The sequence below is a fragment of the Euleptes europaea genome, chromosome 11 (genome assembly GCF_029931775.1).
Source record: "Euleptes europaea isolate rEulEur1 chromosome 11, rEulEur1.hap1, whole genome shotgun sequence".
In the NCBI taxonomy this organism is placed as follows: Eukaryota; Metazoa; Chordata; class Lepidosauria; order Squamata; family Sphaerodactylidae; genus Euleptes; species Euleptes europaea.
Genome location: NC_079322.1, coordinates 31,213,930 through 31,274,877, shown reverse-complemented (window position 1 = coordinate 31,274,877; position 60,948 = coordinate 31,213,930). Strand labels below are relative to the sequence as shown.

Here is a 60,948-nt window from a genome sequence, read left to right as displayed (position 1 = left end):
ATCAACTTGGTTAAGTCTTTTAATTCATGTTTATGGGCAGTTATAATTTTACAGGAACTGGTTTATTGAAATAGATCTCTCAACAGCTATAGACCTTGGTCCGTTTTAAGTTGCTTGCACTGAACCTAACTACCACCATTATATGTGCTGATAACGAATGAATTTTCCCTTTGATTGTAAAAAGCTCCAGATGACTATAATTTTCCTTAGTTATATAGTTTTCAAAAGATTGTCTGCATGTAACAATATTTCTATGGAGAAAAGCTGCCTTTAAGAGTGTTGTTTTAAATCTTGCCTGTACCAAAACAAGATCTTCAGTTCCGCAACCACCTACCACATATTACAGCTTAAGACAAAGTCGTGGGATTAAAATCATAGTTCAAAGACACTTTTTCAGTGCAGTTTTGCTTTGTACAAGCCTTGGAAATCTGAAAGCTCCCAAGAGTTTTCAGCATTAAAACATTATTGCTTTGGTTCTGTTGCAAACACAGAATTATGCCACATCTCACATAGTTTAGGTTTAACAGATCAGAACAAGATTGGACATTTCACTTAAAAACAAAAGCTCTCCCACTCTAGTTTAAGTGCAGAATATGAAACTACTAAGTGCTTCATTTACACTGGATCAGGATACAAGCCTTACTGTAATCCAGAATTTCATATTAAAATTATAAATGTAAAAAAATACACAATAGCCTGGTCTGTTGGGAACAAAAAAGTGTTGACTAGCAGCATGCAAAACATCATGCATTGTCATATCAAGCAAACTAAAATTTAAACATAATAAATTACTGCTCAAAGCTCACTTTAAAATATTAAGACAATGGCAATGAAGGGTTTCAGTGAAATAAAGTATTCACAGCTCTGAAAAGGAAGATTGGTGATGTCAAGTAGAATGGGTCAAGTCTGGTTATTGTCAAACAACGTGACAGCAAGTAGTTTGACCGGAGGTACACAACAGTCCCTCCTTCGGGTTTCGCTGAATATTCACAGATATTGTTTTTTCACACAGAGGTAGTTGTAACACATTATTTTTCAAGTTCTTGCTCTTTATTCGTTCCAATTCATTTGTTGTGTCTGACATTTGGTCAGAGAAGAATTTTATGCTGCCCAAAGATGCAACTGGATTTACACCCCCAGTAGAACTTATGCACATTTTCCATGTTGATTTCTCCTGCACCTTAACACTGGAAAATGATATGGTGTTTTGTGGATCAATAATGTATTTAGTACTGTTGTGAATTTGTGAACCCAAGCAGAGACTCATCAATTTGAGGCTTTCTACAAGGTCACCTGCACTTCTTGAGGACAACTGCATTGAATTACCAGATCCAGCACACCGACGTGTAGAACCGGAATTGTTATTCGTGCTTCCTCCAGAGCTACCAGAAGGACTTCCACCCCCTTTATTGTTATCACCAGGGCTTGCTTTGTCTAGACCTCCATTTCCATTGTTTGGTTTGCTTTGTCCACTGCCATCTCCCTGATTGCCAGGGGGACCTTCGCTACTGTCCCGTCTATGCCAGGAGTAAGTAAATCCACTGTCTTTATCTAAACGCCGCCTACTTTCTGAATCATCATCACTTGTTTCTGAGCTACTGCAGCTAGATCCTCGACCCTGACTTTTCCTTCTGTGGTAACGTTTGTGTACAGTGCTGGGTGATGCAATATTCATTTTTAGCCTGCTAAGTTTTGGAGGCAAATTCTCATCCATATCGAACTCATCATCAGATTCTCCTTCTTCAAAGATTTGATTGAGAACAGGAGCACTCTTCCGGGAAGTAAGACGATTTGTAACTGAAGACTTCCGACGCAGGACAACTTGTGTTGAAAGGGAAACAGGTTTTTTATCTTCTTCATCCTCCTCCTCATCTTCTTCCACCCTAAATAAGCACTTCCGACCACTAGTAGAAGGTTTTAAGCTCACTGAAGGAACAACGGAAAGTGCCGGGCCTGCTAATTCAGGAATATCTTCTTTCTTTGCTGAATCATTAAGTGCCTTATTCCTGTGACCATTGAGAATGTTTTCAGCACTGCGAGCTGGAGACTGAGGAACGGTTCCATGGGACAGAGGAGATGCTGTAAGGTCATCTTCTAGGTCTTGCGGAACATCAATTTTTGTTGGCCATGATTGCCTACAGCAAGTATAAAGTAAAAAATTTAAAAGATGCAATTTTACTAGAAGTCTAAAGCTCAAAGAATTAAGTTTAAAGTACAGTTTACATAAAACAGGTGAAGGTAGACAAAACTTAATAGTTAACAATTGAACCTTAGTTTTAAAAGAGGCAAACACCCACCCCCCCACTGCTGAATGGCAAATCTGTTCTGAAGCTGAAGACAGTTTCACAAATGCTACAGAAAGAAACAGTAGGAAACGCAAGTGGGCAAGACCAGGCTTCAAAATTTTAACCTTCCCTTTCATGGTATTCATTACCTCTTTCTCTTACATAAAGTGTTAAAATGGATATGATTTTATAGATGAGGCCAAACATCAAATTTATTAAAATCACAGTAATTTCATTTTTAATCAGAGTCCCTAAAATGTAAGCTAATAAGTGGAAATGCTTCCTGATTTTTAGATGAAGGATGAGACTGACTCACTGCTGCTTTGGAAGTAACCTTTTTGAAATCTGAAGATGCAAAGTTAGGAGAACAACAGCATCACCCTAAGCACAGTTACACACTTCTAAGCTCATTGTCTTTAACAGACTTTTAAGGGTATAACATACAAGTTGTATAGTATCTCGAACCCGAATTTTCAAAATATCACGGGAAAATTCTGAAACTTTTACTGTAAACTCCTGCCACTTTCTAAGATCTTGCTCGAATCTTCCATAGATGTAACCAAAAACAGGATTCAGCTGTAGAATTTTACTTCTTAAGCAGGAGGCAGGCAGCGGAAAGAAACAGCTAGGAAATGTGAGGGTCTCAAGAACATGCCTTGGGATCCCACAAAGCAGGTAGTATAGAAGTTATCAACACTGGGTGGGGGGCGGGGAAGACTGGTGGTCTTCAGCACGACTACTTAACATGCTAAGTAGCATGCATTCCACAGTGCCCTCCATGGTTTCATTAACCAAACCAACTTGAGTATGCTGAGTGAGGGTCCAGATATCGAGTAAGCCTTATATGGAACCGTAGTAAAGGTAAAGGTTGTTCCCTGTGCAAGCACTGGGTCATTAGTGATCAATTGGGTGACGGTCACATCCCAACGTTTACTAGGCAGACTATGTTTATGGGGTGGTTTGCCAGTGCCTTCCCCAGTCATCTACACTTTACCCCCAGCAAGCTGGGTATTCATTTTACCAACCTCGGAAGGATGGAAGGCTGAGTCAACCTTGAGCCAGCTACCTGAAACTGACTCCCGTCGGGGATCGAACTCAGGTCATGAGCAGAGCTTTTGACTGCAGTACTGCAGCTAACTACTCTGTACCATGGGGCTCTTGCAAGGAACTGTAGTAGTGCATTGCAAATCCAAGCTTCACTATTTGTGACAACTAAATTTTTTTATTTTATTTTACAAAGAATTCCTTTAACTTTGCTGAAATCTCTAGTTCATCCTTCTTTATACCTTTTCCATCTAATGGTCTTTCTGCCTGTCTAGCTGGCTTCAGCTTTATTTATGAAATAGATATGAGATAAATGTGCATGTTGTACTTCCTTGCCATATTAACCACTTCTGCAATTACCTATTACGTGTACTTGTGAACCCTAGTTCTATGTATATTTTGGAGCAAGCCACACTCAGTCAAATGTGACTTACTTCCAAGTGTACATACGACTGCAATCTTAGGACCAAGGTAGCTATGATATTGGGTTGTGCAAAGGGAGCTCACTTGTATTTATATTTAAGCACCCTTTGCCAGTACTTTTGTTAAGAACTATACTTCTTTCCTGTCCCCAGCTTTAGTCAAACAGATAGACGTGGAAAATAAATACACACAGATTTCCACCTCCCCAAGTGACATGTAGTTTGGCCCTTAGGTCTTTTTTTTAAGTAAGCTTTCTTGCCTTTTATATCCTTTACCACAGGGTATTTAAACACACACAAACACACAGGCATCTTTCTGGACTTGTTTGTGCTTGTTTTAAACTGAAGTACACATTTTAGGCTCTATTATACTGGCTATAAACAACAACCTTCCTGACTCTTCTCCTAATTGTGTATTTCAGCTTATTTTTAGCTAATCTATTTTTTAAATTAAACATAGCTGTGTTGGACTTCCTAGGTAATTTTCCACTCACATGTTATTTCATTGCTTCCATTTTCTACTGCCTTGCCCTCAAGGCAGCTTACAACAATTCAGCTTAATCTTGACTACCTATTTTGCTTTAATGGCTTCACTTTTTCTGCATCCCAAATTCTGTCACAGCTTTGGTACTTTGACAATGCGCATTGCAGGCCCTTGTTCTACTCAGTTTCCAATATGCCTTCTATAAGGGGAAGTTCCTAGATCACTGGCAGAAAACGAACTTTCATACATAAGGTTCCAATTCCTTACATCTCTGGTTAGAATTTCACATTATAGGGCACACAAAGTTCTGAGCTTGACAAGCAACCAACCCTACACTTGAGATCATGGAGAACTGCTGCCTGTCAGGCGAGGCAATGTTAAGTCAGATAGGCTGCTGATCTGACGCCATACAAGGCATGTGCATGTGAGTGCATATTTAAACATCCACACTACAAGACACCCTAGTTCACCCATCATATAGCTAAATGTCTGTGTATAATTCCTCTCAACTTGGATTTTTCTTTTGGTAGTTAAGAACACTGAAAGCAAGCAATCTAAAAATTCACACACCCCTGATCTTCAGTCTCTTGGAAGAAGAATAAGTTGACCTGAGATACAAATGTCCATTTTGACAGTTTTTTTGTTTTTCTAGAATCAAACAGTTTCTCAACATTTTCTATTCTATAGATTAACCAAGAGAGAACTATACAAGTTCAAAGGATGATAACTCAGTCTAGAAACAAAGAGAAGATGAGGGAGCAAGGCTCTTCTTTGCAGCAGGCAATGAGTAAAGTTCCTCCCCCACAAGGAAAACAACCAAAATGCCTTTGAACAAAGGTGCTGTATGCAAGGTGCACCATAAGGAAACAAATGTTTTTTTAAAAAAACCTCCTTATCCAGTAAGCACTTTCTCAGCTCTCTCATACCTATTTTTACTATTGGGGAAATGACTCTCCTTTAGCCCTGGGGCAGACAGAATAATTCTGGGTACCTCATACAATGGTTAGTTAGGCATTACCCTTTTTACTGTAGATTGATGATTACAATGTCAAGTATAGCATCATGAGCATCACAATAGAGTTGGACACCCCCCCCCCAAGGAACAATTCCCCATAAAGATGCAGCTCTTTGCTGTATATAAGTAGGGCTATTGCTTCAAGCCTGTGGCCGAAAACCACAATCCTCCACAATCACAAAGCTTTCAAGCTGTTAATTTTTCATTGTTCAGAAAATAATGTACATTATATTGATTTTAAACTTTAATTCCAAGCAAATAATCTAGAAAATAAATAATCTAGAAAAAAGGGTAACATGCCCCTTTAAAGAGTTTAGATTTTTAAAACTTTATTAAATCCATTAAGATCTGTGCAACCAATTCTCACCTGAACTGAGCTTTGATATTGCTTGGACTTGCCGATCTGGTTTGTATTTCTTTCTCTTGTTTCTCTCTTAGAATCCGTTCTGCTAGTAAGAAGTAGGTAGCAGTGATGTGATTGTATTTGTTAGTTTCCAGGGCCCTGAGGGAAATAAAAATTAAAATGGAACACATTAGACATGTTGTTTCTGAAACTGGACATGAAGCCAACACAGCTTACAATGCTCCTCAAAACAAATAAAAAAGAGTGCCTAGAAGCAGAAATTAGTGCTTTTGACATCTTGACAAATGGCTTTTGGCTTATTAAGAACTAGGTAATCTAATGTGGCAAGTTCAATTATCATATCAGAATATACCAAGAAATACATCTGAAAGCTGAGTCAATTTTTTTAAATCATAGTGTGTGTGTATGTGTAGTAACTTATTTAACATGAGTTTATGCCTCAACAATATTTCCAACTGACACACATATGTCTGAGCAAAAGGCAAACACAGTTATAGCTATCTATGAAAGATAGTTATTTTATTGTGATTTGGTCATGCAGAACATCTGGTGATGCATGCACAGTATGATCAAACATCTGTTTGCAACTAGACTACAGGAGCAGAGCTGCCTCCTTGGATTGGTCTCCCACTGCAGAAGAGGCAACTCCAGGGAGAAAGTCCCCATCACAGCTGCCTGAACCTTTGCCAAGAATTTGCCTTGAAAGCAGTTTGTCCCTTCTCCCCCCACTTTCAGTTTTCCAAGCTGGAATACTGCCCCAAATTGCCACTTTCTTCAGTTCATCCATTCTACATTTATATATCTCAACCCAAACAATTAAAAGAGGAACGTGATAAAACTTGTAAAATCCGTTAAAACCACAAACAAAACATGTATAAAAACAAGCCATTAAACACAGGGCAGAAGGAAGAGGGCAATCAGGGAATGCCCACTGGCAGAAGACAGCTGGTTATCACATAAACACAATGTTAGATAATAATAATACCTTGCTAGTTCATCTTATCATCGTTATTACCATAATTTTCTTGTAACAAAGTTAGACTAGTTGCAATACTGAAATCTAAAGACGGTATACAATGATAGCTTACTCTACTATGGTATCTCGATCTGCAATGTCTCCCAGAACCATTCGCTGTATTATGCTATTGTGCTCTTCCTCAGAAAGATTTTTATACGAAACCAGAGGAATGTTGTACTTTGTTGCTGGTGATGGGTCAACTCCTTGTAGCCAAGGATGGTTTTCGATCTCTTCCAAGGATGCCCTTCGTTTTGGGTCTCTTTGCAACATACGTGTAATTAGACTAGGAAAAAGAGAACTCTGTAAGCATATTAGCATCATTGCCACTTAGGGGTACACCCCCCCCCCCGGAAGCTGCTTTTCCAAGAACATACCCCAGGGAAACTCTAATTTAAACTCCTTTTCTGATTTTGTCTGGCCAAAGTCATTACATTACTTCTTTTAAGTAGTACTAAAGGTCCAGCCATAAGAGATGCATGAGATCAGCACTGTGGGGGAGTTAATAAACCATTCCCTTATGCCATTTCCCCTGATGTAGGTAGCCTCACAGAAATGCTGTTTGCCACACTGGGGGAGGGAGGGAGAGAGAAAATAGCTGAGTGGATATCTACAAGATCTCTTCTGCACAGCAAATTGCAACTTCTGACAAAAAGGGATATGCACCTGTAGTATGGCCCTAAATTCCCCCACAATGTCTGGGCAGACAGTGAAGGCACCAATCTGCAAAAGAATTTGCTTGCAAGTATGCATGAAAGATTTGTTGTTAAATGACAAACTGGTAAGCCTATCTACATGAAAATTGTTTTTATTAGTTCCCCTCATCCGTTGGTGCTCTTTGCAATAATGCACTACAAAGAGCAATGTAAGAACAAGTGAAGAACAAGATATACAGTGAGGGAGAAAACCAAAATAAAATGACAATGTGTGCAACAGAATGTGTAAGTACACTCATGCAAATAAGCGTCCTTTTGTTACCATCCATTTCTTACAAATCACTCTACAGAAACCGTTATGAAAACAGTATGACTGACCCTGAAAGTGTCAGTCATACAAGCAATTAGAATCACAGTGAATACAGAACTGCACTTAAGCAGCAAATTAAATTTTTCATTTCAAACAGATTCCACAGGTTCTATTTAGCAGATTTTGGTTTTCAGTTTTATGCCGTCATTTATGCTAACAAATATCATTCCAAAACGAGGTATATAGAAAATTGTTCAATAAAATAAAATCACTATGAGTATCCAACTCCCAGCTCTCAAGGAATCCTTATGTTGACAAGAGAAACCTAGTTCTGATGACAGGAAAAAGGCTGGATAAATCTCTCAGCAATTGCATTCTGACTCGAGCAATGGGAATGGGGAAGGGAGAGAGGCACTCTAATGGCTCTGAAAATGTCAACATCTGTACATGGGCCTCATTCCTTCATGAAAGCAGACATGCAATTTCATTGCATATTTCCCATTTGGCCATCCACTCTGAACAAGCTGTCTCCTCTTGTACAGGCAGCTACTTAATGACTGGGCTATGGAATGTTTAAAGTAAACAAGCAAACACTTTCAAGAATGAGAATGAATCACTGATAAACACTGATTTTAAGTTTCAAGGCATTCTATACAATTTTACTTACTCTTTACATTCTTTCGACACACGAGATGGCACTGTGTATTTACAGTCCATAATCATTGTTAACGTTTCGCTGTCATTTGCTTCTTGGAATGGAGGTTGTCCACAAACCAACATGTACAGTATAACTCCCAAGCTCCATATATCTAAAAAAATAATCCACTCTTTTAAAGCTGGCACAGAAAATAATTATTTTTACTCTAACAGTAAATTCAAACCAATATCTCTAATAAAACTGGAAAGTTAATGCCACAAATAGTACAGGCAGCGAAGAGAGAACTGAGGGAGGAAGGCCTTTAAATATTCTCTCCTGTCGAAGAACAGAATTCCACAGTATCATTTTCTGAACAAAAGCATTAAAGGAAAAATATATATCTATAGTGACTAAAGAATCACAAGGTTACATGTAAACAGCAAACATTTCTCACATTTGCTGTAAGAAACAAAACACGTTGAGAAGAAGGTATATCAAACATCTAAACCCATTCAATTTCACTGCAACAAAATTAAACTGGGTTTGCATATAAGATCTGAAAGAAAATATATTAAATTCTTTCTTTATTTGCATAAGCAGGTTTGCTTTTGGAATGTCTGTACTTCAGAGATATCAGTTACAAGGGAAAATGGCATCACAATATCATAGGACAAGGCAAATTTTGCGACAGTGCAAAGATTAATAAAGTGTTAACTGCCCCCAAATATTAGTCAATGTAGCCTTTGCTACTATGTAATTGTGGATTCCTTAGAAACAATGGGGTAAATCCACCAATCCTCCCAGTAGCATTCCTCTGGCCTAAGTAGCCTTCTTCCAACTTAAGTGGCTCTTCTTCCAACAGAAAATCCATTTTAGTTGGAAGAAGACTCCGTAGATTGGAGGAAAGGTTCAAACTTAAGCCAAAAAGAGAGGTGGGGCACAAACATTTCAATAAACAAAAACCAAAGAAACTTTGGTCAGTGGAGTAGGACGGGTTGATTTATCCCATTAATTTAGCTCAGTCAAAATCCTAATTACACTCAAGAGGCTTTTCCCTAGTAGGTTTACGCTGCCTAAATATATGGGAAAAAATTATTAACTGTGGTTTGTGAGACTGCCTGAATGTAGGACATCCAGTTACTATGGCTAAGGTCCATTCACCAGGATCTGAAGCTGGCTTATTAGCCATCATTACTCAACTGTAGCTTTGAGTGATAAGAGAATGGACATTTTAAAACCCTTGCTTGTTCCCTGGAAACACCCTTTCAAGCTACAGAGAAAGGGAATAAAACCAGTATTTGTCAAAGCAAACCAAGACTTAAGTGAAGGTCTGTGCACGGATTCCTGGTTTTGAAAACCAAGGTTATACCAAGGTTATTGTGCTTTACCACAGTAACAATCTGTTGCCACTATCTGCTAGTCCCTCTGATTTCATAGTTCTCATTAAAAAAAATCTCTAGGCATTTTCATTGCAGAATTTAAAAACCAGACTTGAAGAATGAAAACTAGGAATTCAAAGGAATTAGCAGATATTGGCAGTTACTGATTTTTTAAAAAGCTTTTTGGTGATGTGGCCCCTGTAGACTGAGGGAAAGGAAATAGTACAGATGTGGGGGGGGGGAACCTCCTAATATGTGCATCTTCTTGTCCAGATGGATTGCTAAATGCACTTGGACTGCATTCTTTCCAGAATGATTGGGGGAAATCTATGTTCCAGTATACACATTCACAATCAACAGAAATCAGTATTTTTTTGTGTTGCAGGTTATAACATGTTTTGTGCACAACATGTTCAGAAATATGAGGGCTATGTTTCATCTGTGCTGGAAAAAATTCTGCTCCAAGATAACACTATTTATTTCAGTTCTGTCACCACATAAAACTAAGATTATGCTTAATCCATACTGAGGTTTTTTCCCTTCCTTGGATTCTAAACTGCAGTTAGAGCAACCATACAACAGCATCCTCTGATGTTCACTTTCCAGGTTCTGTTTACTAACCACACTTAGTCTTAAACTATGGGTTCGTATGTTATAAAAAAGCAGACATTCTGGCTTAATCCTGGCTTGTTCACTGGCAACACCCTCCCACACTCTCTGGAGAAGGAAATGAAAGTAGAACTAATTAAGTATTATTTTAAATACAACTATTATTTTAAATACAACTTTCTATAGTTAACAACTTGGAAAAGGTTAGTTTCAGACTTTCAAGAAGCAAAAATGTACAGAACAATAGGAGGAAATGTAAACAATGTTGTGTGTGTCTCTGCTGCCAACCATAACATAAAAATTAGGCACTTGCCCCAAAACTACCTGCATCATTCCCCCAGGGAATTCTAATTCTAATTTTATTAATTCCTGACACTAGATTTTTATTGTTCTATATTCATTAACACTAACAGTTAAAAGGTCTGGCAGTCCATCTTCATGAAAAAGTGAACTAGCATCACAAGAAAAGTTACTGCTTGCAAAGATCAAAGAATTTGTTTCCTTAAAAATTGGGAGTTGGAGTGCCAAATATTTTAAAGAGAAAGTTCTGAATCAGAGCTGAAAGGGAACTGGAAAACAGTAATTTTAAACAAACAAACCTGGCATTTTAAAGCAGGATTTCATTCTTAAAGTCTAGCAAGATATTAGTATAACATGTAATTGTGACTTAACAAAACAATACAAGGCTCTTATTATTTCAAGTGTTCTTGGTTAATACCTGTGAACCATCAATGCTGCTGGAAACACTGATTGAGAAAGGGTTGTTTAAGCAGGATTCTCAGAACCATGACAACCAGCAGTGTACATGCAACTTCCTTACATAACATTGAGTCACTGCCATGGAAACCAAGCTACGTCACTAACTGCCCATGCCACGCTTGTCTCAAATCCAGTGAGCAGAGAGCACCAGGGCCTATATTATACCTAAATGTGCAAACATGTTATTCAATGTCTTCTCAAAAAAAGAGTTCCAAAATAAAATGTGGACATTTTTAGCCCACAGTGAAAAATTAAGCCATTCGTAAAATGCTATTTGCTGTATCAAATCATAGAGGTTATTAATTAGCTAGAACTTCCACTGTATTCAGAGATGACAGCATCATAGCAGAAACATGCCTTCTCAGTTTCCAGGTCCTTAAAACCAAAGATAGAAGGCAGCTAAATAATCAATCACATTACCCCATCAGAGGCAGCAATGAACAGAAGCTGGTATATAATATTTCAATACAATACTACTCAATCTTTTTGGGTGGGGGGCTAGATATTTTTACAACAACTCTAGAAAAATAATTTTCCACAGAGGAATACACCTGCAAAAACAATCTAATGGAATGAAAAATTCACAGGGATTTTTGCAGGAAAGATCTGAAAATAAGATGACACATTTAGGACTGCCCTAATTCATAGACCTTTCCTGTAAATCCACATAATTTATCCTGAGACTGAAACTGCAGAAAACAGTATAAAAGCATACACATACCAGGTGTAGTTCCTAGCCCACGATACATCCTGGAACATCTAGCATAGTCTACATATCAACCCAGTAGTCCATCATTAGGCTCTACTTCTAGATTTGGCACCCCAAACACCAGGAAAACAAATACTTCATTTACTTCTTTTCATACAATATTCTTCACATGTGTAGTAGTACCAGGCACATTTCTACTTACCCACAAATGATAAATGGATGAACAAATTGGACAGTGGTGAAGTGGGATGGGAGGGGGAGAGCATTCCTTTCAAAACCCATAAGAGAACTGTATGGGCTGAGAAGCATCATGCTGAAAGTAGAGAGAGATTGCCAGGCATAGAAAGGCCTGCATCTTATATGGGTCAGCCTATCAACTGCCACAAGAAAATGGGGCAGACACATTGTGAAGGAAGCAAGTGATAGTTGCAGTTGGTGGCAGGCTGATAACACAGCAGGGCCCAGGAAAGTGCACCCCCTCCCATTAACAGGCAATTTAAACCTCCAATTGTCAAAGTATAATATTCTTTGCTTTTAATTAGCCTTCATCAGGCTAATAAAGTTGTGTAACTATTTCTTCCATACAGTTTGAGGTTCTGTACATGATCCCTTTAACACGTTAGTTACACTCTCACTTCAGAAGATATCCTTAATCATAAGAACAGCCATGTTGGATCAGGCCAAAGGCCCATCTAGTCCAGCATTCTGTTCACACAGTAGCCAACCACCTCCTGTTAGGAAGCCCAAAAGTAGTACGACTGCAACAGCATCCTCTTGCACTTGCTCCCCAGAAACTGATATAAACTGCCTGGTATTGGAGGGATATCCATCATGACTAGTAGCGACTGATAACCCTATCCTCCATGAATGTGTCCACTTCCCTTTTAAAGTCTTCCAAGTGACAACAAGTTCCACAGTTTAACTATGTGTCATGTGAAGAAGTACTGCCCTCTGTCTGTCCTGAATCTTCCACCCTTCAGCTTCAGTGGATGACCCTAAGTTCTAGTATTATGAGAGGGAGAAAAGCTTCTCACTGTCCACCCTCCACACTGCGCATAATGTTATAGACTGTTATCATGTCTCTCCTTATTTGACTTTTTAAAAGCTAAACAGCCCTAATCTTCATTTTTTATGTCTGACAGCCTTTGCAACCCAATGAATCCCAAGCATGTTTTCACACAGCTTCAACAATAAACAAGGACAAAGACAAGACTGAAACTATATTTAGATATAATAAACAAATGAGAATGAGCCTGCTTTGTACTGGGCTTGGCTAATGCATTCTCCTCCACAATTTAAATCCTGGTTCTGAATCTGCTTCTGGGCAAAAAGCCTTAATTTGCTAAATCCCTTCCAAATCTGGATACCACAAACATTATGGTCACTTAGCCCAAAGATTTCCTTCAACCAAGGGCTTCAATCTTAGTTCCATGTACAATGGAAGGCAGAAAGGAGCACATGAACCCAATAAAATAGGTGTGTTCTTAATATAAATGAACTGGAATGAGTTTGTGACATCAAGTCTGTCTCAACAATTGTCATCTCTTTCCACACACTACCTCAAATGTTCTTTATTTTCTCACTGTGTTCTCATTCTTTCCTGACCCTTCTCCTTCCGGTTTGGACAATGACTGCTGAAGCAAAGGATTTCCTGTCTAAACTATTGCTGCAGGATGCCTGGACTACAAATTAATGTTATATCATTGTACCTGTACTGTCATCAAACTAGGAAATTAGGAACACAAAAATAGCAACAGGAAAAAAACCAAAAACATTAAGTGTGCCGCTAACAGGAAATACAACTTATATGGACAGTAACAGCAACTTTTGGCTCTGCATAGAAGCAAATTCTATCTAAGTTTATAAGGGCTCATTTCTTTCTCTGCTCCCAAAACAGAATTAGAATAGTAGTTGTCCCAACAAGAAGTTATACAATATGATTTAGGCAATCTCTATATAGACCAAACATTTCACAGAGTTCTGGTGCTCACCCAGAATTTGAGACCAACTGAATTGTTTAACTTCATGTTCAAAAGTTGTACCTAGATGCCAAGGTACTTCCTCAGTGGTTGCATGGATTGTCCACATTCACTCTGGAACCCCTCAACAAAGTTCTGCTAAAACCAAACTATGTGCCACACACTAGCAAACATTTTTATAGAGCAAAACAAGGCATTTATCTAGCTCCCTAAGCTATTCCATGGTCCTTATGTAAGTGGACAAATTGTACTAGGACAGTGATGGCGAACCTTTTAGAGACCGAGTGCCCAAACTGCAACCCAAAACCCACTTATTTATCGCCAAGTGCCAATACGGCAATTTAACCTGAATACTGAGGTTTTCGTTTAGAAAAAACAACTCATACATTCACATATTTTGAGTTAAAAGAAAAACACAATAACAGAGCTTTCAATGATACAAACAACTTTTTATTGAAAGGTAAAAGTTTGCATTTGGCATGCGGCGGCAGCTCAGCTGAGAGAGAGGGAGGGCACCAGCGCAGGCTTGGGGAGCATGGGCTTGGGGAGAAGGAGCACCGCCCTCAGCACCCTCACCACCACAACACGGCACAGACTAGGCAGACGCAACGGGTCCGCGCGTGCCCACAGAGAGGGCTCGGTGTGCCGGCTGCGGCACGCGTGCCATAGGTTCGCCAACACAGTACTAGGACATATGAGTTTTTCACTAGCCTGTACCCAGCCATGTGTTCATGGAATGCCCATTTTCCTACATTCCCCTTCATGCTGCCCGTTTTGATCCCTGGAAAGATAATTCCTGGGGGTGTGGGACTCACACAGAGGAATACAGAGAGAAAAGGGAAGGTGGTGAAATTGTTCCTTCGATCTCTTTCACAAGCACAATTCTGCTGATGGGAGAGAGAGAAAGGGGTGCCTCCTTCACATAACATACTGCAGGATGCTGTGGTACATTTTTCAGGTAAAGACGGTACAACCTCTTGCAAGCTAAGATGTTGCCAATAAAGCAGTAGAAGTAAGGATGTTTCTGAGTCTACAGAATTGGTATTTAAGGTTTCTTATTCTTAACTTTTAAACTAGATCATAAACACTGTATTTTATCAGTTATAGTAAATATAGTGGTAAACTTATTGTCTATGGAGGCAACATGTGGCATACAGTAAAATATCTACAAAATATTAGAGTGAAAGTTAAAGTGTGAAATGTGCAAACAAAGGATTTCCTGTCTAGCTGTGACTTACTTAATGCCATACTGGCAAAAATCTAGAAAAAACCTCCAAGACTCAAAGAGTTGACTTTCCATATTGCATTTGGTTGTTCAAAATGTATTATGCGTTATACTTTATGCCAAACATGCCTAATAACTGTAACTGATCTTGATCTCACTGTAGGCACCTAACAATACAGATACAGTTACATTCACTTTGTCAGCTGCATTCTTTATGTATTTTTCAGAAAGTTCATGGTTTAACTTGTATCTCAGATCTTTTGTTGCATTAAACTACTCTTGCTCTGAAAACTTTTGCTAGTGTTTGGTACTTCATTTTGGTTTTAGCAGAACTTCATTCATGGGTTCCTGAATGAATGTGGACAATCTATGAAACATGGGGTTGGCATCCTCCCACCATCTCAATACCTAGTTTTCCTACTCTTTGTACAATGGTTATTTTGTGTCCTCTATGATGCCCCCTGTCCTGACCTTGATAGCTCTAGGCTAGCCTGATCTCGCCAGATCTCAGAGGCTAAGCAGGGTTGGCCCAGGTTAGTATTTGGATGGACAACCTCCAAGGAACACCAGGGATGTGACTCAGAGGTAGGCAATGACAAACCACCTCTGAACATCTCTTGCCTTGGAAAAACCCTACAGAGTTGCCATAAGTAAGCTGTGACTTGATAGCACACACACACAAAAAATGATGCCCCCAGACAGTGAACATCCTAAATTAAATCTTATTAGAAACAACCAAATCTGTTTTTAAAAAAATATCTAAGTGAAGACTTTTCCAAAGAAAGAAACATATTTCTGAAATACTGTAATTCTACAAGCCTTGGCAATAAGTAAGAATCACAAATCAAAATAATTATAGAGTTCTCCAATACTGAACTTATTCTAATATGCAGACAACTGAATTTACCTGCCTTCTTGAAATATACAACTAGTCACAAGAGCTCATTCATCAGGTTCACTTTACAGAACTCTTGCTTTCAGTTCCAAAAGATAGAGTTTCATCTTCTTAAATTTTCAAGTCATAACAAGGTTAGTGTTTATATTCTAAAGACTGAAAGCAAGGGCCCTAAACACGTAACTTTCAATCCCCGTTTCTTAGCTACAGACATCTACTGATAACTTCATTTAGAGACAGTACACACAAGGTACTGATACGGTCTTCTTTCCCTGCAAGACACTACCAATGCAGTCTCTCTGCCAAATTCACTCACTACATTCATTCACTACATCTAACCCTAGTCCTGTGTTTTAAAAATGGCATCTGCTAATGTGGAAGATTTTGACAAAGCCATAAAGGACTAAGACATAAGAGAAGAGCAAAAATGTCAACTAGTCCTTCCAGAACACATAATTACTTTATGCACAAGTACCCTATGACACCACATTGCTGGCAGAAAATAGAGAAGACTTGAAACGACGACTACTGAAGGTTAAAGCAGAAAGTGAAAAAGCAGGATTACAGCTGAGACCAAGAAGACAAGAGTAATGACTACATGGGAATTACACAATGTTAAGACTGACAATGAAGACACTGAAATTGTTCCTTGGCTCCATCATCAACTAAAAGGGGGGCTACAACCAAGAAATCAGAAGGAGATTGAGACTGGGCAGTCGTGAAAGAGCCAGAAAAGATTCTTAAGTGTAAGGATGTGTTGCTAGCCACCAAGATCAAGTTAATTCATACCATAGTTTCCCCCATTACTATGTATGGGTATGAAAGTGGGACAATGAAGAAAGTGGACAGGAAGAAAGTTTATTCCTTTGGTGGTGTTGGAGGAAATGTGGTGTTGGAGGAGAGTTTTATGGATACCAAAAAGACAAATAAGTGGGTTCTATATCAAATTAAGACTGAACTCTCCCTAGAAGCTGAAATGACTGAGGTGATAGTACTTTGGTCACATTATGAGAAGACAAGAGTTACTGGAAAAGATAATAATGCTAGGAAAAGTTAAATGCAGGAGGAAAAGACGAAGACCCAACATGAAATGGATTGACTCTATAAAGGAAGCCACAGCCCTCAGTCTGTAGCAGCTGAGCAAGGCTGTTAACAATAAGATGTTTCGGAGGGCATTAATTCATAGTCACCTTAGGTTGGAAGTGAGTTGAGGGCACAACACACACACACACACAAGAGTACCCTAACAGATTCACTCATGCCACAATAAATTTGCTAGCCTTTAACCTAAAAGAGTCATTGCTTTTGCTGCCAAACAAACATGTTTACTACTCTACATTCATAACTTTTTATGGGTGAAAGAAAACAGTGGCACACCTGGAAAAAAGGATATGAGAACAATGTAATGGAACTGGAGTAACTCAAATTAGGAATTCTTATTCTATTACTGCTGAAATCGGAGCTCTTGCTGAAACAAGACTGAAACTACAAGACTTCTTCCATACAGCAGATTTGGTTCAATTAAAAAAATAGCAACTTTGGGTGTACATGGGCAATGGCATCAAGAAAATGCCATCAGAACGGTCCAGTAACATTCACTTTCACACAGCCACACAAACAATGTTGCATTCTCAATCCAATTCTGGGGACCCTGCAGTTGCTGTTAAAAGAATAAAAAGTTGAGCGACTCAAACATGGATCATCAACGACTCATCTGGTTTGAGTCTTAAGAGGATTAGTGAACTAAGGCACATCCTAAATTAAAAAGGTGCAGGCACTGGGTCATTACTGACTCATGGAGTGACATCACATCCCGATGTTTACTAGGCAGACTATGTTTTCGGGGAGTTTGCCATCGCCTTCCACAGTCATCTACACTTTATCCCCAGCAAACTGGGTACTCATTTTACCAACTTCAGAAGGATGAAAGGCTGGCTACCTGAAACTTGCTTCCGTCACGACAGATCTCAGGTCTAGAGCAGAGCTTTGACTGCAGTAGTGCAGCTTTCCTCTCTGCACCACGGGGCTCCTTACATTCTAAATTATACAGATAAAATCAGTTGTTCAAGAACCGGAAGAGCTCAATTTCTCCCTTTATGATTTATATACTCAGTCATCAATGGTGATAGCCTTGTAAATGACTTAGACTTGTATATGTTTTTACAGTTTGGAGTAAACTGTTTTTACAGTTTGGAGATATTTCTATATACAGGCTTCATTTTATGGACAAGCAAGCAACCCCACACTCATTTGACCAGGAGCTTCAACAGATATGTCCCTGACTTCCGGTAGGCTTGTTGACCGGAACGCAGCTTCTCCCCGAAGCTCCCGGCGGAGAACCAAGAAACGTCTTCAAAAGGCCCCCCAAGGGCCCCTCCCCCAATTCCTAAAAAGTGGAACGGGATATCAGGAATACTCCTGCTGCCGATCAAAAGTGGTTGGACTCCCGAACTCTTTGAGAGTGCTTTTTTAAGACTCTCGGAGGTTCGGATGCTGTCGCTGCCGGCTAAGGGGATTGCATCGCCGCAGACGCTTCTTTGGAAACAGGTTTCGATCTCTCCTACCCAATACCATCTAAAGAAAGGAATAAAAGTAACAAAAGCCTCGACCTTCAAAGTCCTAGTGAGTACTAAGAACCTCTTTGCCCTGCTATTAGTAACCAAATGAAACCTACTAAAGTTAAAATGAGAACCTAACCTCCCACTTAAAAACTATTTCTGATCTTTGGATTTGAGCAACCTTTTAAAAAAAGCGGCAGGAAAGCTTTAAAAAAGACTTTAAAAAAGACTATTTGGGGATAGACTAAACAAAAGTTTTGGAATGGATGTACTAACCTCCAATGAAATGATCGGAAAATCGGGAGAGAAGGAAGAAATCCCACCTCTTTGAAATGGCTTCTAACAGGAAAATAATTTAACTGCGACATCTCTTAGAGTGGTCTGCTACTGGCTGTGGATAGGGAACTCTGGCTGCAAAGCGAGACCGACGGACCGGAAATGCTCCTCTGGTGTAGCAGTTAATTACATCCGACTGCTAAGGTCATAGAGAGGAGGAGATAGAAAGTCCGAGGTACTTCCTACTTCCCGTCCTAGAAGCCGACCTAGAGCATCCTGATACTCTATGGTATATGGATTTTTAAAACTTGATTTCCTACAAAATCTGAATGGTAACTTTTAAATAAACTAAGCGAAATAGGTGGGAGGATGTATGGCAATTGGAGTACTGAAGATTAACTGGATTGGAGCCGCTTTTATATTTACTTTAAGAGCTGCTAGTTTGTATGTCTGCACCAAGGCAACGTTCGGGATCTTTTCATAGCCCAGCAACAGCTAAGCCGGCCACAGACGCAGCAATGGATAAACAAGATAAAAAAATGCAAGATCTTCTGACCAGACAGAGACTTTTACTAAACTTATGGAAAAACAAATGACACAGCAAACGGAGCTGCTGGTTGGAAAAATGGACAATGTTACAAAAGAAGTTCAAGAGATGAAGACCCAGATGACTACACTACAGACGGACATGAAGGCAATGGATATTTCCCTTAAGAAAATTACTGAAGAACATAAAGAAGTAAAGAAAAAGGTAGAAATGCATGACAAGCAAATGGATAAATTGCAGTTACAGGAGGAATCCACAAAAGATCAATTGGCAATGATGGACATGAAAGTCAGAGAGTCCAATTTACGCATACGAAACTTGCCTGAAGATTGTGGTGCCACCAGAGAATCACTGATAAAAGAACTAGCAGGGATGTTCCACCTAAATGAACAGGATTTGGACTATGCTGTGAATAGAATTTACAGGATGGAACAACACCATGACTCTAGCCAAGATGAAGAAGAATCTTCAAAAGGTGCTGTAGGTGGACTTTGAAATTTAACTCTGTCACTATGGCTAAAGTAATTTTGTGGAATGTGAATGGACTAAATGAAAAAGTGAAAAGGGGACGGATTTTCAAATTTTTACAACAACAAAAATACTCCCTGATTTGCTTGCAAACACATATTGCAAGAAAAGACAAGAAATACCTACAAAGGAATTCTTTGGGGCAAGTGTTTATTGCCTCATCAAACACAAAGACTAAAGGACTAGTTATCTATGCACATCCCTCTTTAGCACCTGAATTTGTATATAAAGATGAAGAGGGCAGAATCTTGATGATAAGACTCAAAAGTGTTAGGCCAAAAAACATTGGTGGTAGGGATCTACGCGCCAAATGAAGGTAAAGCACAGTTTTACCAACAATTGCATGAGACTTTACAACAGTATGAACAAGAACAAATATTGCTTTTGGGTGATTTAAATGGAGTTATAGATTGTGCGACAGATAAAAAATCTAAGGCCAAAGATGATAAAGAAGACTCTTTGCCTAAAAACTTTTTTCAACTGGCAGAGGAATTTAAAATACAAGACATTTGGAGAACAATTAATACAACAGCGAAAGAATATACGTTTTATTCCGTAAAACATAACTCACACTCTCGGATTGAGATATGGGCAAGTACATCAATATTTACGCAACTTCGGAAGGTACAAATTCTTCCTAGGACTTTTTTTGATCATAACCCAGTTTCTTTTGAATGGAATAACAGACAAGCATTTCGGTGGAGACTGAATGACAGATTATTACGAGACGATAATACAAAAAAAGAAATACACAGGCTGCTGAAGGATTATTTTGAAATTAACATGGAAGGAGAAATTAGTTTGAATATAGTTTGGGATGCCTTCAAAGCTGTTTTGAGGGGATTTATGATACAGAAGAATACTGCTTGGAAGAAAAAACAGCTACAACAAACTAATGAATATTAGACTTAAGGAATCCTTTTTTGAAGGTTTGCAATTCAATACTACAAACAGGTCAAGCTCCAGAGACGTGGTCACATGCTTTCATATCACTTATACCCAAAGTTGGAAAAAATCCAGAGAAAGTAGCTAATTATAGGCCAATCTCTTTATTAAATGTAGATTATAAAATATATGTCTCAATAATATCAAATCGATTAAAGCAACTTATAACAACCTTGATACATGAAGATCAAGCTGGTTTTGTACCTGGAAGGCAGATAAAGGACAATTCGAGGACCTTATTGGATACAATAGAATATTATGAACAAAATATACTACACAAAGTGGCTCTCATTTTTTTGGATGCAGAGAAAGCCATGGTTTCATGGGAGTTCATGAAAAAGGTTTTGGAAAAGATTAACTTTGGACTTAAATTTCGAACAGGGATCGATGCCATTTATAATGTGCAAAAAGCAAAAATATTAGTAAATGAATCGATATCAGCTAATTGTGAGATACAAAAAGGAACTAGACAAGGTTGTCCTCTTTCTCCTTTGTTATTTATTTTGACTTTGGAAACTCTCTGTAGTGAAATACGTGATATGGAAGCAATCCACGGTTTAAAAGTAAACAAATAGGAGTATAAATTAAGAGCTTTTGCAGATGACTTGTTGTTTATCTTGGATGACCCAAACCAATCTATAAATAATTTGATGCTTGTATTGAAACATACAGTGAAGTTTCAGGATTTAAGGTAAATCAAGATAAGACTCAGATACTATTCAAGAATCTCTCTAAAGAAGAACAATATGACTATGAGTACTTCCAATTGGGAGAAAACAAATAAAGTACAATATCTGGGAATTTGGATTACAAATAAAAGCAAAGACTTATTGATAAGTAATTATTTTAAACTCTGGGAAGCGGTTAAAAAAGACATGGTACTGTGGTCAAATAAAATATTTCTTTATTGGGTCGTATTGCAGTAACACAAATGAATATTTTGCCAAGGTTGTTGTTTTTGTTTCAGAATCTGCCAATAATCACACAAACAAAATATTTTGATACATGGAGGAAGGACTTGTTGAACTTTATTTGGCAAGGAAAAAAAACCCAAGAATTGCGTACAAATATCTAGTTGATACAAAAGAGAGAGGAGGTTTTGCCCTTCCTAACTTTAAACTTTATGCGGAAGCCTCAGTTTTGGTATAGTTAAAAGATTGGATACTGTTGAAGAATGCACGCTTATTAGATTTGGAAGGCTTTGACAACAGATATGGGTGGCATGGGTATTTATGGTATGACAAACTTAAAATACATACAGCTTTTCAACACCATATTGTCAAATCATCCTTGATAAAAACTTGGTTGAGATACAAACATCTGTTAGAGACTAAGACACCGCTATGGATATCCTCACAAGAAATGTTAACTTTACGACCATTAAGACCATCACAATTTATAACATATCAAGACCTTCTGAAATGGGAAGGGAATAAATGTGCCTTAAAAGACTGTGAAGATGTTAAGGACTATTTAAGTTGGTTCCAATATCATCAAATAAAATCTGTATACATACAAGATATGAAATTGGGATTCTTTAAAGAAAAACCAATTTTACAACAGACATTGTTGGATAACACTGACCATCTAATCTCAAAGATGTATAAGCTTTTGCTGTTACTATATACAGAACAAGAAAGAATTAAGCCAACGATGATAACTTGGGCACAGACACTTGGTCATAATATTTCCTTGAATTGTTGGGAAAGACTCTGGTCAAGAGATATGAAAAAGGTTCTTTCCCAGTCGATAAAAGAGAACATTTACAAGATGATTTACAGATGGTACTTGACACCGAAAAAACTGTCCAAAATGTATAGTACAATGACACCAAATTGTTGGAAATGTCAGGAAAAAGTTGGTTCTTTTCACCATATTTGGTGGGTCTGTGACAAAGCAAAAAACTTCTGGGATATGATATATAATGAGCTGAGACTAATTTTACAACAAAATATCCCTAAAACTTCGGAGATGATGTTGTTAAGCATTATACCAGAAAGCATTTTATCACAAATAACTTTTTTACTTTATGCCACCACAGCTGTAAGAATGGTCTATGCAGCTAAATGGAAAATGACTGAGACACCGGACAAAACTGACTGGATAAATAAAATGTCTGAACTAGCAGAAATGGCGAAATTGACTGCATTAGTAAATCATAAAGACAATGATGAATTTCTGAGGGAGTGGGAGGCATGGATTTTATATTGTAATGATGAACTTAGTATGAAAAATGTTAAAGGTTATGATTTAATCTAATTCAATTGTTAATAACAGTTATATTTTAGAATCAAATGAATGAAGAAATTAAGCATTTCTTAATAATTGTAGAATGTTTTATAATGAATTAAAAGATAATTGCAAAGAAGACTACGGAGATAAGTTAGTGACAGAAGAAGGAAGAGGGGAAGTCAAAGAAGATCTAGGTAGTATTATATATTGTAGATTAAATAAAGATTTAGAATTAAATGACAATGTTAATTAAATGTATGGATGTATAAGAAAATAAAAAACATTAAAAAAAACAGATATGTCCCAACAAATAAAGAGCGTGCACAGTGGAAAATATTGGATAACTACTGAGGAGACCTGGATTCAAATCACCACAAAGTCATGAAGCTCTGTAGGTGACTTGGGCCAGGCACTCCTTCAGCTTAAACTACTTCACAGGTAGGTGTGTAGAAAAGGACAGAGTAAAGCAGACAGTACCCTATTACTTGTGTGGAAAGTGTTGTTCTCCTGCATTCCTCATGCTCTTTCTGACACCCGAAGAGATAAGTCCTAGGACCAATGTGAAGGAGCAACTACAGGTCCATCTATATTAGACTATTTCACAAAGTTCAATATAATCTACTATAGGTAGTATACAGGAGTGCAGTAATTATAAAAAAATGCGTAAAGACTGGTACCCCAAAATTTTCAACAAAATTGCCAGACAATAAAAAACCTACTTATCTTCAAGCAACCATAAGCATTTCAACTAGTCAGATCAGCTTCCTTCATCAATACATTGTAGTCAGTTAATATGAGAAGCATATTATGCAAAAATAAAGTCTGTAGGATAGAACACCTAGAATCTGCCTCTTCAAACTTCTATCTACATACATATTTCACTTCACCATCTGTACCTGCTACCCAAAAGGAATAAAACACAAGATTTATGGAAACCTTTATTTTCTGTATCTTCACAGATTAACTGAGATATACCAGGGAAAAAGCAGTTTTTAAAATCCAATTTGTTACTAATTTTAACTGCAATGTAAAATGTGCCTGTTGCATAGCCCCATAAATCAACACTAAAATTGAGATAGGCTCACCCACCTGTCCTATTTTTTTTCCATTTTGTATCAGATCAACATTTCATCATACTTTCTCAAATTACTTCGGGGAAAAATCCAAAATACATTTTTAGTATCTCAGAGAAAAATACTTGACACCATTATCAATTCTGCTTTCGGCATTTGGCCTACCACATCTGTGGGCTTGGGCTATGAAAGAAAAATATTCCTGTATTAAATCTATGAATTGCCTACATGTGGAAATATACTGTGGTAGTTTCAAAACACTACATTGCAATGACTACTGTTTTCTACTACCCTGTTTATGTATTTGAAGCCTTCCTGCTTGATCCTCATCTGGGCTTACCATTTGCCCTCTTTGGGTGGGCAATCTCTGAGCATATGCCCTCCCACCCACCTTTGCTTCTTACCCAGCAAGAGAAATGGAGGGGTGGTAGAAATTATAAGGTGTGATGTTCCACTGTCATTTTTGTGTGTGTTGCGCAATGTCATTTATTTCTATTTTATTTACAAAATGTATACCCCACCTTTCTGCCCTTTTAAGGGTCACTAAGGCAGCAGATTAAGAACAAACGTAATACAAACATATTTTAAAACAATCAAAAGAAAAACACATACTTAATACAGTTAAAACCAAGCTAAAATACACATATAAAAACATAACAACTAAAACACAAGGCAGAAAGGAGGGATCATTGAGGGAATGCCAGATAAAACAAAGAAGTCTGCACCCACAGGTAGAATACGGCAACAGAAGACAGGCACCTTGCCCCGCCCTCTAAGCTCCCAGGAGGGCCAGGCAAGCCAGGCATCCCTAATTCTACCTGTTTGACCTTTCACGCAGATGAATTAAGAACAGAAGTCTTAGCAAACCATTTTGAAGGAATAATTTTCATGGGCAGTTATAGGTGAATTGAACCATTTATCAAACAGTAACTTTATCCACTATATGCACACAACCATGAGAGGCATTGGTCATCTCTAACTGTCACCCAAGAAAGAGAACTTTAACATACTGTTATTGATTAGAAATATGCATGGGTGTGGTAAATTCTGCTCATTGTGTGAGCAGATATATGACGGAATGTGCATCGCAGTTAAAAAATCTCTTGGTAAAGAGTCATCTCCATCAACCTAATCCAAAGTATCTTAATGCATGCACAGACCTGTTCATATTACAAAAATAAATGAGAAAGCCCCTCTTTTCAGTAGCTGCATGTGCTCTGGAGCACTTAGGGCACGTACTTATCAAAGCTTTTCATAATTTCGGTTCATGACAAATATTAGATTCTTTTGCAGGCATTTACACCCTTTATATTTCTAGTGTTGAACAGCACATTCCTCCAGCTGACCTGTGCCCGCCATGAAGGATGCACACACTCCTGGTAGCCATACACTTTAAAAAGTCTAATGGTTTCGACCAATGCTGAAATAAAAGGCAGCAGACATGTGTAGAGGCACGCAATAGCAAACCACCTCCGAATGCCTTGTCTTGAAAACCCAACAGGGTCCCCTCATGTCAGCTGCAACTTGATGGTCCTCCCCCTAAAAAAGATGTGTAATGAAGGACATCCTAAGACCTTTATAGAACCTATTCTAATATTTAATGCTAGTCAATTTCAATAATATAATTTTAAAAACAAAAGGATTTAACCCATTAACTTACCTACTGCAGGTGCATCATATTCATCTCCAAGCAGAATTTCCGGAGCAGAATATGCAAGAGATCCACAACTTGTTGTAAGTTTCTTTCCAGGCTGAAATTTGTTGCTGAAGCCAAAGTCAGTCAATTTCACAAGTCCTTGTTTTTCAAAGAAGACAACATTCTCTGGCTTTAAGTCTCTGTGAACTACATGCAGTTTATGGCAGTAGGATATAGCATGAACAATCTGAGCAAAATACTTCTTTGCCAGATCTTCATTAAGGCCCTCTTCATGTTTCATGATGTAATCAAACATATCTCCCCCATCACCAAGCTCTAAGATTAGGTAAAGTTTGGTTTGGGTGTCAATCACTTCATATAGACGAACGATGTTAGGATGCTGTACTAATTTCATGCATCTGACTTCTTGGAAGAGATGTCCTGTGGCCAGTGTATCTAGCTTGGTCTTGTCAATTACTTTCACTGCTACCTTTTCACCTGTAAAGACATGTCTGGCAAGTTTGACCACAGCAAAATGCCCTCTGCCTAAGGTTTTATCCAAATCATACAATCCAGCAATTTTTCCATCATACCCTCGTTTGAAACCTGCCATACTGCTCCAAGTCAAGAATTAATGCTGAAGGTTTTGAAACTGGTGTCTTCTCATATAAGGATATTTGAAGTAGATACATAACCCATTTTCACTGCCAAACGCACCTAAAATATAGAAAAAAAGTATTATTATAGAATATATACTCAAGACCAGAAGTTTAAGAAATTTCAGCTCCTCTATAATCAGCACTTTGACCTCATTTTAAAAATTCCTTCTTATCGCTGAGAATTGGAGGAAGTTAAGCTAATCGAAATTGTATACTGGATATGAAGAAGAGTTTTGTACAACGTTTTCAAGAAATGAGGTTGGACAGAGAGAGAACTCACATACACATCCCCAGTGTAATTCTGAAATCCATCCCAAGAGATGTAAAATGTACTTAGTGAGTATGAAGGCAACTATGGTAGCAGCAGAAACCATGAACTACGAGGAACATGTGAATGACCATCATATGGACATTGCAGTGGTGTCTAAAATGTACCATGAATACCACAAGCTAGTTTAGCATGAAGAGCCTGTCAGTTCTCTGGATCAATTAAAAAAATGCTGGTGCTCTTCACTAAGTGTCCCCTGACATCACTTAGGAGTTGGCAGTAATAAATGGCATTACAATTATAGCTTTAGACTCTTGTCACAGGTTACTCCAGGCTGAAATTTGTTGCTCAAGCCAAAGTCAGTCAATTTCACAACTCCTTGTTTTTCAAAGACAACATTATCTGGCTTTAAGTCTCTGTGAACTATATGCAGTTCAGAGATGGACGCACCAGCAATGGCTCTGTTGACAATCTGGGGGGAACAAAATGGAAAAGCGGCATCCAAAGGATCAATAGTGTTTATGCTGATGGCAGCCTGCAGGGCAATAGCAAAATGCTGGAAAACCATAGAACATTTAACACTACATTCTTGGTATTCAGAACTGTGGCAAATAGCTATGGCAGAAAAACTGACACGTCAAGAGTAGTCAAAGCTAAAGCTAAAGTATCAGATTTCTATGAAATGTGTATGAAATAAAGTCATGCCACAAATCAGAAAGGTATTCAGCATCTATCTAAGCCCTTCCTCAGATTATGGAAAATGAATTCAGTCAAAAATATATAAAGAATTATTTTAAAAAAACATCCCAGTGCCATCAATGAATTCCTCTCTTATCTGTTATTGTAAGATAAGTTGGAAAATGTGTTAAATACGAAGCCCTCTGTAAATAATCTGATTCAACTTTATGTATTTTTAGTATATTTTTTCTATGTTTGTTTTATAAAAGGTCTGCTATTGTTTATTTGGGTTGTGGTTTTCTGTTTGGAAAATTAATAAAACAAATTTTTAAAAAGAGATGGAGTGCCCTACTTTCCCAACCTCCCTGGGGCCTGTTTGGCCACCACTTGCTCCTGAGACACACTCAGCAGGTTGCTGCCAGCACCTGTCACCCTGAGATCTGAAACAGAGTCTGATAGGCCCACTTCTGCCTCTCTCTGTCATACATACACCCCTCATTCACGCAAACATGCAGCCTAGCTCACTTAAGAGCTGGCCTACATATAATCCAGTCATTTTATACCCAAGCAACCTGGGGATGACCCAGGCTCTCTTGAACAAGTTCTAACAATCTGGGAAAAACAGAGTAAGAAGGGAAGGCATGCGCAATTACTTGCAGGGGAGAAATAAAGAAAACAGGGAAGAGTTTCATGTACATGGGAGAGTACAGAACAGATACAAATACACAGAAAGCTAACAAAGTCACAGCAAACTGGAGCCCTAGCTAAATGGCTTACAGTTCACAGATTCTGAGCCACTCAGCCTAACATGGGCCTATCCTGCAAGGGATGTCTCCTTCCTTGCTTACTCCTGGGAAAGGCAACAGGAACTTTCCCCTTCAGGATTTATCTGTTTCTTTTCTATAAATAATTTGCAGCTATAGATGTTCTTTTCCTGCTCTGGCTGGTGCTAAGCCAATTACCTGTTTCTGTTTGGAAGAAAACCCCTAACTGTGAGGCTTTGTGATTTGCTGCCTGCTCTTACTAGAGAGGCTGACCAAAGGGACTGAAGCTGAATTAAAAATGGGAATCATGGAGACAAGGATGGGACTCATGATGACTTCCTTCTACCAAATTATAACTAGTGCACCACAAGAAAATGTAGACATACTGATGTTTCCACAGCTCCCTACAGCACCTATTTTTATTTTTTGCTGTCAAGTCAAAGCTGACTTATGGCAACCCCCTAGGAATTTCACGATAAGAGACGTTTCGGGGGTGGTTTGCCACTGCCTGCCTCCATGTCACAACCCTAGTATTCCTTGGAGGTCGCCCATGCAAATACTAGTCAGGGCTGAGAGTGTGTGACTGGCTCAAGGTCACCCGGCAAGCTTCCATGGCGCAAGAGGGGATTTGAACTTGGGTGTCCTAGTCCGATACCATAACCACTTCACCACAGTGGCTCTCCAGAGTATCTATAGAAGGCTTTTATTCTTATCCATTGCTATCATTCCCTGCTCCAGCACCATCAACTAACTCTGATTATATAAATCCTACTAACCAGGATGGCCCAGGCTAGCCTGATCTCATCAGATCCGGAAGCTAAGCAGGGTCAGCCCTTGTTAGTATTTGGATGGGAGACCACCAAGGAATACCAGGGTTGCTGTGCAGAGGAAGGCACTGGCAAACCACCTCTGTTAGTCTCTTGCCATGAAAACCCCAAAAGGGGTCGCCATAAGTCGGCTGCAACTTGACGGCACTTTACACACATGATACAAAATCTATGCACCACGCATAGACTGTGTGCATGTTTGTGCTGTTTCTTTCTTTAAAATACATGCAAACAGAGATCAGAAAAGCATCAAGCCCTGATTTATCTGTATTTCAAAGACATGAACAGAAAAAGTTACCTGTATAGGTCCAATCCAGTAATTATTGGCAACCGTTGACAAAGTTATACCAGTAGCTACTGAGAAGTTTCACAAGGGTTGAAGTAATTTTTTAAAAGTCCACAATGAATAAATCAAATCTGGAGTCTACCAACCTTGGCAGTGCCCCCTCCAGAGGTATCATCTTGTCTATGCTTTGTTCATGAAGGTTCGATTTTTGTTCATGTTTTCTAAAGACTCATCTATTGATATTTCCATATCCAGTTCTGAGAACAGTTGCTTATTCTTCTTCCTTTATTGCCTAGGAAAAAAGGATATTTAAATTCACTCATTAGAATACATAACTAATACCCTACCTAGGCTTCCCAAAACTTCAAACACTTAGGTGCACAAAGTTCACAGAAATCAGTGAAAGCTACATGTTCAGATCGGCCAGCCTGCAGACTCACCTGGAGTAAAACTGAGAAGTACTATTTTTGAACATGGAGACATGATTACCACATTATTTTTAATATTGATATTTAGCAGCCATGTTCTCATGCAACAACAAATAATTAAATAATAATATGAAGTGAAGTTGGGTTCTTCCTTTCCTTGTTTTGAGACCTGCCATTTTACCATTGTTTGAAGCCTTTTATAATCTTTGGGTTTTTAAACCCCCAAACGTATTTTTTAAAGATTTCAAATTTTTCTGCAAATCTGGGGTGTTTTTCAGGTTTGTAGAAAGATCTGTCTTGCCATTCACAGCTCCAGTCACCAGATTTAAGAATCCTCAGATTTGGCTGAATTGGCTATTAGAATATAAAAGTGGAGACCAGCAAGAAATTTACGCTAGTGGCTATCCCATTCCCCCCACCTTTGCTTCCTCTCAGCTCCTGTCTCTCACTCTTTCTCCCTTTCTTACTCTCTTACCTTCTTTCTTACTCTCTCTTCCCCCATGCCTATCACTTTCTCTTTCTGTCCCTATCCCATCAGTTTCTCTATCCCCCACCTCATCACATTTTCACTCTTTTTCTGCCTCCCAGTCCATCACCCTTTCTCTCTCCCCCACACATGCCATCACTCTCTCTTTCTGGATTCCATCACTCTCCTAGCCACCCGCCCACTTCCCCCCCTCCACAGAAGCAGCAGTGGTGGCTCTCCTGGCCACCAGTCCACTTCCTTCCTATCACAGCAGCCGTGGCGGCAGGGCCCCGAGCAGCAGGCAATGCCCTCCAGAGACATTGCCTTGGCAGCAAGGCCCTGGGCAGCCGGCAGGGCCCTCCAGAGCTGCCACGTTGGAGGCTCAGGTAAGTAATCTGTGCAAAAGCAAATACAACATTACTATTTTTTGGTGAGGTTTAAACCTCCCAATATAATTTTTGCAACTTTTAGGATTTTTCTGCAAACCTGGGAGGTCTCCAAACTTTGGAGAAAGATCTCTTTTCTCTTAGTGTGGGCTTCATCCGTGAATTTAGATATTCTCAGATCTGGCCACACTTGAGAAATAGATAGAATATAAGATACTGATCTTAGACACAATTGTATTTCCATTGGAAATTCCAACTAAATCAATGAGACTTGCATTCAAAGTAGTATGTTTAAAAGTGGTTCATAAATTACTTTAGCCTATTATATGTAACTTTGAACACTGAAGTAAACTGTTAAATCTGGCTCACTATATACTTTGTATGTAATCAAGTTACAAATATCCATCATGAAAGAAACAATTCACTATTATTTGTGGACGTGCTGCTCATTTTCATAAACTACAAATGCAAGTTATTTTCTGTTTAATCTTGAACATGAAATACGAACAAAAAATAGCAAATTGCACTTATTCTTCATTTGGTTTGTATCTACCATAGCATCTCCTCCTTGAAACAAGACATCCATGATATGGCATGATCAAGTCACGCAACGGCAAGCTCTGGGAAAAGCTCAATTTTTTAATATCCTAGCCACAAAAAAAAAAAAAGTAGCAGAAATGGAACAGTGGGCTAGAAAATTCACTGAGCCTAAGGAATGCCCGATGTCATGAAAGAATGCAGGGATCTCTTAACTTGTACAAAATGTGTAGGTGAATACCATAATAATAATTTTCTGTGCATGTGATATCTTCCGAGGGCTGCATCCACACAGCATAGATCGGAGCATTGTGTACTCACCGTGACGGCTCCTTCTGGGTTGAAGGCCATCTTGATCCGTGGGTATTACTATCACGTGCCCAGGGAGGCAGGACCAAGTATTTTTTGTTCAGCTTCCTGTCTCCCTGGGCGGGAAAACCCAGTTTACGGACTCGCCGAGCTAAGGAGACAGGTAAGTGCACAGAAAGCAAACAGCAATGCACTTATACTAAAACATTGAGCTCCTTCAAACAAGAAGAGAAAACTTTAACATAACAGCAATGACAAAGAGAGAGCTATAACAATGGCGGACATAGGGAGTATCATAACTGGATACATAACCTATTGTGAACCCCTGCTTTCAGTACTGTAAGCTTAGGAATAATAGGGTCTTGGACCTGAGAAGGGTGGGCAAGATGGCCTTCAACCCAGAACAGAAGGAGCCGTCACGGTGAGTACACAAGGCTCCGTTCTCGGTTCTGGGTGGAAGGCCATCTTGATCCGTGGGATATCCAAGAGCTATACCCCGGGGTGGGACTCAGGGTCATTCCAAGACCTGCTGCAAGACTCTCCTCCCAAAGGCGGCATCCGCAGAAGCCCTAGAGTCAATTTTATAATGTTTGATGAAGGTAGAGGCCGTTGACCAGGTGGCTGCTCTACATATTTCTTCCAATGAAGCCTGCCTATTAAAGGCTGCCGATGTGGCCGCACTACGCACTGAGTGCGCTGTGATTCCAGTTGGAGGAGGTATTTTGTTAGCCCTATAGGCTTCCACGATGCACTGTTTGACTGTCGCGCTTATAGCGGAATTGGACATTTTCCCTCCCTTGTTTGGGTTGGTTAGGGAAATGAAAAGTGCATCGGATTTCCTAATGTCGGCAGTGCGAGAAAGGTAAACCTTTAGCAGTCCGCGTAAATCTAGTTTGTGCCATTCCTTTTCCTTAGGATGAACTGGGTGAGGGCAAAAGGAAGGTAAGTGTATTTCCTGGGACCTGTGGAAAAGGGAGTTAACCTTTGGAATAAAGGTGGGGTCAGTTCTCAACACGACCTTATCCTTGTGAAATACACAGAAGCCCTCCCTGGAAGAGAGGGCTCTAAGTTCGGAAACTTTCCTGGCAGAGGTCAAAGCAGTGAGGAAAATAGCCTTCATTCTTAAAATTCTCAGAGGCACTTCCTTTAATGGTTCAAAGGGCGGCTTAGTAAGCGCTGAAAGAACCACATTGAGGCGCCACGTGGGAAAACGATGTACCGTCGGTGGTCTGGTTTGTGTTACCCCTTTCAAAAAGGTAATGATGTGTGGATGCCTAGATAAAGGTGACCCTTCTATCTCTGTTAAGACCGTGGTCAATGCTGCCACCTGTCTATGCAAGATGGAGGCTGAAAGACCCATCACCAATCCCTCCTGAAGAAATTCCAAAACCTTAGGGATTCCCGGAGATAAGGGGTTAACGGACTTTCGTTTACACCAGAGCACAAAGGCTCTCCAGGAGGTATTGTAGATCCTCCTAGTAGACGGCTTTCTAGCTTCCAGCATTGTGTCTACCACTGCAGAAGAATAGCCCTTCTCTAGGAGAGATCCCCGCTCAATTTCCACGCGGTTAAGCACAGCCATTGAGGTTCCTGGTGGAATATGGGGCCTTGATGTAGTAACTCTGGGATGGCTGGAAGTTCCCATGGGGTCTGAATGGACATTCTTTGGAGGCTGGGAAACCATGGTCTCCTCGGCCACAAGGGCGCTATAAGTATGACCGTGGCTCTCTCCTTCCTGATTTTCCGTAACACTCTCGGAATAATGGGGATTGGAGGGAATGCAAATAGGAGCTCCCGTGGCCAGGGAGCCAGCAGGGTATCCATGTCCTCTGCTTCCCGATGAAAGTACTGAGTAAAGAACCTGGGGAGAAGATGGTTGCTCCCCGAGGCAAAGAGATCCACTTTGGGCTGTCCGAACCTCTCCTGAATCAGACTGAAGATGGAGTTGTCTAGGGACCATTCCCCTTCGTCTAGGACTTGTCGGCTCAGCCAATCGGCCTGCGAATTGAGAACTCCACTGATATGTTCTGCGGAGAGAGATAAGAGATTTGACTCCGCCCAAAGGAGAATCCCCTTTACCTCTTTGTGGAGACCCGGAGACCTCGAGCCCCCCTGTTTGTTTACATACGCCTTGGCCGAGATGTTGTCCGTCCGGACCAAGACGTGTTTGTGTCGAATGGTGTGATGGAAATGGAGCAACGCTAAATGTATGGCCCTTAGCTCCAGTCTGTTTATGTGGAGTTTCCTCTCCTTTTCGGACCATGACCCCTGTGCTACAAGAGAGTGACAGGTCGCCCCCCATCCCTCCAGGCTGGCATCTGTGAAGATCTGAACCTGATCCTCTACTATGAAATGCAGAGGTTGCTGCGCTTGAGCCACCATGTCAGAGACTGTCGGAAGGCCAGTAGAAGAGGAATTACTCTGTCCCTGCTCTGCGTAATGAGGTCCTGGTATGGGCGCAGAAGCATCTGGAGATCCCTTGAGTGGAATCTGGCCCATGGAACAGAAATTATACAAGCCACCATTTTCCCCAGTAATTTGGCTAGGTTCATGATCCTGCCCCGAGTGGAGCAAATGGTAGTCTTGACCATAGTTTGGATTTTGGTTACTTTGTCCTGGGGTAGAATCACCAGGTTGTTGTGCGTGTCTATTATGACACCCAGATGTTCCAACCTTTGTGAAGGAGTAAGATGGCTTTTTTCCAGGTTCACCAGAAAGCCGTGTGAGGTCAAAACATGGATCACCCTGGAGGTGTGAGTGAGCGCCTGTTCTTTGGACTCTGAACTGATCAAGAGATCATCGAGATACGGAAACACCGTTATCCCCTCCTGGTGAAGCAGCGCTACCAGCGTCACCAAAATTTTGGAAAAGACGCGGGGAGCGGAGGTCAGCCCGAAGGGGAGGGCCCTGAACTGATAGTGTCGGCCACTGTAACAGAACCGAAGAAATCTGCGGTGAGAATGATGGATGGGTATGTGGAGGTAAGCCTCCTTCAGATCCAGGGAAGTGAGGTACTGGTCCAATTGCAGAGCTTCTAGAATGGAGCGGAGGGTCTCCATGCGAAACCTTCTGTAGCGCACGCTCCTGTTTAGGTGTTTCAGGTCTCCAGTCCCCATTTTTCTTGGGGACTGTAAAGAAAATTGAATATACCCCACTTCCCTGTTCGTCCTGGGGAACTGGCTCTATGGCCTGAATCTGTAGTAGGTGTGAAATAGCCTCCACTGTTCTCTGGTGTTTCTCTGGCCGTATGGATCTCGGGGAATTTACAAATTTGTCCCGGGGTATGCTGGTGAAGTCTATGAGGTAACCCGATTGAATGACTTGGGACACCCAGGCATCTGTGCAGGATCTTCTCCACATGTCGTGGAAAAGAAGGACCCTGCCCCCTATCTCCGTTAGGTTGGCGTCACTGTTTTGGGTTCTTGGAGAACTTGTCTCCTTTGGTGTTTGAAAACTGCTGATGTCCCTGGGGGGGACGAAAAAAATTTCCACCTCCCCTGCGAGAAGATCCCCTGTAACTATTGTTACCCCAGGAGCCTCTTCTTTGATCTGTTCTAAAGGGAGCAAGAGTATGAGATCTAAAGTTGGGATAAGAGGAAGAAGGCCTCCCATCCCTCTTGTAAGACCTGGGAAGAACCTTTTTCTTGTCCTTATTTTCTACTAGAATCTTTTCTAGCCTTTCCCCAAAAAGTTTTTCCCCTGTATAGGGATAAGACATGGTCAGTGTCTTGTTCTTAACCTCGTTCTGCCACGGACGGATCCAAAGTGCCCGTCTTATGGCGATGTTGGAGGACGTGGCTCTAGCAGCAAAGGACATGGCGTCTAAGGAGGCGTCTGCCATAAAGGCTGATGCTTTGAGGAGCCTATTGAGTCCCTCAGTAAGCTTGCGATTGTCTCCAGTGTACAATTGAATGATTTTCCTGAGCCAGACTATAGAGGCTCTTGCCATGATTGAGGTTGCCGCTGAGGCCTGAATAGCCAGGGTGGAAGCCTCGTGTACTTTTTTGGAAAGGGTCTCCGCTTTCCTGTCGATGGGATCCCTGATGCTTCCCATCCCGTCCTCTGCCGGCAAATCCGGAGAATGGACCGCTGCCACAGGGGCATCTATAAGAGGGAGCTGGAACAAAGACATAGCTTGTGGCACCATGGTGTAAAGCCTCTTAATGCTTGCAGAGAACTGTCTGTTAGCTAGCGGCTTATCAAACTCAGTTTGTACTTGAGATTCAAAAAATTCAGGAAAGGGTATCTCCCAAACACGAGGCTTGGTGCTGGGGAAGAACTCCCTAGTCCCTTTCTTTTTTTGTTTTTGGTTTGGGGTCAGAGGCAGGGTCTGGGTCCTCATTGAGGTCCAGAGCAATTAAGGCTTTATTTAAGAGGGCCTGAAAATCTTCCGCCAGAAACAGGCGGGGGTGCTGTTCCTCTAATAGGACTGGAGTGTCCTCATCGGAGTCGTATTCGCCTTCCTCTCTATTCTCCTGATCAGAAGCTACAGACATATAGTCATCAGAGACTTGGTAAGGCTGAGCAATGGGATGTGACTTTAGGGCTGCTTTGGTACGCCATTGAGTGCTTGGTTGACTCCCTTGCACTCCCCCCCCCCCTGCAGATTGGAAGGACGAGTCTGGGAAAGGTCTGCCCCCTGTAGCAACGGGGCCATGGAATCCCTAAAAATAGACATCATTTCGGCTTGCCTATCCAATACCCCGTTAAATAAGTTCAAAACCTCCCTCCTGGTAACCGGAGCCTCAGGCTCGTCGGTGCATACATTACCCTCATGTTGAGGAGTGAAATCAGTAGAGGTGCCTTCCAGATTCGGGTTCCCCGGGGCTGGGCCCGCGGTTCACGCCCGATCGCGCCCATCTGCAGTTTTGGCGCCATTTTGGAGCGGCTCCTCAGAGCTCGCTCTCTTTGCTGCGGCCGCTCCTTCAGAGCTGGGCGCCGCGCGGCCGCCAGTCCGGCCGCTAGAAAGATCTTTTCTCTTCCGCCCTGTTGAAGCAACGAGGGCTGGATCCTGATCACCCTCGGACAGGAGGCCCGAATCCGAGTCCCTTCTGCCGTCCGCCATCTTGCCCAACGGGCGAAGAAGAAAGTGAAAGTCCGGGAGGGGGGGGAGAGGTCGGGAGATTGAATAAAGTGAGACGCAGCCACGTCTCAAATCGGCAGGAGAGGAAAGGAAAAAACACACAGAGTCTCTCAGGAGGAGAGAAGGAAAGAAAAGAAATACACTGGTAAGAAAAGTCCTCACAAAACGGAGCTCAAGTAAGTCGCTGCCACCCTACACAAGGCAGGACGGAAACTGGGTTTTCCCGCCCAGGGAGACAGGAAGCTGAACAAAAAATACTTGGTCCTGCCTCCCTGGGCACGTGATAGTAATACCCACGGATCAAGATGGCCTTCCACCCAGAACCGAGAATCTCCATTTCCCAGCCATTACTGCTGTGAATGCAGACGCATTTGCCCTGGCTCAGTTCACCCCTTAGGAGCTGTGTGCACACTTTCTTCTACCAGCCACCATTTCCCCTGCATTTTCCCCCCAGACCACAAGAGGGCTTTTTAAAAAAATAGGCAATTGCTATTACACAACATTTATAACAAACTATTGCCACAATGTACTAGTTCTGAACTCCCAGCTTTCATTTTAAAAATAACTGCATCTCTTAAAGTGTTGGTCCCAAAGATGTAACAGGAAAGATTATGACATTATGCAAATGAACTAACCAACAAAACAAACTACAACAAAAACCCTACTGCAGTTTTGAAGTCAAACCCGAGAAACCCCTTGTGTAGATATAGCCAAGAACAGTTTTAAACGGCATCTCTTGATATTTTTCGATTCCTACTTGACTTGCTACAATAGGGGTGTTGAATTCATTTGTTACGAGGGCCAGATATGACACAAATGTCACTTGGTTGGGCTGGGCCATGTGTACCATAAAATTTGATGCCAGGGACCGGAGATAAAACTTTATAGAAGACACAGGCAAAACCAATTAATGATATTATTTTTTCTTTAAAATACAAACATTCTTAAAACAATAACGCTCTTACAGTATTTTCTTTTATTTAACAGTCTTTGATAACTGTCACCTTGTGACTGGGAGGGGTGGCTGTCTCGGCTGGCAAGCCTGCAGCGGACTCGCCAGCCCAGATCAGGACTGGGGGGAGGGGGTTGCTGCCTCATGGGCTGGGTAAAAGCTCTCAAGGGGCCGGATATAGCCTGCAGGCCATATGTTTGACACTCCTGCACTAAAAGTTTTGAAGGTTATTCATATGTACAGCATCCCCAAAAGATCAACAGAAATCAAACACCTAGCAGTTTGTAAATGTTCTAAACTGCTTAAAAACTAGTTCTAGCACATTTTAGCACTATTAACCTCAAGAGCAACTAGTATAGTAGGCACGTAAGTAGCCAGTCACCTATTCAGTTGTAGCAAGTAAAAACGGCCTCTAAGCAAACAGATAGAGAAGCTTTTATAGATTGGTAGCGAATAAGTCCTTTTTTCTATGCTTCTAATGCGTTACAAGTGACTTACACTAATAATGAAAGACTTACATGTATAACTCTAGGGCACATGGGCTAGTACTGCTGCATTATCTTTCTAATCTCTTTGACCTGGAATAAACTGAATATGCCACTCACCACAACATTATACTGATGTCGTTAATCACAGTTCTTTAGTATGTTTGCTGCAGGCGATGAGCCACACAATGTATAATGTATACCAATTAGTTCCTGGCTTCAATCCAAGGTATTGACTATCACCTACAAAGCCCTTCACATGGCCTAGGACCCACATATCTAACTGAGTGCCTCTCCTGGTATGCTCCACTGCGACAGCTGTGCTCATGTGAGCAAAGTCTCCTGAAAGTGCCACCCTGCAAACGGGTAAGATCAGCAGCTGCCTGTAACTGAGCATTCTCTGTTGTGGCTCCCACTTTGTGGAACAAACAGCCTGAGGAGGCCAGGAAGGCTCCCACACTTTCATCATTCTGCAGAATGTATTAAACAAAATTGTTCAGGAAGATATTTTTTTACAAAGATAGAGCTGTAGTAAAATGGAATTGTTCAAGAGAAGGCTTTTACAAAAGGGACATGGGTTGTAGTTTATGGCACTGTATGAATTTCTTATTTTGCTGAACTGTTTTCTAATTTCTGCAACCCAGTTTTTTTCATTTCTTATGAAATATTTTATACTGATTTAAAAACACAGTTTTCTATCTTTGTAATCCAGTATTATTACAATGTTTTCTATGTCTTAGACTGTTTTTATTGCATTGCTAAATTTTGTAATCTGCCTTGAGTCAGTGAGAAAGCCATATTATAAAGTAAATAATTAATGATCCAGCTAGGAATAATGTATATATGATTTGTAGCAAGTTCTGTCTACTATGCAGAGCACACTTTCCATTATTCATTAAAAAGTTAGGCACACAACTTTGTTCCAAAATGAAAACCCAATAACCAGATCCACCTACTGCATTAACATTTTGCTGTGGAATGTTTCAGAAGCCTCACGTGGTTCATAGGAACCTCTTGTTCAAACACACATAAGAAATCCTCAAAATAATGTCTATTCCCCTTTTTCCTTTTGCTGACCCACCAACATTATCACCCATACTGGAAGTCCAGTGCTATGTACTGAATGAATTTCTTGCATAATTTACTGATACTCTGATGGATTTAGAGAAAACATACTGCATCTCCAATTGTGGGGGAAATGTAATTTGTTTACGTATTTATTATTGATTTAAAGCATTTGTATGTGCTCTTCAACCAGAAAACTAGCTCTTGGAGGGCAGGGGCTTTAAAGAAATGTTATGTGTTCAAATATTTTTTCCATAATGGGAAGGGGAGGAGAAAAAGAACAGGAACCCACTCTAGTGAAATTGGATTTTTCCAAGCTGAGTAACAAAGCATTATACTATGGCCGTACACGTTAAGGACAAGCAGAAGCACAGGTTTAAAGGAAGAACATCTTACTCAGTCTCTTGGAAGCAATTCTTACCACAGGCAAGTGCTTAATTAGAAGGCTGCTCTACAGGTTTTATGCAATTTCAATGTTAAAAAACACATATGGGCACTATGGATGTAAAACATCACTATGTACCCAGAGTGATTAACCTTGTTTAGGCATTACAGCTTACTCACCACTGCACAGAAAGGACAGAAGACAAATGATCTGCCCCATTGACTCTCCTCTCTAATAACTTAAGTGCTTAGCTCCAAATTATATGGCAGAACTAGGAGACAACAGAGTGGGAAACAATACTGTGAAGGGAATATGGGACATCAAGCAAACACTACAAGCAAACCACTTTCTTGTGTTGGTTCAAAAGTGACAGAAGATACAAAGGTGAAATCAACAAACACATGACACTAGAGCACACATTAAAAAAACTGTTCCCAAAGCATGAGGAAAAATGAGATATGAATACTGATGTGTTCAACTCAATGCAGAATGCACAAAAGCTGGCAGAATTATCAGAGTACAAGGTGCAAGTTATAGCACCTTGTCAGAAGGTGATCTCTAAACATTCTAAACAATAAAGTAATTACTGCAATCTCTATAGCATAGAGCTTATACAAGAGCAATGACCCTTTATATTCATTTGGTAACATTAATTACCTCTTCATATTACTTTTTTTATCTGAGCATTACAATAAATAAAATGGTTTCCTACAGTGGCTATATAAAGTTAATTGTGGTTCTAATTTTTATTTTTTTAATCTAAAGCTTTAGAGACACAATGTCTTCACCCATTCAGACTGCATTTCAGTAGTACTAGGTCTAATCCATCCAAGTAATTACGTTCAACAAAATGCCATAAGGCCAGTTATGCAATTAATTTAAAATATATATATGGCCGCAGTTAAGTCACAAGTCTTAAGTTCTGCAAAAGCCAAAATGTACATTTTCATTACAATGTGAAAGACTAATACGTACCATCACTGTCCTTTTCCTCCCCAATCCAGATAACTGGCTGCAGCATTTTAATAAAGCATCTACATATAACATAGCCACATTCAACAATATGTCTTTGTGGATGTTTTCAAAAACAACTTGGGAAAGTGCGAGACTTTCTATGTTACACTCTTTCTTCACTTTTCTACACCAAGCATCCAGCATTATGAATTCCTAAAAAGAGCTACATAAAAATAGCAGCATATATGAGTAAGAACGGCTGCACTAGAGGGCAGGCTTTAAACAGATCTTGACTTACATCCTTTGAAAGGAATTCACATCCATACTAGACGGTAGTACAGCTATAGCTGAGGCTTTAACTACCTTGGCGATCAGTTAAAAGTATATATTTCCAATCCCCTCCATAGATACATCAAGTAAGCCTCAAATACAAACCACATGCAGTTTCTTCCTTAATTCAAGAACAGGCTGTTTTACATTTACAATTCATGACTGGACAGAGGTAAAAGACACCTACTGAAGCTAAACCATGTGAATTTCCCACCACTGTAGTCAACATAGCTTCCTTTAAGCTACTCAGTGCTTTAATTATTCACTAGTTAAAATAAGTGCAATGCTTCTCTACCAATTTGCTTCATCAGTGCTATTTAAACACAGCCAAAAAAAACAAAAAAACAAAACCCCTAAGCAAAAAGAACCCTACACATACTCTACAGGTTTGGTGCCAATGCGAGATGCTTGGCCGCAAATCACAAGAAGACAACAGCTTACAAAAAATGGCTGTTTGCTGAAGAGATTATCTGTGCAATAATGTGTTTTTGGCAGGGCAGCCTTCTGCAGCCACTTCCAAAGAAGGAAATACGGAAGGCTTCTTTCTCTTTGTGGCAGAGACCTGCTCTGCACCATCGGAAGGAAAATAAACAAGGCAGATCTGCTCACCCCGGACAAACCTGTTGGCTCTGTAACATGTAGCTTGTAAGAAATAAGATGCAGTGTCATCCCCCCCCCACCCACCCCGAAACAGGTCTGCAAGCTATAGTGCAAGAACTTCTCAGCCACCACCATATATAAGCCTGACTGAATATTTATCTAAGGCGCGGGGAGGGGATAAAGAAAGCGCCTTTCTCCCCTTGACTGCAGGGGGAGGTGGTGGGGGGGCGTTGCAAGGGAGCGCGCGCTAAAGATGAAAGCGACGGGGGAAAAGGTGAACTCGGCTTCACCCTCCTCTCAGATGCAGCGTCGTAAGCGTGTGCGTTTCAAAACGCGAAGTGCGCCCCGCACAGCACACGTTCGCCCCATCCCGCGAGTCCCTGGGAGAACCGCATTCACACGCGCAAAAAAATAAAATGCCCCCAACTCCCTTTTAACCACTGGTGTGTCGCAAAACAGGTCGAGGGAGGGTGTGTGTGTGACAAGACACCCCCCCCCCCAAAGCTGGGCATGGATACAGCTCCTTGCCAACGGGCGCCGCGTCTGGCCTGAGGGCGATGATCAGGGGGAGAGGCCTCGGGAGCCCGGCCCGCGCCCCCTTCTCCCCTCGGGTCATCGCCCCACGGCGCCTGCCCCTCCAGGGCTTCGGGGCGGGGCAGGCCAAGCCGGGGGTGTGGGGGGTGTGGGGGGGGCTCGGTTTCGCCTCTCCAACCCCGCCCTTGTCCACTCACTCAGGACGTTGGCAGCGGCAGGAGCAGCCGTCCTCTCTCCGGCGGCGGCCCTCCGCGTCTCTCCCGCCGCTCCCCGCATGGAAAAGCGGCCGCTTCTGCTCGGCGCCCCGTCCCCTCAGCCACCGCACAGTGGCCTCCTCGGCGACCAGGGCGGCGGCGGCGGCGGCAAACAAACAATATATTATCCCCCGCGGGCGGGCGGGCTCGGCGTTCTGAGGGGGCTCGCGCCCTCTCTCTCTCTCTCTCTCTGGCGCGCGCGCCCAACGGCCTGCGCTCGCGCTCCCCGTGTCCGCCGACGGGCTGCGAAGCCTACTGACAACAACAGCGGCTCGCTTGCAGTCAGTGAAAGGGACGGTGGGGGGGGGGGGCAGGGAGGAAACGCAGGATAGGGAGGGGCCTCGAAAGAGAAAGGGCGAAGAGCTGCGCGTGCGCAGGGGGGGGAGGTCCCGCCTTGCCGTCGCGCTCTGGCCAATGAGGGCCTACGGTGACCGCCTGACGGCCCGGCCCGCCTCTCTCGCTTTCGACCCGGACCAGTGTTGAGAATCTGAAGGGGGGAGGGGGGAATTAAACGCGGGGCGGTTGTCTGTTACCGAGGAGCTCTTCGGCAACGTGAGCCAGGCTGCAACGTCCGCGAGGTGATTTGGCTGGAAAGTGTTTCGTTTTGAAATATGGCCGTTGTTTGTTACTAATAACAGTTCATATAAGCCGTAGAAAAGAGCGAGAGCCCACTCGCGCCTTAAAGACTAACTAAATTTCTGGCCGGGAATGAGCTTTCGTGAGCCACAGCTCACTTCTTCAGATACCTGACCAAGTGAGCTGTGGCCCACGAAAGCTCGTTCCCTGCCAAAAGTTTTGTGGTCTTTAAGGTGCTGCTGGACTCTTGCTCTTTTTCTACTGCTAGTGACAGACTAACACAGCTGCTCATCCACAGTGGGTAGCCGTGTTAGTCTGTCTGCAATAGTAGAAAAGGGCAAGAGTCCAGGAGCACCTTAAAGACTAACAAAAATATTTTCTGGCAGGGTATGAGCTTTCTGAAGAAGTGAGCTGTGGCTCACGAAAGCTGCCAGAAAATATTTTTGTTAAGTCTTTAAGGTGCTCCTGGACTCTTGCCCTTTTCTACTACAGCTACTCATCGTGAACAATTCATATAGTGACCTTCGATTGCATCGCTTGTAATACTAGCTAAAAGGGCCTGCTCTAAACCACTTGGTTAAATTGTGGATGGGGTGATGGCTGCCAATTTGGAAGGATTTTAGAGGGGAGTGGATATGTTCATGGAGGAGGGGTATTCATGGCTACTAGTTAAAATGGATACTGGTCATGATGCATCCCTATCCTCTCCAGGATCAGAGGAGCATGCCTATTATCTTGGGTGCTGTGGAACACAGGCAGGATGGTGCTGCTGCAGTCGTCTTGTTTGGGGGCTTCCTAGAGGCACCTTGTTGGCCACTGTGTGAGCAGACTGCTGGACCTGATGGACCTTGGTCTGGTCCAGCATGACCTTTCTTATGTTCTTTCTTATCCAGGTGAATAAAAGAGGGGAGGTGGGTGGGTTTTTGCCACCTGTTCACTGTGTGCTTATGGGTGACTGATCGATTTGAGAGCTACATTTAAGTCTAGCATCACTTAGAGACCAACAAGACCTTTAGAAAGTCAAAGCTTCCTCCATCAGACCAACACCGCTACCCTCTGAAACTGTCTTCATAGATTTGAGACTGCAGTAGTGACTGAGGTCATCAGGTGTGGCAGTTCTTCATGTGGGATGCATGGACTGGGTTTTATTATGTGGCAGAAGGTTACCGGTTGGTTTCTTTTAGTGATTATTTATTGAGAGCTCTGTGAGTGATCTTGGTCCAGTTACTCTCTCTCAGCCTGACCTAGCTCACAGGGTTATGATGATAAAATGACAGAGGGGAAAATGGTTAGCTGCTTTGGATCCCCATTGGGGAGAGAAGCAGGATATAAATGAAATTAGGTTCTGCAAAAACATGTTTGCTCGCTCTCTGGTAGATTTAGTATAAAGCTCTGCATTTAGTGCTCTCTAATCTGTGAAGAAGGAAATATATCTTTGATGCTTTAGTATCAAAGTCCTTTATTTAACATACACAAGAAGGTAATGCTCTCAGACTGGTTTTCCACAAGGATGGAGAAAGTGTGGTTGCCAGAAACAGTGTGGTGTAATCAATAGTGTGGTACACTACGGCTTAGGAGACCTGGGTTCAAATTCCTTCTCAGTTATGAAGGACACATCATGGGCTGCTGTTGTGAGGATAAAATCTGTAAGGGGATGTTTAGAAATATACTCTAAAATTTCAGAGATGTAAGTAAGGATATGCTTGTAATACCCCCTATTTTTGTATTAAAAGATCCCTTGCAAGCCCCACTCTTAACCATTGTTGGTCCCATTGGGTCTTCACTGCCTGTTGCATTCATTTACTCTGCAGTATCCCTGTCCTTGACTAATGAAAGAGGCAAGAAGGTGATGAGTCTTTTGGTTAGAAATAAATGAGGAAGACACAATTGTCTTACAATATATTATCAGCAACTTGAAATCTATCTCAGCAGTTGCAGTCTGTGAAACAGCAGGCTGTATGCCACGCAAATGCATTTACACGGATTCACACTAGCAACAAGATAGGTCCATGCTCCGCTCTGGGACTCAGAACCCTGAAGAATAGAGACAGCAATGTACCAGGAACAAAGACCAGAAACGGGCTGTCACTAGTGAACAGGAAGAACTGGGGTCTAATTTTTCTCTTAGGAAAAATGACACACAAATGTGATAAATAAGAACTGGAGGGTGCAAGACAGCTCACACTTTTCTTGTGCCACACGGTGCCATCCTAAGAACCCTTTCCTGGAAATAAGCCCCATTGAATAGAACTGAGTAGGATTCTGAGTAGACCTGTTTAGGATTGCTTTCAAAATAAAGGAAGAAGAAGAGAGGAGAAGGAGGAGTTGGTTTTTATATGACGACTTTCACTACCACTTAAGGAAGAATCAAACCTGCTTACAATCACCTTCCCTTCCCCTACCACTCTGGAATTTCACACCTTTCTTGCGCATTCCCCCAATTTATGTGTTCAGAAATTAGGCCTTAGAAACTTGGAGATATAGGATGAGCTGGAAGGTCACATCTAATTTGCTTATGCTTTAGCAACTGCGCCTGGCTCCCTGCGCCAGCCTTCTGGGCTCAGTTCAAGATGCTAGTTATATTATAATGTTCCACACCTCAGTCATTAGATCTGCCTTCCCCCTTCTAGGCTGCTTTACTGGGGCAGGCAGGAGAGATGCTGCCTGAAAGCTGAGAGGGAAAGGAAGATAACAGATTGTGATTGGCGATCCTACAGCTTTTCCCCTTGCAGAACACTCCCCCCACACACACACACACACACATACTCACATACCCATATCTTTTCTTTGGAGAAACTGAAAAGGGAAATGGTCCTGGTTTCCACTACTTAAAGGAGACCTCAGACAGTGTCTTTGTTTCATCAATAGCCATCACCTCCATTTCATTTTCTCAGACCTAATTGTATGTCTAACAACCAGCACATTTCACATTAAGGAAAGACTGCCAAGTTTAACAGGAATGAATGTGGACATACGGATGTGAACAACAAAACACACAGCTGCTGCCTGAAACCAACTGAGTTAGGGAAACAGGGACATATTCTGTAAGGTTTGGAGAATTTCTTATTGATATAGCTAGAGTGATGATTTATAATAAGGAATTGGATGAAGAGAAAGAATGCAGGTGGGGCAGGAATCAGAAGTGTTGGTCCCAAGAAGCTGAGAAGTAGAGAAAGCAGAGGCCAAGTGAAAGAAAAAAATGGGTCAGGCTGGTTGGGAACAGAATTGGAAACTGGCACCACTCAGATATATCTTTATGCTTATCTTTATGGTTCTGTATCTGTATATATTCCTGCCTCTCAGAGGGTATCATTGCTAGTATAAAGAATTCAATAAACCTTTTAAATTAATGCTTATATAACAATATTTTTGTTTTTATAGAGTTTGGTAGTGGGGCTCTTTTAGTGATGTGGTGGTGCGATAATGGGAAACCTCATCCTGCAGCCTTGAAATGAGTAGACCTGAGTGGATCATTGCTGCCGGGGGTGGGAGGGGAGGAACACCCTTTTAGCATACCCCTTATCACCTCCTAAAATAGATGCTGCACAGAGGAACCCAAAGCATGGCTGATTGAAAACTGGCTCAGCAGTCATAAGCCCATAGAAAGGGAGATAGCACTTCCTCTTTTTAAAGGGAAGAATGACATTAGGCGGTATAAAGCGAAAGAAACCTTGTTCTGTTAGTGCTTATTTTCAGGTCTAAACAAACACACGTGTTAATTAATGAAGTGACTCTGGGGCATTTTCCACCATGCGTGGCCCTCTCTTCACTGTACTGGTTCTTTTTATGGACTGAGAAGAAACTTTAATTAAATATAATGTGCGGTAGAGTGTGACAAGATGAGGCATGAATTGCTGCAAACCAAATGACTATAACTCACTTTCCAACAAACAGTGTAACACTATGGATTTCAAGGGAAGCAATCCCTTGGAAGAATTATTGAAATACTAGGACCAGGTTTTTAAATATCTAATCTGTTTAACAGCCAGAAAAATAAAACAAACAGGAGTTTTGTGGCACCTTAAAAACTAACATGTTTGTTCCAATATATGCTGAAATAGAATTTTATTAGTCTTTAAGGTGCCAAACAACTCCTGATTATTTTGATGCAGCTGCCCCTCTGGGGAAAAAATTACCCAGAATGGCAATGTTTTAGCTTAATGTCAAATAATTTGGCTTTAAAAGTTCATTCATGAAATTTAAACAGCTTGGTAAATGACATTGCAGAACATAAACTTTTTTTAAAAAAATCAACTAATATTCTCTCCTGAAATTCAGACGTTGCCCAGAAGTGTCCTGCTTATGAGCGCATACCAATGGGAACGGTTATGTGGAATGATGGAGGAGTGCTGCTGTCCTTGCTAAAGAGACTTTTTAGTTTACAAAGTTACTAGCTTACAGGAGCGTTTGCTCAATGTGAACTGCAAAGGCAAACATGATGCTCTTAAAATGACCACAGTAACTTTGCCCTTCACATTCTGGAGAAGTAGAACTAGTCAATCAAGTGACTTGTCTTGGATAGGAAAGGAGTTTTACAGTGCCATCCTAAGCAGAGTTACACTCTTCTAAGCCCACTGACTCTTAATGCTGTTTAGCACCTGTTTACTTATTTCATTTTGCTTCGGAGTGCTTCGGCCACTGTACATGGTTCCCCCCTTTCCATTTTATCCTTATAACAACCTTGTGAGGTAGAGTAGTCTTAAAGAGAGTTTCTGGCCCACAGTGAATTTCTTGGCTGAATGAGGATTTGAATTCCAGTCTTTGTAGTCCATTGATCTATGCCACACTGACTCTCTGGGCAATTTGCATTTGTTCAGTTAAAAAGGAGTGCTGAAATTGTTCAGTTAAAAGTGAGTGACTTAGATGCTGAGGAAGGCATGGCTATGTAAAAGAAAGAATTTTGCAAGTTTGCCACTCACGGATAGGAAATGTGGTGCCTATTGAAATTTCTGTTTCTGCACAACTGATAGGAGGCCTTGGAGCCTACTCTCCTTGGCATCTGATCATTCTAGCAAATGATCCAGTGCTAATTACTTCTCCCAGTGGTTCACCATTTGGAAGGTAGTACAGATGCTCCCACTCTAAGCACTCATTAATTCAGTTACACATTCGCGATTCTTCAGTCCTCCTGTTTTCCTGTGCTTTTCAGGGGATACTGGATAGCTTTCCACTGTTCAGTGCAGATGTGGGGTGGGATGAAAGCAGAAGAAAACCAAGATTAATATTTCTGCAGGAGCTGTAGCCTGTTGGTTATAAGAAACTGAACAAGTTGGTAAATTTCTCCACAACCTAAATATCGACAATACTGTAAGCTGTTCGGGACTCGATCATCAAAATGTCCTTGTTCTTCTCTTTTTTTTCTCCCCACCCCCTATCAACACTTGACTGCCTTCAGCATCCCACTAAGCATGTTCAGTTCTTTTTTAATTAAAAAAATTATATCCTGCTTTTCTCCCAATCAGAATTTCTTGCCAAGTTGTTATTTGGGAGGTGATCTTCATTTGTTAATTTACACAGTCACATTTTCTGCATTCCTGGGGAATCTCCTCAAGTATGTGCCAAACTCCATATATGGATGCCCACATTTCACTCATATACTGCTAAACACCAAGACTGCCAGTAGAAGAAGTAATATGCTAGTATTCTGTGGTTCATTTAAAAAAAAAATTGATGCTGCGATCCATGCCTGTCTGGAAGTTAGTCCTGTCACTTGACAGCATTTTCCCCAAATGGACAGGGGCAATCTGTTGTTAGGAAGTCATGACCAAAGGACTCTACATATCTTCAGATTATTTTCTGATTATATTTGAAATCTTCCCAGACCGAACTTGGGCACTGGAAAACAGATTACAGGGCTCACTCCTGTCTCAAGACCTATGAATTAAGGTGCATGCAATCACACCCACAATGTGGCAAAGAAAATGTCAAAAATGCAATATCTTTAGCTTCATGAAATTTATCTGTACAGGGAAAAGAAAATTTATGTTAGTGTTTCAACCAACCACTGACATAGCACTTGGTATTCATCCTTTAACAATCCTAGGAAATACTGAACTTGGAAAACTAGCTTGTTTTTGTGTTTATTTATTTGGAAAGCCTCTATTGGGTTTTTAAAACTCAAAATGAACAATAAAACCAAATTAAAAATGCAGCACATCTAGCCAACGTTAAATGCTTTTACCGGTAGGTCCATTTGATTACTTAGTTTAAATACTCTGTGAGAAAGGCTGAATATAAATGAAGTAAATAAATAAATAGATCTCAGTAATCAAATCCCTGGGTGACCTTAATCCAGTCACTTTCTTTCCCAGCTTTACCTACCTCATAGCGCTGATGTGAGGAGAAAGTAGTAGAGCAGTCAAAGTATGCTCTTTTTAAACACTTTGGAGAAAGGTGGGATTAAAATATGCTGGTTCTTTCAGGAGAAAGACCTTTGCCTGAGACCAGGGAGAGCCGCTGCCGGTCTGAGTAGACAGTACTGACTTTGATGGACCGAGGGTCTGATTCAGTATAAGGCAGCTCCATGTGAGAACCAATTAGACCTGATTGTACAGTACTTAACTTTAGTCAAGTTGTGCCTACAATCTTCATTTCCATTTCTTAAACCTTGAACATTTATAAGTGTCCTTTATTTGGCTTGGTCTCAATACCCATGTGTGTTTCTCTGCAACACAGGGCAGGGTTGAGGGTACATAAAGTACCCAGTTAATTTCAGTGGAGTGTGAAGACCCACATGAATGAAGGAATGTGCACATGGTTTTGATTTCTCCATTGAAATGGCCTACTACATCTAGGAAAGCTCCATGCATACATAGTACTTTCTGGATAGGAATCAATTTAAAACAAATATCCAGAAAAACCTAAGTCGGTAATAACAAATTATAGTTATTGTAATCTTAAGGTAAAACCTGAAGCAGTAAAATCTGGAAAGAATCCAGTTTCTGTTTTTGCATTCCTACGGGAATTACTCCAGAGATGAAATCTGTCCATCACTGAAATCTCGAAAGTGATGTTGACATTTGTGAGGTCAGGCAGAACCCCGTAAGCTCCATCCCATGTTGATGCTCAAGTGAAAATCAAAGGGAAATATTTCTTTGAGGGCTAAATGAGCAAGATAAAGGCGTGAGGCAACTCCTTATATCTTTCATCTGAAGAAAAGACCTTGACTAATTTAAAACTGAAAAATCTGCAAGTCTTAATATTCTCTGCTCTGTTACTTGGTTTTGACCTTACTGACTGAGGAAAGACTGTTTTGTTTCAAGCCCTTGATTTTGGCTGGATAGTGAGACAATTATTCATTTCAAAAATATTTAACAAAAATATCTTCTTTCTCAGATGTACAGCTTGTGACATTTCTTGCAGAAGACTATGATGCTCATACAGGAAGAGCAATTTCCAGGGACACACTTTGTTCTCTCTTACATCAGAGAAACTCCACAAATTTAATCTCATTGGAAATCAGATTAAGAGAGTACTTGAACTTTTTAAAATCCATGTAATTTTAAATATAAGAACACACTTTCAACTAAACACAATCTCAGGGGTTCTTCTACATGACTGAACAGGGAACTGTATCTTGATGTAACATCAAAGATGGATTCCCTTCCAACATTTGTAAAACTACAACAGATGGTCAAAAAACATGGCTCAGATCTCAGTTACAAGGTACCATTACTTAAATCCTTCAAAAGCAACTGTACATTCTGCTATCTGTTTTAGCAATACTATCTGCCGCTTGAGAAATAAAAGACACATTCCTTATTGTTGCCTGGACTGTAAATGTCTGAGAAATGTCCCCACCCAATTACTAACAGAAATGCTTTCATTCCAAGTCACACCTTAAAGTAACTTAAACAAGATTCCTAAACTAAGGGGCAAACAAGAGCTGTGATGTTTAGAATGATGTGTACATTTCATTCAGATATCTGAGGAATGTTCCTTTTAGTGGTGACTCAAGAAACCAATTGCTGTGGTGCTGCACGGAAGCATAAGGCTAGGACACTTAACATTTTGTGTCTTAATTTATGGCAGGTTCCCACACAGTTCTTCTCTGTTGCCACAAATCCATTCAACCACCATTTTGTTTGCATTAGTCTCTACCCCTTTGTGTCTGTGACCAGCCAGCCAGTTCTGCCAAACTCCAAAAGGTCTGGCAAAGCTGTGTGCGGTGGTGGCAAAGGGTGTTTACAGAACAAAGGAGAGGAGCCGTCACCTCTTGTAGCCATCATCTCTGCCCTCAGGGTGGGAGAGCTGCATGCACTCTGTTGTGATCCACCCTTCGCCAAATTTCATAGTGACAAAGTGATGCTTCGCCCCAGCCTTAGTTTCCTGCTCAAAGTGGTTTCAAAATTTCACATCTCTCAGGATATAATCCTTCCAGTGTTTTCTGCTATCCCATCTTCACCAGCTGAGCAATCACTACACACATAAGATGTTAGGAGAGCACTCTTGTTTTGTTTACATTGGACCAAGAGTTTCAGAAAGGAGTACAACAACAACAAGTTTATTTACGGTCAAAGACCAACAACAAATTGATATAACTCTAGACATATATAAATAGTTAAATGGTACAGTTATAACACTTAGATAACTTTAATTAAAATTTAGGTTACCTTCTTCTGTCTTATTAAGCATGCTTGTGCGCAGAATTTTGCCACCTTAAGGGTGGTCTCGTTGGAGCAGTCAGCAAGAAGAAAGTCAGTATAAAAGGAGTTTGTTCTGCCTGGGTATTTGGACAATATCGGTCTAATGAGCCTGGATCTAATTTCCTGATAGTAACAGCAATCTAATAAGACGTGTTCAATGGTTTCAATCCCGCCTGACTGGCAAGGACAGGTTCGTTGATCATATGGGATACGTGCATATCTTCCTTCAATAAGGGCAGATGGAAGTACGTTGAACCGGGCTAAGGTAAATGCTCTTCTCAACTTTGGGGTTTCCAGTTAGTAAAGGTAATTTAGAGGCACAAAGTTTTTATTACAATCTTTCTTTGCTGGTAATAGGGGGGCTTGTGCTCTGTCAGTTTGAAGCGCAATGTCCCATAGCCCAGAAAGGAGTAGAACTTGTTTGTTTGTTTTGCTGGACCAAAAAAGGGGCAGAACGGCATCTTCTCAGACTATTTCTAGATTGATAATATCTGCAACAAGACTGGCTTATTCCTGGGCTGACTTATCCTGCCTGCTTTTGCTGAAAGCTCAATCAACCAGAGCCTAGACATCATTTGCTGCATTTCTAGGCAAGGTCTAGACATCTGATGTCTGCAGAGCTGACACCTCTCTTATCTCTAACCCACCTCCTTCTGTCCTTATTTGGAAAGGTTACCATCATACCTCTCCCTTGCCTCCAGCCCCTTCTTGCATCAATCAGTCAAAATCCTTCCTTCTTCTGGACTTTCTCTTGCAGTCCAGGAAATCCAAAATGTTTCTTCCTCTTAGTCCTCAGCTCCTATGTCAAGTGCTACCTTCATAATTTCCAACTCATTCTTAGTAATCTGATTTCCTGCTGTGCTGTATACCTTGAGCTACCAGTGTCAACTGCTCCGAGGGTTGCCAACCTCCAGGTAGTAGCTGGAGATCTCCCGCTATTACAACTGGTCTCCATCCAATAGAGATCATTTCACCTGGAGAAAATGGCTGCTTTGGCTATTGGACTCTATGGCATTGAAGTCCCTCCCCCCAAACCCCGCCCCCTCAGGCTCCACCCCAAAAACCTCCCCCCGGTAGTGAAGAGGGACCTGGCAACCCTAACTGCTCCCCCTCCGCCCCAGCATGGCTGTTTTCGAGTGCTTTCCTCCTGGAATCTGTCCCGGCTCATTTCCATGGATTTCTACTTGGATTTGTATAGGTGGCCTTGACCAGCAATCCTCTTGAAACCTCCTAGTTTGTGAAGTTCTAATAGTTGCCTAGATACTTGGAAAACTATACCAGATGGTCTTCCCACACACAATCACACAATAGGCAATATAATCCTGTGCTTTCCCTTCTCTCTTCTAAGGGTTGCCAACTCTAGGTTGGGAAATTCCTAGAGATTTGGGGTTAGAGCCTTGGGGATGGCGGGGTTTGAAGAAGGGAGTGTGCTCAGCAGGGGATATGATGCCATATGGTTCACCTTCCAAAGAAGCCATTTCCCCTAGGGGGACTGTTGTCTGGAGAGCAGTTGTAATTCTGAGGGATCTCTAGGCCCCACATGAAGGCTGGCAACCCTACCTCTCTCTCGAGTTGCAAGTGAGACAAATATGCATGCATCAGTAGGGTTGCCAGGAGATCTCCAGCTAGTACCTGGAGGTTGGCAACCCTACCTCATACAGAGGAGGGCTGATCCTCAAGCAGGTATTTCTTGATATGGAAATTGTTCGTTCGTTTGTTTAAAACTATTCTATGCTATCTTTACATTGAAATAGGGTCCCCAAGGCACCAAGTATCAAAACCTTTTTTTTTTCTTTCAAAAATGGGTGTACAGACAAAAGTCTCCCTATTTTCAGTTCTGAAATGTAAGAGTGCTTCACTCAGTTGTAGAATAAAAAGGCCGATATCAGACTGCATTTTCATTATCGCTGTTCTGGTTTTAAATTTGTTTTAATAATGGCTGTTTTTAGATTTCTATTGATCTGTTTTAATATACAGTGCCAACCATTCTGAGACTGTGTTTTAAGAAAAGCAGAATAAAAATGTTTTAATAAAGAAAACAATGTAGGCCCTTTAAAATAAACACTGCACCATGATCCACCTGAACACTCACAAAGAAAAGGTTTGTGAATGCTACGAAGAGAGAGGGAAGAAGCTGAAGTCCTTGTATAAGTTAACATTACTCAGTACAAAATATTTTATTTTCCCCAGAACATCTGTAAACTATAATTAGCACTCAAATGGGAAAAGATTTCAGAAAGTTTCCAATCTCCCAACATTTGTTTTACATTAGTTGTTGTGCATATTTATGGTTTTATGGCTTGCTTTAAGATTGCTTTGTCATCAGCTTGTTTTTATCATAGGTTTCAAGGAAGCAAGCATGCACATGTAATAAAACTGCTGCGGCATTTGTTTGTGCACTTTATATACTAGCAGATAGTAATCTGTTTTACTAATCTAGCTGTAAAATTCAGATGTTACTTGTGCTTGAACTACCGCCAGAGCTGCCTCCTTTGGGTCAGAACAATTTCCAAGAGTCGCTTGTTCACACATGCAGGTTGGACTCAGCACGGCTTTTTGACTCCCATGTGAATGTGTGAATTGTTTTCACTCAGCGTTTGAGGAGATGCAAACTTCTGTTTGTGATCTTTTAGGCAAGCAGTCACTTGCAGTTGGATGTGGGCCTTTTATTCCACAACTCAGTGAAGCACTTTGGATATGGCGGGAATTGGCAACTTGAACCTTCCTCTTGGTGCTTTCCTTTCCCAAAGTGTGTCAAAGGACAATTGAGGAGAATGGCAGACAAGGAAACTCTGTTCTCCCTTTCCCTGGGACATCTCAGGAAGCATAGAAAACACAAAAACCTGACAGACAACCTTCTTGACATTGGGGGGGGGGGGAAACGACACTTCTGTGTGAATGCAGAGTTTGCTTCTAATTCTGCAGCTATGGCAAAAAAGGATAGATAGATAGGTAGATAGGTAGATAGGTAGATAGGTGCAGCATGAACATTTCTTCATCTTCCTTGTGAGCTATTGTTGTCCAAGTGTGCATTTAGCTGCAGTGTGGACAAGTCCTTGATGTCTTAACATCGTCATAAACTCATCACTTTTAAGTTGCTACCCCTCTTTTCTTCTGCGTAACCAAAGGATTCACTTCTGAGCTAGAGCGTATTAACTTCTATCAATGACGCTTACAGCTCAACTAACTGGCTGTCAGCCATCCAAGCTTTAGAATGCTTGGAAACACATCTCTTGTTTCCTAGGGAACTTCTCTGACTTAAGGGTTTTCAAAGCACTCCAGGGACATTTCATTAGAATTACTTTGCATCCAAAAGCAATCAGTACATCAAAATTGAATTTGGTCCCTCCCCTTCAGAAATGTTTCGGACACAGCAACACTAATTATGGATAAAACCAAGCTGATTTTCTTTTCTTCTGTTTGTTAACTTGAATGGCTTTCCTCTTTTAGTGAGCGATTTCTTTTTCAGAACCCGGTCCTCCAACCCAATCATTTGTCTTCGTTACTGCATGTATACCAAAAACCATCCAAATAAGAAGACCTCTCCCACATCCAAATGGGCAATACTGTGTTTTTCTTCACAAAACATAACAATTGGAAAAAGAAGAAAGAACAAAAGCAAAGAATGCGCTTTCCCAGAAAATCACTGCAACTGTAAGTGCCATACTATTAATGCAAGGCAATGTGGTGCAGTGGTTATATGGTTGGACCTATTTGTCTTAATAGTGACCCCCAATACCATGACCATGGGCCTATAAACCCCACCAATGGTGGTGTTCACTTCCTTCTTTCCCAAGGCATTGCCTTTTTGTCTATAGAAAGCAGCTCTTTAGAAACAGCTGCCCCCACCTTTGGAAGACGCTTGGCTTGGAACCTCCCAACACATTGTGATTGGCCACACACCCCATGGACGCCATTTTGTGATGGCACCCACTACCTGTTCTCAAAATCCAAAGGTACCTGCAGGCTCAGCAAGGTTGGGCACCCTTTGAACAGGATGACCTTGAAATTTCAGCACGGAATTCTGCAGATTGCTTATTTATTATTTACTTCACTTGTAGTCCACCTTTCTTGCACAAACACCAGGCAGCCCCTTTTAAAAAAACAAATCTGAATTAAAATGAGGAATAGGGGTTGCATTGCCATAGATTTGGTTTAGTTGTACCAGTGAACTGATTGCTTCAGGCCAAATTCATGGGGCTGGCTGAGGTCTTGAGACCTCATAATTCATATTCTCCTATGTGTTCACTACTGTCTCCACATACTTTTTGATATTGTCTTTGTTCATGCCCTTATGTTCACTGCAAGTAGATCTATTGGAGCATAGAGAAGGGCTTTATTGTAGAATTCCCCAGACAAGACAACTGTTATACCCCTGCACTGCCCCCCTTTCAGCACCAGGTGGAAATGTTTTTATTTTGAAAGCCTTCCCTTCTGTAGAAGTCTGCAATGCTTTGGCAAAAAGTTTTTGGAAATTCCTTTGAACGCTCCTGTGAAAAGGTGGCTCAAAATGCATACATAATCATTAACAAACAAAAAGTGATGAAAACTTGCCCCACAGACTTATAACCTATGGAAGGTGGAGAATGTTCTTGTAGAGTTTTCCAGCATGACAATGAGCAGTAGGCCTCACATACAGGCCTATGCGTGGCCTCCTGTTAAGAAATTTCTGTGGTCAATTTCTGGGCACAGAAAAGCATGGTCCATTGACTTAATCATGTACAAGTGTTCCAGTTGAATTCCCTGCTTGTGTGTGGCTCACTGGTCCAAGGGTTGACAACACTGACAACCGCATTTGTCCAAGGGTTGTCCACATTTCATTGTGAACCAGCAGTCCTTCTGTGTGTCAGCATGTCACATCAGCCAGCATAACTAGAGACAGCCCTTAAAATTATTAATTTTTTCCTTCTTATTTTGCTTAATCCACCAGTCAAGGCAACATATTTCTAAATGCAACCCATGAAAAAAAAGCCCTTATGAATAAATTAAGAATTTGGAAGGTTGGTAACCCTCAGTAAGTAAACCCTGATGTTTTCAAGAGATCCAAATTTTGTTTGCTAATTGTTGTTGATACAAAATTTACATTTGTTTTTTAAAAATACCAAGACTTTTTTTTTTCAAATAAAACATCTGCATCAGCAGAGTATATGATATTGCCCAATAAACACTGGGACAGATATGACAGATGGAAAATTCCATTGATATGATAACTGATGGAAAATTCTATTGATATAATTTAAAAAGAGCTTCCTATTAACAAGTATAGTCGCTGCTATTTATGTATCCTGTAAAGAGACATCAAAGTTTCCCTTTCACTGGTTTTATTTTCTTTCCTGTGATCCATATTTAATGTACTGTTGCAATCATTTACAATCCTATTATTGATTCTCAAACATGCACCCCATGGCCTATTATCTTGCTATAATAATTTGTCACTACTTTTTAAAGCGATCCAAGGCTTCATAAGATCTATAATAGCACCACTTGATTACAGTTTACAGGTCAGCAATTCATTCATGTACATTTTCATTTTGTGCCAAAAGGGAACATCATTATTTTTTCCACCTTGGCTTTAATGTATAATACAATTTTTGTGCCTACAGCTTATTATTAAAACACAAAACATGTATTTAATAATGTCCGAAACTGTAACAAATCAAGAAGCAGACAGAAATTCAAAGTCAAGGAGAACATTTTGTATTATTTGGTATCTTGTAATGGTATAAAATAACCCAGCCAAGGAGGCCTCATACTAATATCTCTTTTATTCAAAAAGAAGGCGCAGAACAAACAACTGCAGAACATAGGTAGCTTATCCCATCTTAAACCCCCCCCCCAAGGAAGGGCTTTGGTCCTTATATAGAATTCACAACTTATAGGTGTGCCCAGTCACTCATAAGCACTTCATCCTACTAGCTTCTCTTTAACCGAGGAAAGGTTTTAGGGAGATCACGCACAGTGCTATCCACTGTTAAAAACAAAACAAAAAACTCTTAAAAGAAATCACTAAATCTGAAATTGCCCACAATATGGTGTGGCCGTATCAATGCTTTCATTAGGTCCATAATGCAAGTTATGGATCATATGGTAATAAGCAGATCTCTCTCCTTCACTCACTCATGCGCACTCACTTGCACACAACACACACCAAGAGTAATAGTTGACTTCTTATTGCATGCTTAGAATTCATGAGGAAATTGGACAGCATCTTCAAGAAGACATCTTCCTTAGACATTATAGGTATCGATCCATTTAGCAGAATGAGGGAAATTGTGTTATCACCAGTTACTGTTATTGAGAATGGTCTTTGTGCTTTTCGTGAGTGCATCTGCATTTTACATAAGTATGCTTCACTCTTTACTTTCTGCATTTCACAGTCTTTTGACCACCTTGTTTTTTATAACCTTGTATGTATGTGTCTGCCAAGTGAGGACCTACTTCATTCATATGATAACGTGGACTCTAGCCCCTGAAAGCTGAGGCTAGCATAAAAACGTGTTAGTCTCTAGGATACCACAAGAATCCTGTTAATTTTTGTCTCAAGTTATGCCCTTCTACAAATGGTCATGCATCTAAATGTATGTTTAAAATGTAGAGTTTTCGAATGTTGAATTTCCAATGTTACCAGCCTTTATGTTATGCTACCAACATTTGTTGCTTCAATTTATGCCATCAGAGTGGACTCACATTTTCAAATTATACCATCAGAGTGGACTCACATTTTTAGTTTCCTCTTGGAAACTGAACCCATAATTAGCTGCTCTGTTGGAATTTCCACCACTGATCGCGGATTATAGCGCTGCAGGAGCTTTGACCAGTCTAGTCTTCTTTTGGTGTCGAAAGAGGTGGTGCACTAGCCAGTGTCTATGCCCTGAGACAACCACATGTCAACAAATCCATACAGAATTTTTCATCATGCACAAGCTGTCTTGAATAGTAACTAATCACTAGTACATCATTAATGCATGAAATGTCCATCATTCCCAGCCAACGGTTTCAGAGGTCGGGAAGCTCAAAGCAAGGCAATGTGGCTGAAGACTGGGAACACTGAGAAGTTACAGGAAATAAACATCCACTCTAGTGAAGATGCTACATCCAGTGTTTCAATTTCAAATGATCTAATTTCTAGAAGGGGAAAAGACCCCTCGCCCAGTGGTGACAGGGCATATTGTGGAAAAAGTGGGTACTGCATAAATAGCAATTTTTTCTAGGATATCTTACTTAACGTCTTCATCTGGTTAAGAGATTGTGGAGCCTCCTGATTAGCATACACCCAGGCTATCTTGATCTATGCCCTTTTTCAATCAAGATTAGGAACAACAATGAGCTATCCATCTTTAATCCATGCAAAACTGGAGTTTTCCTCCCAAGTATGCTTACAGAGGTTTATGCAACTAGATCATTTAAACTTTTGTTTTAACTTTCAACTGGCAAAAGCACTGATTCTACAAAAAAATAATAAACAGGAGTCTTGTGGTCCCTTAAAGACTAACAAAATTTTATTCCATCAAGAATTTTTGTGGGAATTTAAGCTCTGAAAGCTTGTGCTGGAGTAAAATTTTGTTAGTCTTTAAGGAACAATAAAACCTTTGTTTATTTTTGTCGCAACAGACTAACTCTGGCATTATTGATTCTACAAAGCACTAATAGGACTGTCTTTATGAGATGGCAGATCTCTTCCAGTTGCAGTATTATAATGACAACCTCCAACTATAGCTATGTGTCATGTAGATCTTTGTAAAGAAAATAAATAGATCTTGTTTGATATTCTGAGTGCAATCTGTGAAAGGGCCGCTCTCATGCCAATCTCAGCAAAAACGAGGGAAGGTTGCATAGATGTGCTGTTTTGCTCCATGTGCTGTCTGAAATGCTGTGGGCATTTTAGTGTGCTTTTTTTGCCTACAGCTAAAACATAAGTGGAATATCATACTGTTTTGGTCATCTGCTTTCTTTAGCTTTTGAAGAGGGTGAATCCTATATTTAGCAAAGCAGAATATTTTTATTTATTTATTATTTCAAATTAATACCCCGCTCTTCCCAGCCAAGACCGGGCTCAGAGTGGCTTAGATAGATGGATTATTATTCTATCAATAAAACCATTAAAACAACATTTAAAATAGCCCTGAAATTATGTAAACCAAATATCCTAAACTACTTAGGCTCCTCTAAGTGTAAAAATGTTTAAGCATAAGAATAAAGATACACTCTTGTCACTATTTCATTTACTTCATTTACACTCAGCGATTCTTCCCAAAGGGGACCCAAATCGATTTACATCGTTCTTCCTATCATCCATTTTATCCTTACCACAAACCTGTGAGATAAGGTAGGTTGATTGTGTGTGACTGGCCAAAGCTAACCAGCAAGACCACGGTTACACAGCCCGGATAACCTACAAGAACCAATGAACTCTGACCGTGAAAGCCTTCGACAATATCCTATAGAGTAAGATGAAAACTTGTGTTTCAGCCTAAGAAAGGTCATGAATTTTACCAGTTAATGGGTTGGATCCCTCAGCCCATCGGCAGACATTGTTGATGGTTACTGATCTTTGCACTCAGCAGCCATTTTCAAACCCAGGTAAATTTACTCCTAGTGTTGCAGGACCCATGTGGAGTGATAGCCATTTGGGTCAGGAGGTTGGAGCAGGTGGGGGGGAGGAATTACTCAGTTCTGCCTCTTGTGTGAGCAGAGCTCCTTTGACAGAAGAGTATCCCCTTTTTTATCTTCTCAACCTTCATGGCTATTACTCCATGCCTATCCCAAGGCCCCAGGAATAAATTTCCCCAGGGTCAGAAATGGCTGCTGGGGGAGAAGAAAGCCAGGAAGACTGGCAATCCTTCCATGGTTCTCGCACTAGATCCAACCCATAGTATTCCAGACACCACAGTACTCTGTCATTCTCACAGAAAGTGAGAGTTGCTTGGTGTCACTTTCAGTAAATGCTGGGCATTCAAAAGCGAGTTGTGTCTTTAGCTACCACAAACTGTTTAAATAACAGGGCTGACAATCTTCAAATAAAGGTTTGCTTCATTCTCCCAAAGAAGCAGAAGAAATACAGGGTCTACAGTAAGGAAGCATGAAATAAGTGGACACTTTAATACCCCTCAGGAAGAGATACACCCCCCAAAAAAGCAAGCATGATTGTCTAATTCTATAGCAGATGTTGTAGATCACAGTGTGAGGTCACTCCTCACCCTGTATTTGGCCAGGAGACAATTCAGTTTTGTTACCAATTTAATTCTGTTCTGTCTTGCCAAGTTAATTGTTACTATTATCCTCCCTGCAAGACAAGAGTTGGCACTGGTGCCAACTAAACCATCTCAGTCATTCTGAGGCTTTGCCATGGAAGATGCCAAGTCCATCCTTGATCCTAATTATACAAGGTATGATCCAAACATTTTTACACTGGGTGCATAAAAATAATGCTGGAAGAACTGTTTGATTTTGCTCACTAACCCTCAATTAAGATGAACCCATTGCATGACAAATCCTGCCCTCCTATCATAATTATGCTCCTGTTTTATGGCAGACAACTACCTGAATTTTTAGTGTCAAAATCTAGGGAGGAGAAAAAATGAACAAAAAGTGGGTGGCAAGAATACCAAGCTAAAGATAAGTAATAACTATCATAACCCTTAGTTGGGCTAAATCATTAATGTAATATGCAGGAAAAAATACCCAGCTTCCTTAATTATAACGTGCACTTTCCCCTCAGCATGGTGTAGTGGTTAAAAGCAGTTGTTTGGAGCAGTGGATTCTGATGTGGAGAACCGGTTTTGATTCCCCACCCCGCCACATAAGTGGCAGACTCTAATCTGGTGAACTGGATTTGTTTCCCCACTCCTACAAAGCCAGCTGGGTGACCTTGGGCTAGCCACAGCTCTCTTAGAGC

General features: G+C 40.8%; 1 protein-coding gene across 1 annotated transcript; it reads right to left on the bottom strand.

Moving 5' to 3' along the window:
- Window positions 1-338: 338 nt before the first annotated feature.
- Window positions 339-41,882, bottom strand: SNRK (SNF related kinase). The gene is made up of 7 exons (XM_056857481.1): window positions 41,776-41,882; window positions 29,211-29,356; window positions 25,607-26,299; window positions 8,263-8,404; window positions 6,703-6,915; window positions 5,618-5,752; window positions 339-2,135 (listed from the first exon to the last, which is right to left on the bottom strand). Exons 3-7 carry the CDS (start codon window positions 26,193-26,195, stop codon window positions 917-919), a joined length of 2,298 nt encoding a protein of 765 aa, XP_056713459.1. The 5' UTR covers window positions 26,196-26,299; window positions 29,211-29,356; window positions 41,776-41,882; the 3' UTR covers window positions 339-916.
- Window positions 41,883-60,948: the final 19,066 nt, after the last annotated feature.

Bases quoted from the DNA above. Each gene is read 5' to 3' on its own strand.
- SNRK (XM_056857481.1), bottom strand. From the start codon at position 26,195: ATGGCAGGTTTCAAACGAGGGTATGATGGAAAAATTGCTGGATTGTAT. The intron at 5,753-6,702 runs GTAAGCTATCAT...TATTTCCCTCAG, and splicing joins GATCGAGATACCATAGTAGA to GGCCCTGGAAACTAACAAAT. The intron at 2,136-5,617 runs GTGAGAATTGGT...TACTTGCTGTAG, and splicing joins AATATCAAAGCTCAGTTCAG to GCAATCATGGCCAACAAAAA.